Here is a 70,347-nt window from a genome sequence, read left to right as displayed (position 1 = left end):
GATAAACTTGTATCTACCCCAGCACTTTGAACAGTGCTTGGCACATAGTTAGCACAAGTACCATAAAACAAGAAGCTAACAAACCCAGTCCTTATCCCACATGGGGCTCCCTCTCAAATAGGAGGAAATAGGTTTTAATCCCCATTTTACAGATAACGAAACTGAGGCACAGGGACGTTAACTGCCTTGCCCAAGATCACACCACAGGCAAGTGAAGAGGGAGGATTTGAACTGACACCTAGGTCCGTGCAGCATGGCCTCGTGGATAGAGCCCATGCCTGGGAGTCAGAAGGACCTGGGTTCTAATCCTGTTTCTGCTCCTTGTCTGCTCTGTGACCCTGAACAAGTCACTTCACTTCTCTGTGCCTCAGTTCCCTCATCTGTAAAATGGGGATTATGAGTGTGAGCCCCATTTGTGACAGGGACTGTGCCCAACCTGATTACCTTCTATCTATCCCAGCGCTTAGAACAGTGGTTGGCACATAGTAAGCGCTCAACAGCTACCATAATTATCATTATTAGAGTCGTTAGAAAGATTATAGATTATAATAATATAATAAATAATAATAATGATGGTATTTGTTAAGCGCTTACTATATGCCAGGCACTGTTCTAAGCGCTGGGATAGGTACAAGAGAATGGGGTTGCACACAGTCCCTGCCCCGCTTCATCTATTCATTCAGTGATATTTACTGAGCGCTTACTGTGTGCAGAGCACTGTACTAAGGGTTTGGGAAGTACAATTCGAACAGCACTTGGCACATAGTAATAGTTTAACAAATACCGTCATTATTATTATTATTGTTATTATTATTTTAGGGCTCACAGTCTTAATCCCCATTTGACAGATAAGGGAACTGAGGCCCAGAGCAGTGGAGTGACTTGCCCAAGGTCACGCAACAGACAAGAGGTGGGGCTGGGATTAGAACCCGTGACCTTCTGACTCCCAGGCCCGGGTTAAGACGTTCTGGAGAAAATTTATCCCAAAAGGTGCTATGAAATGGAATTTGACGGCATTTGTTATATATGCCCTGCTGCTTCCCTGATTGACCGTAGCTCCTTCAGGGTAGGGAAGGTGTCTATTATCTGGAGCGTTTATCATCATCAGCAGCAGCAAGAATAATAATAATAATGATGGTGCAAAGCACTGTTCTAAGCATTCGAGGGATAGAAGGTGATCAGGTTGTCCCACGTGGGGCTCACAGTCTTCATCCCCATTTGACAGATGAGAGAACTGAGGCCCAGAGAAGTTAAGTGACTTGCCCAAAGTCACACAGCCGACAAGCGGCGGAGCCGGGATTAGAACCCATGACCTCTAACTCCCGAGATCTTGCCACTGAGCCACGCTGAATCAACGTGGCCCTGTGGCTAACACCCAGGCCTGAGAGTCAGAAGGTCCTGGGTTCTAGTTCCGCCTCCGCCACTTATCTGCTGTGCGACCTGGGCCAAGTCACTTCACTCCTCTCTCCCTCAGTTCCCTCGTCTGTAAAATGGGGATGGAGCCGAAGAGCCCCCCACGGGACAGGGTCCCTGTCCAACCCGATTTGCTTGTACGCACCCCGGCGTTTCATACCCTGTGCCTGGCACTTAGTAAGCGCTTAACAGACGCCCTAACAATAATCCTAATTTGCTGAGCTATTACTGGGTGCAGAACTCCGTACTGAGCGCCTGACAGTACAGTTTCATGCCAGTGTCCCACTGGGATGGGGGGCTTGGGGGTCGACACGTTCAGCAGCGTGGCTCAGTGGAAAGAGCCTGGGCTTGGGAGTCAGAGGTCATGAGTTCGACTCCCGGCTCTGTCACTTGTCAGCTGTGTGACTGCGGGCAAGTCACTTCACTTCTCTGGGCCTCATCTGTAAAATGGGGATTAACTGTGAGCAACCTGATGACCCTGCATCTCCCCAGCGTTTAGAACAGTGCTCTGCACAAAGTAAACGCTGCGTGGCCCAGTGGAAAGAGCATGGGCTTTGGAGTCAGAGGTCATGGGTTCAAATCCCTGCTCGGCCATTTGTCAGCTGGGTGACTTTGGGCAAGTCACTTCACTTCTCGGTGCCTCAGTTCCCTCATCTGTCAAATGGGGATGAAGACTGTGAGCCCCACGTGGGACAACCTGATTCCCTTGTGTCTACCCCAGCGCTTAGAACAGCGCTCCGCACATAGTAAGCGCTTAACAAATACGAACTTTTTTTTTTAAGCGCTTAAACACCGACATTATTATTATGTATTGAGCGCTTACGGTGTGCAAAGCCCTGCGCTAGACCCAGAGGCCCGGGTGGGCTGCAAGCCCGGAAAGCGGGGCTGGGGGAGGGGGCTGCTCCTTCCCCTCGTCCTCGGACCCTTGGGCAGGCTCCGGACGAGGGGCCCACCGGTCGCAGCCCCCCCCCCCCAACCCCCGGGCATCGCCCGTTTAAGGGGACAGACATTCCTCCCATAAACAAGCGCCTGGCAGTGGGAGCTGGGCGGCAGGGACTCCGGGGTCTCCGGGAAGATCAGGGTACGGAGGCGTCTCTCACAGTCCTCCAGCTTCACGGGTGGAGGGGTGGAGGGGGCACCGGGGGCTCGGCGACCCCCCCTCCCCACCGTCCGGGCCCGGGGAGGGAGCCGGGGGAGCCTTGAAACCGCCCGGGGAGCGTCTATAAAGTTCGTGCTCAGAGTTGGGCCGAATAGGCGGGAGGCAGCCCGGCCCTGGAGGAAGGGAACGGCACCTAGGTGTCTGCCCAAGGTGTTAGGGGTCTAACCCTAATCCTTCCCAACATGACACCCTCCCCCCGCCCCGCTTCCCACTTCATGATACTAATAATGTTGGTATTTGTATTTGTTAAGCGCTTCCTAGGTGCCGAGCACCGTTCTAAGCGCTGGGGGAGATACGGGTGGTCCCCCGTGGGGCTCACACACTTTTGATCCCCATTTTCCAGATGAGGGAACTGAGGCCCAGAGAAGTGAAGCGACTCGCCCACAGTCACCCAGCGGACAAGTGGCAGAGCCGGGAGTCGAACCCATGACCTCTGACTCCGAAGCCCAGGCTCTTTCCACTGAGCCGCGCTGCTTCTCCAATAATGATGGGTTTTGTTAAGCGCTTACTATGTGCCGGGCCCTGTACTAAGCGTTGGGGTGGATCCAAGCAAATCGGGCTGGACCCAGTCCCTGTCCCGCGTGGGGCTCCCCGTCTCCATCCCCGTTTGACGGAGGAGGGAACTGAGGCCCAGAGGAGTGAAGGGACTGGCCCAAGGTCACCCAGCAGACGAGCGGCGGAGGAGGGATTAGAACCCAGGGCCTTCTGACTCCCAGGACCGGGCTCTATCCACTAGGCCGTGCTGCTTCTATGGTACCTGTTCAACTGTGAGCCCGTTGTTGGGCAGGGATCGTCTCTCTCTGTTGCCGAATTGTACATCCCAAGTGATTAGTACAGTGCTCTGCACACAGTGAGCGCTCAATAAATACGATTGAATGTTAATAATGTTGGTATCTGTTAAGCGCTTACTATGTGCAGAGTACCGTTCTAAATGCTGAGGTAGATACAGGGTCATCAGGTTGTCCCACGCGAGGCTCACGATCTTAATCCCATTTTACAGATGAGGGAACTGAGGCACAGAGAAGTGAAGTGACTCGCCCACGGTCACACAGCCGACAAGTGGCAGAGCCGGGATTCAAACCCATGACCTCTGACTCCCAGGTTAAGTGCTTACTACGTGCCCAGCGCTGTTCTGAGCGCTGGGATAGATCCACGTTAATTACGTTGGACGCAGTCCCTGTGTCACGGTCTTCGTCCCCGTTTTTCAGATGGGGTATCCGAGGTCCAGAGAAGTGAAGTGACTTGCCCGAGGTCACACAGCAGACAAGCGGCGGGGTCGGGATTCGAACCCAGGCCTTCTGACTGTCAGGCCTAGGCTCTCTCCACTATTGTCATGTGGATTCTAGTAATTAGGGCAATTGTTAAGCGCTTACTATGTGCCAGTCACTGTGCCAAGCGCTGGGGAAGACCCAGGTTAGTCACGTTGGACGCAGTCCCTGTCCCACATAGGCAGCGTGGCTCAGTGGAAAGAGCCCGGGCTGAGGAGTCAGAGGTCATGGGTTCTAATCCCGGCTCCGCCACTTGTCAGCTGGGTGACTGTGGGCGAGTCACTTCACTTCTCTGGGCCTCGGTGACCTCATCTGTAAAATGGGGATGAAGACTGTGAGCCTCACAAGGGACAACCTGATTACTCTGTATCTCCCCCAGCGCTTCGAACAGTGCTGGGCACATAGTAAGCGCGTAACAAATACCAACATTAATATAGGCCTCATACTCCGCATCCCCATTTTCCAGATGAAGGAACTGAGGCCCAGAGAAGTGAAGGGACTTGCCCGAGGTCACACAGCGGACATGTGGCGAAACAAGGATTAGAACCCAGGACCTTATGACTCTCAGACCCATGCTCTAACCGCTAAGCCGTCCCGCTTCTCGAGGGGCCCTTCCCTCCTCCACGGGCCTCAGTTTCCCTCTCCCCGCCGGGGGGGGGGGGGAGCTGAAGTTTTAGGGAGTCTGTGGGCGGGAGGCAGAGGAGGGGGCAGGTCCGGGTGGTGGGGGTCTCCTCTCTTCCTTCTCCTCCTCCTCTTCCTCCTCTGCACGCGGGATTCCGTACAGGAAATGGCGGTGGGAAGTGTGGACCAGGGCGGTGGCTCCGTGGGCGATGCAGCAGGTCCAGATCTGAAAGGAAGGAAGGGGAGAATCCATGAGAAGCAGCACGGCTCAGTGGAAAGAGCACGGGCTTTGGAGTCAGAGGTCATGGGTTCCAATCCCGCCTCTGTCACCTGTCAGCTGTGTGACTGTGGGCAAGTCACCTAACTTCTCTGGGCCTCAGTTCCCTCATCTGTAAAATGGGGATGAAGACTGTGAGCCCCATGTGGGACAACCTGATTCCCCTGTATCTACCCCAGCGCTTAGAACGGTGCTCTGCACATAGTAAGCGCTTAACAGATACCAACATTATTATTATCCATCCTACTTAGTAATAATTACGGCCCTTGCTATGTGCCAAGCACTATTCTAAGTGCTGGGGTAGACCCGAGTTAAGCAGGATGGACACAGCCCCTGTCCCACGTGGGGCTCAGCGTGGCTCAGTGGAACGAGCCCGGGCTTGGGAGTCAGAGGTGGTGGGTTCTAATTCCGCCTCTGCCACTTGTCAGCTGTGGGACTTTGGGCAAGTCATTTCAATTCTCTGGGCCTCAGTTACCTCATCTGCTAAATGGGGATGAGGACCGTGAGCCCCACCTGGGACAACCTGATTACCTTGTACCCCAACCCCAGCACTTAGAAGAGTGCTTGGCACATAGTAAGCGCTTAATAAATACCAACATTTTTAGAGAAGCAGGGTGGCTCAGTGGGAAGAGCCCAGGCTTGGGAGTCAGAGGTCATGGGTTCAAATCCTGGCTCTGTCACTTGTCAGCTGTGTGACTGTGGGCAAGTCACTTCACTTCTCTGCGCCTCAGTTACCTCATCTGTAAAATGGGAATTAAGACTGTGAACCTCATGAGGGACAGCCTGATGACTCTGTATCTACCCCAGCGCTTAGAACAGTGCTCTGCACATAGTAAGCGCTTAACAAATACCAACATTATTGTTATTATCATTAACAAATGCCAACATTATCATTATTATTATTATTATCCCCATTTTACACATGAAGGAAATGAGGCCCAGAGAACTGAAGTGATTTGTCCAAGTTCACACGGCAGAGACGTGACGGAGTTGGGATTAGAAACCGGGACCTTCTGACTCCCAGGCCCCGGCTCTCTCCACTAAGCCGTGCTGCTTCCCACAACTGAGCGCTTAATGTGCCAGAACACTGTACTAAGCGCTTGGGAGAGGATGGTATAATGGAATTGGTAGACACCTTCCCTATCCTCAAAGGAGCTGAGAGTCTCCAGGAGGAGATGGGCTTTAAAATAAATACATTAATATATGCCATTTGTCTGCTATGTGACCTTGGGTGAGTCACTTCACTTTTCTGTCCCTCAATTCCCTCATCTGTAAAATGGGGATGAAGACTGGGAGCCTCACGTGGGACAAGGCATGGCCTAGTGGAGAGAGCCTGGACCTGGGAGTTCATATAGATAATAATGTTGGTATTTGTTAAGCGCTTACTATGTGCCGAGCACTGTTCTGAGCGCTGGGGTAGATACAGGGTAATCAGGTCGTCCCACGTGAGGCTCACAGTTAATCCCCATTTTACAGATGAGGTAACTGAGGCACAGAGAAGTGAAGTGACTCGCCCACAGTCACACAGCTGACAAGCGGCAGAGTCGGGAGTCGAACCCATGACCTCTGACTCCGAAGCCCAGGCTCTTTCCACTGAGCCGCGCTGCCTAATCCTGGCTCCTCCATTTGTCTGCGGCGTGACCTTGGGCGAGTCACTTCGCTTCTCTGGCCCTCGGTTCCCTCATCTGTAAAATGGGGGCGAAGACTTTGAGCCCCATGTGGGACTTGGATGGTGTCCCACCGGCTTAGCTTGGAATTCCCCCAGCGTTTATTACAGTGCCTGGCACATTGGAAGGGCTTAACAAATACCATATAAGATAAGGAGGGAGAAGGGAAGCAGCGTGGCTCATTGGAAAGAGCACGGGCTTAGGAGTCAGGGCTCATGAGTTCGAATCCCAGCTCTGCCACTCGTCAGCTGTGTGACTGGGGGCAAGTCACTTAACTTCTCTGTGCCTCAGTTCCCTCATCTGTAAAATGGGGATTAAGACTGTGAGCCCCACGTGGGACAACCTGATTCCCCTGTGTCTACCCCAGCGCTTAGAAAAGTGCTCTGCACATAGTAAGCGCTTAACAAATACCAACATAATAATAATAATAGAAGGGAGAGGATTTAAGACTGAGACCCTGTCTGTTGCCCACTTCCTGTCCGGCTTTGAGGGCCCGCCCCGCTCCCCATCTCTGCCTGGGGACCCCCCCACCGGTTCTGCCTCTACCCCCCGCCCCCGCCTTACCTATCGCCCCCATCACATCTCCAGCCAGACGAGCCGCCCCCTGCCCCTCGGAGACACCCCCTTTCCCTTCACCCACCCTCCTTTCATTCATTCAACACTATTTATTGAGCGCTTACTATGTGCAGAGCACTGTACTAAGCGCTTGACATATACAATTCGGCAACGGATAGAGACCATCCCTGCCCATTGACGGGCTTACAGTCTAATATGATGTTGGTATTTGTTCAGCGCTTACTATGTCCAGAGCACGGTTCCGAGCCCTGGGGTAGATACAGGTAATCAGGTTGTGCCGTGTGAGGCTCACAGTCTTCATCCCCATTTTACAGATGAGGGAACTGGGGAACAGAGAAGTGGAGTGACTTGCCCACAGTCACACAGCTGACAAGGGGCAGAGCTGGGATTCGAACCGATGACCTCTGACTCCCAAGCCCGGGCTCTTTCCACCGAACCCCGCTGCTTCCCTATCCCGGCAGACTCCGCTCCTCTAATGCCAACCTTCTCGGCGTCCCTCCGGCTCACCTGTCTCGCCACCGACCCCTCGCCCACATCCTGCCTCTACTCTGCAACACCTTTCCTCCTCAGATCCACCAGACAGTGACTGTCCTCCGCTTCAAAGCCTTACCGAAGGCCCACCTCCTCCAAGAAGCCTTCCCTGACTAAGCCCCCTTTTCCCCTTCTCCCCCTCCCTTCTGCATCACCCCAACTTGCTCCCTTTCTTCATCCCCCCTCCCAGTCCCACACCACTAAGGTCCACATTCCTCATTTGTTAATTTCTATTTATATCAGTCCTCCCCCTAAAAATAATAATAATAATGACATTTGTTAAGCGCTTACTATGTGCCAAGTACTGTTCTAAGCGCTAGGGTAGATACAAGGTAATAAGGTTATCCCGCATGGGACTCACAGTCTTCATCCCCATTTTACAGATGATTTAACTGGGGCCCAGAGAATAATAATAATGTTGTTATTTGTTAAGCACTTACTATGTGCCAAGCACTGTTCTAAGCACTGGGGAGGATACAAGGTCATCAGGTTGTCCCATGTAGGGCTCACAGTCTTCACCCCCATTTGACAGAGGAGGGAACTAGGGCACAGAGAAGTGAAGTGACTTGCCCAAGGTCACACAACTGACCAGTGGCGGAGCCGGGATTAGAACCCACGATCTCTGACTCCCCAGCCCGGGCTCTTTCCACTGAGCCACGCTGCTTCGCTCATAAATACGCTCGACTGACTGGCTTTCCCAACCCCCCACTTCCTCCTCCAGGAAGCCTTCCCGGCCTCTCTCCCTGCCCCCACGTATCTGTCATTTCATTTATTCGTATCGCCATCGGTCTCCCCTCCTCTCTAGACTGTGAGCTCGTTGGGGACGGGGATTGTCACGGCTCATCGTCGTGTCGTACTTTCCCAAGCGCTCAGCCCAGTGCTCTGCACCTAGGAAGGGCTCAAGAAATCCGAACGAGTGGCATCCCGCGGCGGGGGGTGGGGGAGGGTACCAGGTAGGCGAGGAGTCCCAGGTAGACAGCGGCCAGAGCCCCCACAAGCGCGTAGTACGCGGGGTGAGGCAGTGCGGACAGGTAGTCGACCACGAAGTAGCAGTTGATGGCACAGACCAGCCCAACAGTCAGCAGGGTGATCAGCTTGCTCAGCCTGAGAAGAAGAGGGAGTCGGTCGGTCGGTCGGATGGATTTCGGGCATTCAGTCATTCAGTCGTATTTATTGAGCGCTTACTGTGGGCAGAGCACTGGACTGAGCGCTTGGAAAGTACGATTCGGGCAACAGATAGGGACCATCCCTGCCCAAAGGCGGGCTCACAGTCTAGAAGGGGGGAGACAGTCAACAAAAAAGAACAAGTAGACAGGCATCAATAGCATCAAAATAGATAAATAGAATAATAATAATAATAATGTTGGTATTTGTTAAACGCTTACTATGTGCCGAGCACTGTTCTAAGCGCTGGGGTAGACACAGGGGAATCAGGTTGTCCCACGTGGGGCTCACAGTTTTAATCCCCATTTTACAGATGAGGTAACTGAGGCACTGAGAGGTTAAGTGACTTGCCCAAAGTCACACAGCTGACAAGTGGCCGAGCCGGGATTCGAACCCATGACCTCTGACTCCAAAGCCCGTGCTCTTTCCACCGAGCCACGCAATAAAATAAATACATACATCTATACACGAGTGCTGTGGGGCGGGAAGGGGGAGAGCAGAGGAGGGAGTCGGGGTGATGGGGAGGGGAGGAGGAACGGAGGGAAAGGGAGGGCTCAGTGTGGGAAGGCCTCCTGGAGGAGGCGAGCTCTCAGTAGGGTTTGAAAGAGGGGAAGAGAGCTAGTTTGGCGGAGGTGAGGAGGGAGGGCGTTCCGGGCCAGCGGGAGGACGTGGGCCGGGGGTCAGAGGCCGGACAGGCGAGAAGGAGGCCCTGGGAGGAGGTGAGCGGCGGCAGAGGAGCGGAGTGTGCGGGCTGCGATGGAGAAGGAGAGAAGGGAGGGGAGGTAAGAAGGGGCAAGGGGATGGGGGGCTTTAGAAAGCCAATAGTGAGGAGTTTTTGTTGGATCCAGAGGTTCATTCATTCATTCATTCAATAGTATTTTGTGAGCACTTACTATGTGCAGAGCACTGGACTAAGCACTTGGAATGGACAATTTGGCAACAGAGAGAGACCATCCCTGCCAATTGACGGGCTCACAGTCTAACTGTGGACAGAGCCTGGGCTTCGGAGTCAGAGGTCATGGGTTCGACTCCCGGCTCTGCCACTTGTCAGCTGTGTGACTGTGGGCGAGTCACTTAACTTCTCTGGGCCTCAGTGACCTCATCTGTAAAATGGGGATTAACTGTGAGCCTCACATGGGACAACCTGATTGCCCTGTATCTCCCCCAGCGCTTAGAACAGTGCTCTGCACATAGTAAGCGCTTAACAAATACCAACATTATTATTATTAATTGGGGGAGACAAATGGACAAAAACGAGACAACTTAATCACGATAAATAGAATGAAGGGGATGGACACCTCATTCACACAATACATAAGGGAATAAAAATCTATCCAAATGAGCCCAGTGCTGAGGGGAGGGGAAGGGAGAAGGGGAGGAGCAGAGGGAAAGGGGGGAAAAGAGGGCTTAGCTGAGGGGAGGTGAAGGGGGAGCAGAGAGGGAGCAGAGGGAGCAGAGGGAAAAGGAGAAGCTCAGTCTGGGAAGGCCTCTTGGAGGAGGTGAGCTCTCAGTAAGATAGGCAACCACTGGAGATTTTTCAGGAGCGGGGTGACAATGCCCCAAACATTTCTGTAGAAAGATGACCCGGACAGCAGAGTGAAGTATAGACTGGAGTGGGGAGAGACGGGAGGTTGGGAGATCGGTTACTGTGTGCAGAGCACTGTACTAAGCACTTAGGAGAGTACAATATAACAATAAACAGACACTCTGCCTTCTCGCAAGGAGCTCAGAATTTAGAGCTGGGGGGTCAGGACTGGGGAAACGGCGGGGGAGGGGTGACTGGCCACTGGATGGAGAACGGGTCTGCAAGCCAGAAGTTCCTGGGTTCAAATCCCGGCTCTGACACTTGTCTGCTGGGTGATCTTGGGCAAGTCACTTCATTTCCCCGGGCCTCAGTGACCTCATCTGTCAAATGGGGATGAAGACTGGAAGCCCCATGAGGGACAGGGACTGTATCCAACCCGATTACCTGGTCTTCTCTATCCCAGCACTTAATACGGTGCCTGGCACATAGCACGTACTCAACAGATACCATTATAATAATAATGATGGCAGTTGTGAAGCACTTACTATGTGCAAAGCACTGTTCTAAGCCCTGGGGAGGATGCAAGGTGATCGGGTTGTCCCACATGGGGCTCACAGTCTCAATCAGCGCGGCTCAGTGGAAAGAGCCCGGGCTTTGGAGTTAGAGGTCATGGATTCGAATCTAGGCTCTGCCACTTGTGAACTGTGTGACTGTGGGCAAGTCAGTTAACTTCTCTGGGCCTCAGTGACCTCATCTGTAAAATGGGGATGAAGACTGTGAGCCTCACGTGGGACAACCTGATTACCCTGTATCTACCCCAGCGCTTAGAACGATGCTCGGCGCATGGTAAGCGCTTAACAAATACCAACATTATTATTATTAATAATCTCCATTTTACAGATGGGGTAACTGAGCCACAGAGAAGTTAAGTGAAAAGGGAAAAGGGTCAAGGAGAAGATTTAGGTTGAGGGCAGGGAATGCATCTGTTTATTGTTGTATTGTACTAATGACGGAATTTGTTAAGCGCTGACTATGTGCCGGGCACTGTACTAAGCGCTGTACTAAGATAGATACAGGCTCATCATGTTTGAACACAGCCCCTGCCTCATATGGGGCTCGCGGTCGTAGTCCCCATTTTACAGATGAAGAAACTGAGGCCCCGAGAAATGACGTGCCTTGTCCACAGTCCAGCAGACAAGTGGTGGTGGAGACTGGATTAGAACCCAGACCCTTCGGACTTCCAGGCTCGGGCTCTATCCATTAGGCCACGCTGCCCTTTAGACTTTGAGCTCGCCGTGGGCAAGGAACAGGTCTGCTTATTCTAGTGTCCTCTCCCAAGCGCTGAGTACAGTGCTCTGCGCACAGTAAGCGCTCAATAAGTAGGATAGAATCGATGCTTTCTCTGAGGGAAGTGGGGGCGGGGGGAAGGAACAGTGGTCGGGGGGGGCAGGGGAGGAGACTCACAGGCCGTTGGCGAACTCGTGCATGAGCGTGGGCAGACTGGTGAAGGTGAAGATGGGCAGCAGGGCGAAGGGGAGCTGGTGACAAGTGGGTGGACGGATGGTGGGGGGAGGTTAGTGGAAGGACCCCCTCCGACCCCCCCCAGATGTGCATGAACCCCCCTCTCTGCGGACCCTCCCACCCCCCAACCCCCAAGATGGGACAAGGGGAGTGAGGTTGGGGTAGGCCCAGCCCCTCCTCCCCTGGACTCCTCCCCCCAGGTCCCCCAAATCCCCCACCAGCAGGCTCTGCAGCACGTTCAGCAGATCGTTCAAGCCGGTGAGGTCCCCCACGTCTCTGAAGAGGGCGACGAGGATGGTGGGCAAGAGGGCGCAGGAGCGCGTGCCCAGGACGCGGGAGAAGCGGGACCAGCCAAGCCGCACGAAGCCCTGGGGGGCGACAGGGGGAGAGGAGGGGGTGGGGATCCCGCCCCTCCCCTCGGGGACCCCTCTCCCCCCGTCGGGGACCCCCTTGTCCACCCCACGAGGGCATCAGTGCCACCCACCGGTGGGGGTCTCCCCGGCCCCCAGAGGTCTCGCTCCCCGAAGATGGGGCCGAGTAAACATCCGCAGGGACCCCCACCCCCAGTGACCCACCCAGCCGAGCCCTTTTGGTCCCCTGGTCCCGGTCCTGGCCGGTCCTCCCTGGTCTTCTCTGATCTTGTCGGGACCACTCTGTCCAGCCCTGCCTGGGTCTCTCTGTCTGCTCATGTCCAGTCCTCCACAGTCCTCTCCGGTCCTCTCGGGGCCTCTCTGCCCAGTCTTGTCTGGTCCCCTCAGGACCTCTCTGTCTGGTTGTATCCAGTCCTCTCCAGTACTTTTGGGGCCTCTATGTCCAGTCCTTTCTGATCCTCTCAGGCCTCTCTGTCCGGTCGTGTCTGGTCCTCCCTGGAACTCTCCAGTCCGGTCAGGGTCTCTCTGTCCAGTCCTGTCTGGTCCTCTTACGGCCTCTCTGGCCGGTCACGTCCAGTCTTCTTGGGGCCTCTCTGTCCGGTCATGTCTGATCCTCCCCGGTCCTCTCCGGTCCTCTCAGGACCTCTCTGTCCGGTTGTGTCCGGTCTCCTTGGGGCCTCTCCTCTGTCTGGTCGTGTCCGGTCCAGTTCAGTCCTCTCGTTGGCCCCTCTCTTCAGTCGTGTCCGGTCCTTCCTGGTCCTCTCTGGTCCTGTCAGGACTTCTCTGTCCGGTCCTTCCCGGTCCTGTCGGGACTTCTCTGTCTCGTCGTATTTAGTTCTGTCTGGTCATGTCCGATCCCCTTGGGGCCTCTCTTCTGGTCATGTCTGGTCCTCCCCGGTCCTCTCCGGTCCTCTCAGGGCCTCTCTGTCTGGTCATGTCCAGTCCTCCAGTGGCCTCTCTATCCGGTCCTATCTGGTCCTCTTGAGGCCTCTCTGTCCAGTCATGTCCAGATCTCATCAGTCTTCCGGTGGCCTCTTTGTCCGGTCATGCCCGGTCCTCTCAAGGCCTCTCAAGGCCCTCGCCCCGATCCTGTCTGTCCAGTCCTAACCAGTCCTCCGGAGGCCGCCCGCCGCCCCCCACCTTCCCTTCCCCGTCCGGGCTCCCGTCCCCGCGGCTACCTACCTCCATGACAAACTGTCCGGCGTAGGTGCCCGTCATGGTGGAGCTGTGCCCCGCCGCCAGGATGCCCACGGCCCAGATGTAGAGGGCCGCCGGCCCGAAGAAGCAGCCCAGCACCACGCCCTGCGGGGAAGGACCGGCCCGGGGTTGGGGGAACCACATTCAGGGGGAAGGAAGGAGGAAGGACACCCCACGCTGTGACCCCCCACCGCCCCCACCACTCTGCGTCCATTCGGTCCTATTTATTGAGCGCTTACTGTGTGCAGAGCACAGGGCTGAGCGCTTGGGAGAGTCCAATAGAACAGCGTCACAGACATTCCCTGCCCACAGTGAACTTCCGGTCTAGAAGGCATGCATTAATTTAAATCAGTCCATCCATGATATGTATTGAGCGCTTACTGTGTGCAGAGCACTGGGCTAAGCTCTTGGGAAAAATTAAAAAAATAAATAAATGTTGGTATTTGTTAAGCGCTTACTGTGTGCCGAGCACTGTTCTAAGCGCTGGGGTAGACACAGGGGAATCAGATTGTCCCACGTGGGGCTCACAGTCTTAATCCCCATTTTACAGATGAGGTCACTGAGGCACCGAGAAGTTAAGTGACTTGCCCAAAGTCACGCAGTTGACAAGTGGCCGAGCCGGGATTCGAACCCATGACCTCTGACTCCAAAGCCCGTGCTCTTTCCACTGAGCCGCGCTGCTTCTCGGAGTCCAATAGAACAATAAACAAATTACCACAACGAGCTTCCAACTGGCAGGCAGTGATTTAAATCAGTCCATCCATGGTACGTATTGAGCGCTCACTCTATGCAGAGCACTGGACTAAACGATTGGGAGAGGACAGTCCAACAATAAACAGACACATTCCCTGCCCACGGTGAGTTCCGCAGCCACCGCTCCCTGCTTCCCCACCCCCTGAGCTTTCGCTCCCCCTGCTCCCTGTCCCCTCCTGCCCCCCAATGCTCCCCTCCCCGACCACGCACCCCCTTATAAATGTCCACTTGCACAGTCAGGTTGTTCCTGGGGAAGATGTCAGAGTAGGGGCTGCTGCTGTTGACGCAGACTTCATGCTGCAGGCGTCAGGCCCCCCGCCACACACACAGAGTGGGAGACAGAGACATGGAGAGACAGGTGGGAGAGACACAGAGAGATAGGTTAATCAAAATAATAATTGTGGTATTTGTTAAGCGCTTCCTTTGTTCCGGGCACTGTACTACGCACTGGGGTGGGTGCAAGCAAATTGGGTTGGACACAGTCCCTGTGCCACGTGGGGCTCACAGTCCTCATCCCCATTTTACAGATGAGGGACCTGAGGCCTAGAGAAAAGAAGTGACTTGCCCAAGGTCACATAGCAGGCAAGAGGTGGGGTCGGGATTTGAACCCATGACCTTCTGTCTTCTGGGCCCGGGGTGTATCCACTACACCATGCTGCTTCTCCGTGGTTCTAGGTGGGGGAGAGGGATGGACACCGAGAAAGTGGGGGGAAGGGGGTGGGAATCCGGGCTGGCTCGATGGGAGAATGGTGGGGCTCGTTGGGGCCCCCGACCCCAGGTTCACTCATTCATTAATTCGTATTTATTGAGCGCTTGCTGCGTATAGAGCACTGTACTAAGCACTTCGGAGAATACGATTCAACAATAAACAGAGAAGCAGCAGAAAAGCAGCATGGCTCCGTGGAAAGAGCCCGGGCTTGGAAGTTAGAGGTCATGGATTCGAATCCTGGCTCTGCCACTTCCCAGCTGTGTGACTGTGGGCAAGTCACTTCACTTCTCTGGGCCTCAGTTACCTCATCTGTAAAATGGGGATTAACTGTGAGCCTCATGTGGGACAACCTGATGACCCTGTATCTCCCCCAGTGCTTAGAACAGTGCTCCGCACATAGTAAGCGCTTAACAAATACCAACATTATTAACAATAAACAGATCCTTTCCTTGCCCACAACGAACTTACAGTCTAGAGGGGGGTTGACAGACATTAATACATTCAGTCGTATTTATTGAGCACTTACTGTGCTAAACCTTTGGGAGAGGACAATACAACAGACACATTCCCAGCCTTCAGACGTCAATACACTCAATCGTATTTATCAAGCGCTCACCGTGTGCAAAACACTGTAGTAAGCGCTCGGGAGAGGACGTTGTAACAATAGAACCGACTCATTCCCTACCCACAACGAGCTGACAGCGTAGAGGACTCACCACGCTGAGGTTGGTGTGCCCGTAGAAGGCCTGGGCGAACACGGCCACGATGAAGAGGTTGATGAGGAAGGACACGAAGAGGGCTAGAGAGGCTTCGGTCAGGAAGTACATGTTGGCCTCTCGGACCTCGGCCGGCCGGCTGCGCCGGACCCCCCGGGACTGCAAGGACGGGGACCCCTCAGGGGACGGGCCTACTGGCCCCCAGACCCCAGGCCCCCGGAGTCCCGGCCCCCGGCCCCCGGCTCTGCCACCTGTCAGCTGTGTGACTGTGGGCAAGTCACTTAACTTCTCTGGGCCTCCGTTACCTCATCTGTAAAATGGGGATGAAGACTGTGAGCCCCACGTGGGACAACCTGATTCCCCTGCCTCTACCCCAGCGCTTAGAACAGTGCTCTGCACATAGTAAGCGCTTAACAAATACCAACATTATTATTAGCCCGAGGAGGGAGGAGAGAGGTGAGAGAGGGGTAAAGCCAGGAGAGATGGGGTGGGGACAGAGAGAAGGCAGAGCAAAGTAGAGAGAAAACAGAGGTAGGGAAGGGGGATGAGGTTAATAATAATAATAATAATTAATAATTATGGTGTGAATAATGGTATTTGTTAAGCGCTTACTATGTGCCAGGCACTGTCCTAAGATCTGGGGTAGGCAAAATCCCTGTAACGATGGTATTTGTTAAGTGCTTACTATGTGCCAAGCACTGTTCTAAGCGCTGGGGAGGATACAAATAAATAAATAAATGCTGGTATTTGTTAAGCGCTTACTATGTGCAAAGCACTGTTTTAAGCGCTGGGGGATACAAGGTGATCAGGCTGTCCCACGTGGGGCTCCCAGTCTTCATCCCCATTTTACACATGAGGGAACTGAGGCACAGAGCGGTGAAGCAACTTGCCCACAGTCACCCAGCTGGCAAGCGGCGGAGCCGGAATTAGAACCCATGACCTCTGACTCCCAAGCCCGGGCTCTTTCCACTGAACCACGCTGCTTCCCTCGTGGGGCTCACAGTCTCCATCCCCGTTTTCCAGATGAGGGAACTGAGGCTCAGAGAAGTGAAGTGACCTGCCCAAGATTACACAGCAGACATGTGGCAGAGCTGGGATCCCGGCTCTGACTCCTGTCAGCTGGGTGACCGTGGGCAAGTCACTTCTCTGGGCCTCAGTTACCTCATCTGTAAAATGGGGATTAACTGTGAGCCTCACGTGGGACCACCTGATTATCCTGTATCTACTCCAGCGCTTAGAACAGTGTTCTGCACATAGTAAGCGCTTAATAAATGCCAACATTATTATTATTCGAACCCAGGACCTTCTGATTGACAGGCCCGGGTTCTAGCTACTAAGCCATGCTGCTCCTCTGTGGAACTAGAGAAAAAGCAGAGCTAGAGAGGGAGAGAGAAAGTAGGGCTAGGGGGCTTGTCCTTCAGTTGCCCCCGCCCAGCTTGACCAGAGAGCCTGACCCCTTCCCCCCAGCCCCCCGCATTCTCCCCTGCCCCACCCCCAGCCCATTCTTCCTGGGTAATAATAATAGTGATGGTATTTTTTAAGTGCTCACTATATGCCAAGCACCGTTCTAAGCTCTGGAGTAGATACAAGGTAATCAGCTTGTCCCATGTGGGGCTCACGCTCTTTTCCATTTCTGTAAAATGGGGGTGAAGACTATGAGCCCCACTTGGGACAACCTCATTCCCCTGTATCTCCCCCAGCGCTTAGAACAGTGCTCTGCACGTAGTAAGCGCTTAACCAATACCAACATTATTATTTGCCAGATGAGGAAATTGAGGTCCAGAGAAGTGAAGTGACTGGCCCAAGGTCACCCAGCAGACTAGTGGCGGAAGCGGGATTAGAACCCGTGACCTCTGACTCCCAAGCCCGGGCTCTTGCCACTGGGCCACGCTGCTTCCCCGAGCCACCCCACGCAACCCCCCGGGTCCATTCTCCCCTGGTTCACCCCCAACCCCCCCGGTCCACCTTGTCCGCCCCCTCCCCGCTCCCCCGGCCATTCCCCAGTAGTCCCCCCGCCCCGTCCTCCCGGCACCAGGCCTGACCTTGACCAGGGCCGAGTGCAGGTAGATGTTGTGCGGCATGACGATGGCACCCACCATGCCCACGGCCTGGAGCAGCTGGGCTTGGCCGCAGCCCGGGCAGGACGGCAGGAACAGCCCCCGCAACAAGGGGGCCTGGGACGGGCGCACCACCACGTACTGCCAGGGCGACAGCGAGGGTCCACCCCGGCCCCCCTTGCCCGCCCCGCAGGCCTCCCCCCGTCCCTGAGCAGCTGGTTGGGGTAGGGGCTGCGGGTAGGGTCCCACCTGTGGGACCAGGGGATGTGTCTCGGGGTTGCCGGGGGTGGGGGTCTCGGCTGTGGGGGCTGGGGGGTGGTCCGCAGGGACTAGGGGAGGGATTAGGTAGAGCAGGAGCTGAGGAGGAGAGAGGCCGTGTGGAGCCCGCCGCTTCTCACCTCGTAACCGAAGGTCACAGCCATGACGGTGATGAGGAACCCGAAAAAAGCCTCCAGCTTGCGAAGGCCTGGGAGATTTGGGCGGGGATTGTCTCTATTGTTGAATTGTACTTTCCAAGTGTTTAGTACAGTGCTCTGTGCACAGTAAGCGCTCAATAAATACCAATGAATGAATGAATGAAAGATTGGGGTGCGCGGGGAGGACGCAGAGGCACAATGACAGAAAAACAACCTGTCCCGCCTGGCGTCAGCCTGGACAGCCCCCTGCCTTCCCCCAGGGCTGGCCGGGCCCTTGGTTAATTCCTGGCTGAGACCCCCCCCCCCCCACCAAGGGAGGGGCTGCATTTCTTCTGTGGTCGGGGAGGAGGGGGAGACAGGAAGGAATTGTGAGTGCACACCCCCTCCCTCTCCCCTTTTCAGGGCTTGTCTCCATCTCCGGACAATTCCTCTCCCCCCATTCGAAGCCTTATTGAAGGCCCACCTCCTCCAAGAAGCCTTCCCTGGCTAATCCCTCCTTTCCCCTTCTCCCGCTCCCTCCTGCGTCGCCCGGACTCGTTCCCTCTCGTTCCCAGCCCCACTTACCAGTTATGTCCCTCTCCCTCATTTATTTATTTCTACTCGTGTCTCTCTCCCCCTCTACACTGTAAACTCGTTGTGGGCAGGGAATGTGTCTGTTATATTGTTCTTTTGGACTCTCCCAAGCGCTTAATCCAGTGCTCTGCACACAGTAAGCGCTCAATAAATACACTTGGCTGGACAGACCATCATCTGTGCCCAGCCCGGAGGACTTACCGTATTTATCCAAGAAGAGGAAGACCAGCGTGTCTGTGATGGTGATCAGGACCCCTCCCCACAGCGGGATTCTGCAAGGCGGTGGGGGCCGGGGTCAGTCCTGGGGGACTCAAACGCGCCCACCCCCCGCCTCACCTTTGGCAGGGATTTATTTCTATTAATGTCCGTCTCCCCCGTAGACTGTAAGCTCCTCGAGGGCAGGGAATGTGTCGGTTATATTTTTCTACTGGACTCTCCCAACACTTAGTACAGTGAAGCAGCCTAGTGTGTAGAGCCCGGGCCTGGGATTCAGAAGGACCTGGGTTCTCATGCCGGTTCCGCCACTTGTCTGCCGGGCGACCTTGGCCAACTCATTTCGCTTCTCTGGGCCTCAGTTCCCTCAGCTGAAAAATGGGGATGAAGACTGGGAGCCGCAGGTGGGACAAGGGACCGGGTCTAACCTGACTAGCTCGGGTCTACCCCAGCGCGTAGAACGACGCTTGACACATAGTAAGCGCTTAACAAATGCCATATTTATTATTACGGTGCTCTGCACTCAGTAGGCGCTCAATAAATACGACCGACTGACAGACTGACTTGAGGTGGGTGGGGAGGCGGTGACCCAGGGCCCCCTGGAAGGCCGGATTGGGGAGGTGGGTGAAGGAGGGGTGTTGGGGGGCGGAAGGGATAGGGGATTACCGTCCGGAGGAGAGCAGACTGAAGGCGATGGCCGTGCCGATGACCTCCTGCATGTCCGAACCCACGATGGCCACCTCCATCATCAGCCACAGCAGGATCCGGGGAAACTGAGTGCCAGACAGCTACCGGTCATTCCCTGCTGCCCGATTACACTTTGAGCCAGTCATTGGGCAGGGATTGTCTCTATCTGTTGCTGAATTGCCCATTCCGAGCGCTTAGTCCAGTGCTCTGCACATAGTAAGCGCTCAATAAATACTATTGAATGAATGAATGCTGCAGGACCACTTCCCCCCAACTCTGCTGATCATCCACTGAGGCAGGACCGCTCCCCACAAAACACTACGGTCATCCCCTGCGGCTGGACCGCCACCCCGCAACCCTTCCGTTCGTGCGTGGCGTAGTGGCTAGAGCCCGGCCCTAGGAGACAGAAGGTCACGGGTTCTAATCCTGGCTCTGCCACTTGTCTGTTGTGTGACCTTGGGCAAGTCACTTCATTTCTCTGGGCCTCAGTTCCCTCATCTGTAAAATGGGGATTAAAAGTGTGAGCCCAGTGTGGGGCAGGGACCGTGTCCAAACTGATTATATCTACCCCTGTGCTTAGAACAGTGCTTGACACATAGTAAGCGCTTAACAAGCACCATAATTATTAATTATTATTATATAGTAAGCACTTAACAAATATCATCATCATTATTATTGTTATTCCGATGGTTTGGTCTGGAGATTCCCTGGCCCCCCAGAGTTCAGTTTATCTCAGAGACCCTCCACCTGCTCTGGAGAGAAGCAGCGTGGCTTAGTGGAAAAAGTGCAGCCTTGCGAGTCAGAGGTCGTGGGTTCTATTCCCCATCTGCCACTTGTCTGCTGTGTAACCCTGGGCAAGTTCACTTAACTTCTCTGTGCCTCGGTTACCTCATCTGTAAAATGGGGATTAAAAGCGTGAGCCCCTTGTGGGACAACCTGATTACCCTGTGTCTATCCCCAGAACAGTGCCTGGCACATAGTAAGCGCTTAACAAATACCACAATTAGTAATAGTTGAAGTACGGGTCTGGGAGTTGGAAGGATCTGGAATCTGATCCTGGCTCTGCCACTTGTCCCCTGTTTGATCTGGGGCAAGTCTCTTAATTTATCTGTGCCTCAGTTACCTCATCTGTAAAATAGGAATTAAGACTGTGAGCCCCATGTGGGAAAGGGACTGAATCCAACTGGATTACCTTGTATCTACCCCAGCACTTAGAACAGTGTCTGGCACATAGTAAGCACTTAACAAATACCACTAAAAGAGAGAGAGAGAGAGAGAGAGAAACTGAGTCCGATGATGCTTCTGGGGGTCCTAGGCTGGCCTGGCACCATGGGCCCCTCTGATGGCCACACAGACGCGCCCTCGGACCTCGCGAGGCGGTGTGTCCCAGTGGAAAGAGCACGGGCCTGAAGAAATTCAATCCTAACCCTGGCCCCGCCACTGGTCAGCTGTACGACCTTGGTCAGACCACCTAACTTCCCTCCGAGCCTCAGTTTCTTCATCTGAAAAATAGGGATATCATACCTCTTCTGTCCCACTTAAACTGGGAGTCTCTTAAGGGACAGGAACTGTGTCCAATCCAATTCTTCACTCCAGGACTTAGCACAGTGCATGGCTTATAGTAAGCGGTTAATAAATGCCCGAGAAAATTCCTAAATGAGGTGGGCCCAAACCCACTTAAGGTGGAAGGCAGAGCCTGGTGGCGGATTGGCCGGCCCCGGTCCCAACCACCCCCGCTTCCTGGTGGCCCCCCCACCTCCCGGCAGCCCCCCGAGAGGGGCAGTGCCCCCCTCTAGTTCCTGGGCCCCCCGGAGCTGGCTCACCTTGGCATAGTACAAGTGGCAAACCTCGCCCAGGTCCTTGCCGGTCACCACTCCCAGGCGGGCCGCCAGCCTCTGGTACCACAGGCCCAGGATGGTGGCCCAGAGCAGCACCCACAGCAGCTGTGGGGAGAGAGGAAGGGGGTCGAGGCGGGGGTCCAGAGCCCATCCCTCCGCCTGGCACAGGTAACAACTCGCCACCATCCTGGGTAGCCTGGGTTCCTTCGCCTCCCACTCCCTTGCCACCCCAGATATCCCCACCCTCTGCCCAAATTCTCCTAAAAGAAGCAGCACGGCTCAGTGGAAAGAGCCCGGGCTTGGGAGTCAGAGGTCATGGGTTCGAATCCCAGCTCTGCCACTTGTCAGCTGTGTGACCTTGGGCAAGTCACTTCACTTCTCTGGGCCTCAGTTCCCTCATCTGTAAAATGGGGATGAAGACTGTGAGCCTCACGTGGGGCATTCTGATTACCCTGTATCTCCCCCAGCACTTAGAACAGTGCTCTGAACTTGTTAACTTGTTAACAAACTTGAATTTGTTAAGCGCTTAACAAATACCAACATCATTATTATTATTATTATTAAAATCCACTTCCTCTAGGAAGTCTTCCCTGGTTAACACCTCCTGGCTCTGATTCCCCTCAACCGCTCCACTAACCCCGGTCTCTATCTTTCCCCGGGCATAGCCTGTGCTTGACTCTCTGCTCCACTTTCCACCTCCGCCACTGGCATTTTCTGCTTCCCGGCCGCCCCGAAGGAGGGGACCGACTGGAGGGAGGGTGGCGAACTCAAACCCGGACCCCGGCCACAGAGGTCCACGTTCAGGGGGTCATTGCCTCCCTGAGACGAGGGGAAGTGTCGGCCTTTTCCTGGGCTGGGGGGGATGTCTGAGCAGGGCTGGGAGGAGGAGGTTGGGGAGCTCTAGACCGCTGTAGTGACCTCATCCCCCCGGGACCTGGGCCCCTGCTCACTTGGAATCCGGCCACAGCTCCGGTCTGCAGGTCCGACTCGATGTTTCCGGGGTCCAGGAAGGCAATGCTCATGAGGAAGCCCGGGCCTGTGAATGCCCACAGCTTCCGGAAGCTGAACCGGACCTGGAGGGCAAGAGCATCCACGAGAGCATGAGGGTGGAGGGAGATGTCCATCTGCTCCTCTAGACTGTAATAATAATAATAATGTTTGTATTTGTTAAGCGCTTACTATGTGCAGAGCACTGTTCTGAGCGCTGGGGTAGACACAGAAGAATCAGGTTGTCCCACGTGGGGCTCACAGTCTTAATCCCCATTTTACAGATGAGGTAACTGAGGCACAGAGAAGTTAAGTGACTTGCCCACAGTCACACAGCTGACAAGTGGCAGTGCCGGCATTTGAACCCGTGACCTCTGACTCCAAAGCCTGTGCTCTTTCCACTGAGCCACGCTGTGGGCAGGGAATGTGTCTGTTTGTCATTCATTCAGTCAGATTTATTGAGAGCTTACTGTGTGCAGAGCATTCATTCATTCAATCGTATTTATTGAGCGCTTACTGTGTGCAGAGCACTAAACTAAGCACTTGGGAGAGGACAACATAACAAAAAACAGACACGTTCCTGCCCACAGTGAGCTCACGGTCTAGCGGGAAGATTCCCTGCCCACAACGAGCTTACAGTCTATTGTTGTATTGTACTCTCCCAAGTGCTCAGCACAGTGCTCTGCACACAGTAAGTGCTCAATAAATATGATTGAATGAATGAATGAAGTTCCCTGCTCTTCCTCTCTGACTCCCCAAAGACCAATCTTGGGATAGGAGACGGTCAGGACAGGGCTGGTCAGTGCAGGGCATCTGTAGTGTCTAGAGCCCCGGCCTGGGAGTCAGAAGGTCATGGATTCTAATCTTGGCTCTGCTGCATGTCTGCTTTGTGACCTTGGGCAACTCACTTCATTTCTCTGTGCCTCAGTTACCTCATCTGTAAAATGGAGATTAAGAGTGTGAGCCCAAATATATACAGATCTATACATATGTGCTCTCTCTCTCTCTGATCTCCCTTCCTCCTCTCTCGCCCCGCTCCAGTCTATTTTTCACTCCGCTGCCCGGCTCATCTTCCCGCAGAAACGATCTGGGCCTGTCACTCCACTTCTTAAACACCTCCAGTGGTTGCCTATCGACCTCCGCTCCAAACAAAAACTCCTCACTCTAGGCTTCGAGGCTCTACATCACCTTGCCCCTTCCTACCTCTCCTCCCTTCTCTCTTTCCCCTGCTCACCCCGCACGCTCCACTCCTCTGCCGCCCATCTCCTCACCGTCCCTCGGTCTCGCCCATCCCGCCGTCGACCCCCGGGCCACGTCCTCCCGTGGTCCCGGAACGCCCTCCCTCCTCACCTCCGACAATCTAATTCTCTTCCCCTCTTCAAAACCCTATTTAAAGCTCACCTCCTCCGAGAGGCCTTCCCAGACTGAGCTCCCCTTCTCCCTCTGCTCCCTCTACCCCCCCTTCACCTCTCTGCAGCTAAACCCTCTTTTCCCCCCTTTTCCCTCTGCTCCTCCCCCTCTCCCTTCCCATCCCCTCGGCACTGTACTCGTCTGCTCAACTGTACATATTTCCATTACCCTATTTATTTTGTTAATGAAATGTACATCGCCTCGATTCTATTCAGTTGCCATTGTTTTTACGAGATGTCCTTCCCCTCGACTCTATTTATCGCCATCGTTCTCGTCTACCCGTCTCCCCCGATTAGACTGTAAGCCCATCAAACGGCAGGGACCGTCTCTATCTGTTGCCAACCTGTTCATTCCAAGCGCTTAGTACAGTGCTCTGCACATAGTAAGAGCTCAATAAATACTATTGAATGAATGAATGAATGTGCTGTGGGGTTGGGAGGAAGGATGAATGAAGGAGCAGGTCAGAGTGGTGCAGAAGGGAGTGGGAGAAGAGAAGAAGAGGGCTAAGTCTGGGAAGTCTTCTTGAAGGAGATGGGCCTTTAGTAAGGTTTTGAAGTGGGGGAGAGCAATTATCTGTCTGAAATGAGAAGGGAAGGCATTTCAGCCCAGAGGAAGGATGTGGGCGAGAGGTTTGGAGACGAGATAGACGAGATGGAGGCACAGTGAGAAGGTTGGCATTAGAGGTGTGAATTGTGCGAGCTGGGGTGGAGGAGGAGAGTAGTGAGGTGAAGTAGGAGGGGGTGGGTGAGGAGTTGTTGTTTGATGCAGAAGTGAATGGGCAACCACTGGAGTTTCTTGAGAAGGTGGGGAAACATGGGTTGAACGTTTTTGAAGGAAAATGATTTGGGCAGCAGAATGGAGTATGGACTGGAGTGGGGAGAGATAGGAGGCAGGGAGGTCGGCAAGGCGGCTGATACAGTCATCAAGGCGGGACAGGAGAAGTGCTTGCATTAATGTGGTAGCACTTTGGACGGAAAGAAGAGGCGGATTTTGGTGATGCTGTGAAGGTAAAACTGACAGGACTTAGTGATGGCTTGAATATGTGGGTGGAATGAGAGAGAGGAGTCGAGGATGATATTAAGGTTGCAGACTGTGAGACAGGAAGGGTGGTGGTGTCATCGACAGTGATGGGAAAGTGAGAGGGAGGACAGGGTTTGGGTGGGAACAGAAGAAGTTCAGTTTTAGCCATATTAAGTTTGAGGTGGAGGGAGAACACCCAAGTAAAAATGTCTTGAAGGCAGGTGGAAATGCAAAACTGCAAAAGGGGAGATCAGAGCTGGAGGGGGAGATTTGGGTGTCATCAGAGGTGAGATCTGAAGCCATGGGAGTGAATGAGTTCTCCAAGGAAGTGGGTGTAGATGGAGAATAGAAGGGTACCCAAAACTGAAGCTTGAGGGACCCTCACAGTTAGGGGGTGGGTGGCGGAGGAGGAGCTCCCAAAATAGACTAAGAATGAGAGGCCAGAGAGATGGAAGGAGAACCAGGAGACGACCGAGTATGTGAAACCAAGGTTGGATAACATTTGAGGAGAAGGGGATGGTCCATGGTGTCCAAGGCAGCTGAGAGGCCGAGGAGGATCAGGATGGAGTAGAGGCCGTGGCATTTGGCAAGAAAGAGGTCTTCGGTGACCTTTGAGAGGGCGGTTTCTGTGGAGTGAAGGGGTCAGAAGCCAGATTGGAGGGGGTCCAGGGGAGAATCGGTGGAGAGGAATTTGAGACAGCAGGTGTAGATGACTCTCTCAAGGAGTTTGGAGAGGAGATGGTAGGAGGGAGATGGGGAGATAACTGGAGGGAGCCGTGGGGTCAAGGTAGGGTTTATTTAGGATAAGAGAGACATGGGAATGTTTAAAAGCAGTAGGGAAGAAGCCATTGGAGAGTGAACACTTGAAGATGGTAGTTAGGGAGGGAAGAAGGGAGAGGGTAAGTGTTTTGATGAGGTGCAAAGGAATGGGGTTGGATGCACGGGTGGAGGGGGTGGATTTTGAGAGAAGGCAGATTTCCTCTGGAAATCTGATGGGAAAGATGGGAAAGTTGAAGAAGGGACAGGAGAGGGGAGGACTGATGAGGGGCAGGGGAGATTTTCGGGAGGTCATGCCTGATAGGGTCAATTTTGTTGCTGAAATAAGTGGTCGGGTTACCGGGGGAAAGGAATCGGGGAGGAGGTGGGGCTGAGGAGGGAGTTCAATGTCTGGAACAACTAGCGAGAGTGAAGGGCACGGGTGTCAGTAAGGGTGGAGAAATAGTATTGCCGGGCAGAGGAGAGGGCAGAGTTAAAGCAGGCAAGGATGAACTTGAAGTGGATGAAATCGGCCTGGTATCTAGATTTCCGCCAGCAGCGTTCTGTGTGTCGTGGGTCACTGCAGGGATCTTGGAGGCCGGGGGCCCCAGCTGCGATTGAGTCAGTCAGTCATTCAGTCAGTCAGTCGTATTTATCGAGCGCTTACTATGTGCAGAGCACTGTACTAAGTATTGGGGAGAGTAATAATAATTAATAATTATGGTATTTGTTAAGCACTTAACTATGTGCCCCGCACTGAATTAAGCCCTGGGGTGGATACAAGCAGCATGTAAAGAAGCAGCATGGCGTAGCGGGTAGAGCCCAGGCCTGGGAGTCAGAAGATCATGGGTTCTAATCTCCTCTTTGCCACTTGTCTGCTGTGTTACCTTGGGTAAGTCACTTCACTTCTCTGGGCCTCAGTTCCCTCATCTGTAAAATGGGGATTGAGACTGTGAGCCCCACGTGGCACAGGGATGTGTTCAACCCAATTTGCTTATATCCACTACTGTGCTTAGTACAGTGCCTGGTACATAGTAAGCGATTAACAAATAATAATAATATTGATAATGATAGTATTTATTAAGCATTTACTATGTGCCAAGCACTCTTCTAAGCACTATAACAATAAGCAGACATATTCCCTGCCCACCCCGAGCTTACAGTCAAGAGGGACGAGTTTACAATCTAGAGGGACAAGCTTACTGGGCGCAGAGCACTGTACTAAGCGCTTGGGAGAGTCCAATAGAACAATGTAACAGACATACTCCCTGCCCAAAACGAGCTTACAGTCTAGAGGGGGAAACAGACATTAATAGAAATAAATAAGTGACAGATAAGGATGTAGGTGGTGTGGGGCTGGGAGGGGGGAGGAAGAAAGGGAGCGAGTCAGGGCAACGCGGCAGGGAATGGGAGATGAGGAAAGGAGAGTTTAGTCGGGGAAGGCCTCTGGGAGGAGATTGGCCTTCAATAAGCCTTTGAAGGGGGGACGAGTCATTGTCTGTCGGACATAAGGAGGGAGGGCGTTCCAGGCCAGAGGCAGGATGTGGGCGAGAGGACGGGTGAGATCGAGGCCCAGGGAGAAGGTTGGCACTAGAGGAGCAAAGTGTGCGGGCTGGGTTGGAGTAGGAGGGCAGAGAGGTGAGGTCGGAAGGGGCCAGGGGATGGAGGGCTTTAAAACCAATGGTGAAAAGTTTTTGTTTGATGCAGAGCGGGTGGGCAACCACTGGAGGTTCTTGAGGAGAAGACAACGACTGGTCCCCCCTTCAAAGCCTTACTGAAGGCCCATCTCCTCCCAGAGGCCTTCCCTGACTAAGTTCTCCTTTCCTCGTCTCCCATTCCCTGCTGCGTCGCTCTAACTTGCTCCCTTTCTTCCTTCCCCCTCCCAAAGCTATCCCGAACGTTTTTGGAGAAAAACATCTGTGGTGTGACCTTGGGTAAGTCACTTCATTTCTTTGAGCCTGTTACCTCATCTGTAAAATTGGGATTGAGACTGTGAGCCCCATAAGCCCCATGTTTAGTTTTGCTGCCTGTCTCCCCCTTTTAGACTGCGAGCCCGTGGTTGGGCAGGGATTGTCTCTCTCTGCTGCCCAACTGTACATTCCAAGCGCTTAGTACAGTGCTCTGCACACAGTAAGCGCTCAATAAATACGATTGAATGAATGAATGAATAAGGAACAGGGGCTGTGTCCAGCACGCTTTGCTTGTATCCAAAATGCTTAACGAATACCACAATTATTATTATTATTGTATTGTAATAATAATAATGTTGGTATTTGTTAAGCGCTTACTATGTGCAGAGCACTGTTCTAAGCGCTGGGGTAGATACAGGGCTATCAGGTTGTCCCACGTGAAGCTCACAGTCTTAATCCCCATTTTACAGATGAGGTAACCGAAGCACAGAGAGGTAAGTGACTTGCCCACAGTCACACAGCTGACAAGTGGCGGAGTCGGGATTCGAACCAATGACCTCTGACTCCCAAGCCCGGGCTCTTTCCACTGAGCCACAAGGTAACTGAGGCACAGAGAAGTGAAGCGACTTAACCAGAGTCACACAGCTGACAAGTGGCGGAGCTGTGATTAGAGCTCGCAACCTCTGACTTCCAAGCCTGGGCTCTTTCCACTAAGCCACGATGCTTCTGTAATAATAATGAGTATTTGTTAAGGGTTTACTCTGTGGCAAGTACTTTCCCAAGCGGTTAGTACCGTGAGTGCTCTGCACACAGTAAGCTTAGTGCTTAGAAGAGTGCTTGACACCTAGTAAATGTTTAACAATGAGAAGCAGCATGGCTTAGGGGATAGAGCGCGGGCCTGGGAGTCCAGAGGACCTGGATTCTAATCCAGACTCTGCCACTCGTCTGTTGTGTGATCGTGGACAAGTCACTTCCCTTAGAGAAGCAGCGTGGCTCAGTGGAAAGAGCACGGGCTTGGGAGACAGAGGTCATTGGTTCGAATCCCAACCCCAGTTTCCCCTTCGGGGACTCCACCATGATTCAGCAGATTTGCTGTGATTCAGCAGATTTAGGGTGACTCGGCACATCATGGGTGACTCAGCGGATCGTCTCCCATCCAGCGCTTGGAATGGACAAATTGGCAACAGATAGAGACAGTCCCTGCCCATTGACGGGCTTACAGTCAATCATATTTACTGAACGCTCACTGTATGCGGAGCACTGTACTGAGTGCATGGGAGAGTCCAACCCAACAGAGTTGGTAGACACGATCCCTGCCCACAGCGAGCTTCCATTCTACAGATCCCGCCGGGTCCCGCACCAGATCGCCTGGGTCCCATCCAGACGTTAGGTCTCTCCCAGGACTCACCCCATCCGCGTCAGGGATCTGGACTTTCTCCTCCACGTAGGTTGGCTTCTGAGACTGGATTGGGGGTCCTGGAGTTTCCGGGGGTGCCGGGGAGGCGAGGCTGACTCCGTTTGGCTTTGGTGAGACCCCCGCCCCTGTCAGAACACCCAGGAGAACCCCTCTTATCCTCTCCACTGGCCTGCCTCAGGGGCCTGGGGTCCATCTCGTCCTGGGCCCCCGCCATGGGTGGTCTCCTCAGTCCACCCGACCAACCCCCCCGATCCCCAGCTCTGGGGGGGTCTCAACAGCCCCCCATGGCCAGGCCGGCTTCACCACGTGGGAACTGGGGGGCCATCTCCCCCTCTAGACTGTACGCTTGCTGCGGGCAGGGAATGTATCTGTTCTATTCTTCTATTGAACTCTCCCAAGCGCTTAGTACAGTGCTCTGCACATAGTAGGTGCTCAATAATACAATGGACTGAGTGATTGCTTCCTTCTCATGGACCATCTTCTTGGGGACCTCCGCTCCCCGCCGGAAGGCCGTATCCCCCAAGTTCAACCGCTCCCCGAGAGCAGATAAGAATCAGTCCATCGTATTTATTGAGGGCTTACTGTGTGCAGAGCACTGTACTGAGCGCTTGGGAGCGTCCAGTAGAATAATAAACAGCTCGCTGAGGGCAGGGAATGTATCTCTTTGTTGTTCTACAGACCTTTCCCAAGTGCTTAGTCCAGTGCTCTGCACATGGTAAAGGCTCAATCAGTACAATTGAATGAATGAATGAAAGGAAGAGTTGAGGTCCAAAGGAGGACGGTCCCCGGCCCCTTCTCCTTCCCGGTCCCACCGCCTGGAGAATCCCACCCCGGCTCTGCTGGGATCTGATGGGATGCTCCATGGTCCCTGAATTTCAGACCCGTCCTCCCGCCCCCCCAGCCAGGTTAGGGTTGGACCCACTCACCCTCCATGCTAGCAGCCGGTGAATCCCTGTCCCGAGTTCTGGGTGTGAGATGTCCTGATTGAGAGTGATCTGAAAAGGGGAGGGCCCGGGAGGCAAGAGGATGTCTTGGGGCTCATCGGGAACCCCACCCTTTCCTTTCCCCGGGCCCCGGGCCTGGATCTCCTCATCTTCACGATTTCAAAATCCCAGACCGAAGGAGAAGTGGCTTGTCCTTGCCGGAAGCCCTTGGCTTCCTCCCCGCACCCCCACATCACCCCCTCTCTCCCCCACCCCAGACGCTTCCTGCCGTCTAGGTCACCGGACCTTCTAAACCCAGGTGCCAAACGGGGACAAAGGTGACTGTGTCATCTCCCCGGCCCTGGTCTCAGCTCCATTCTTTCATTCCACCGTATTTACGGAGCGCCTACTGTGTACGGAGCACTGTACTAAGCGCTTGGTGAAGGACAATAGAACAATAAACAGACACATTCCCTGCCCACAACGAGCTTAGAATCTAGAACTCCAACCAGGACTCTTGGATCTAGAGGGCCCCGAAGCCTGAGTTTGTTCCTTTGCTTATTTGTTCATTTATTCAATCGTATTTATTGAGCACTTACTCTGTGCAGAGCACTGTACTAAGCATTTGGGAAAGGATAATAGACCAATAAACAGACACATTCCCTGCCCACGAGTTGACGGTCTAGAGCTCCAACCAGGGAACCTTGGACCTGGGAGGGGCCCCAAAGCCCCAGTTCGTTCGTTCGTTCATTCATTCATTCATTCATTCATTCATGAATGCAGAGCACTGTACTAAGCACTTGGGAGAGGACAATACAACATTAAACAGACACATTCCCTGCCCACAAAGAGCAGACCCGGAAGGTCCCAGAGCCTGAATTAATTCATTATTTCAATCATATTAATTGAGTGCTTACTGTGTGCAGAACACTAAGCGCTTGGGAGAGGACAATAGAACAATAAACAGCCACATTTCCTGCCCACAACGAGCTGACAGTCTAGTTCCTTTATTACCACATGATACCCCACGTTCTCATGATTGGAAAAGCAGCGTGGCTTAGCGGAAAGAGCCCGGGCTTGGGAGTCAGAGGTCGTGGGTTCTAATCCCGGCTCCACCACTTGTCTGCTGTGTTACCTTGGGCAAGTCACTTAACTTCTCTGTGCCTCAGTTACCTCACCTGTAAAATGGGGATGATGACTGTGAGCCCCACGTGGGACAACCTGATTACCCTGTATCTACCCCAGCGCTTAGAACAGTACTCTGCACATACTAAGCACTTAACAAATACCGTAATTATTATACCCCACATTTCTCTAGCTTCTTCTGCTCCCCCACCTTCAAGGGAGAATGATTTTTCTGCGGCTGAACCCCAACTTTCATCTGACCCGTCCCCCTGGTGAGAAGGGTGACAAGATGGGGCCTTCCAGACTACTCGACCACTGCATCGGCCTCCTCTCTGACCTCCCGCCTCCCGTCTCTCCCCACTCCGGTCCATACTTCACCCTGCTGCCCGGATCATTTTTCGACAAAAATGTTCAGTCCATGTCTCTCCTCTCCTCAAGAACCTCCAGCGGTTGCCCATCCACCTCCACATCAAACAGAAACTCCTCACCATCGGCTTTAAAACCCTCAATCTCCTCGCCCCCTCGTCGTTACTCCACCCCAGCCCGCACACTCCGCTCCTCTAATGCCAACCTTCTCACTGTCCCTCCATCTCTATCTCGCCGCCGACTTCTCACCCACATGCTGCCTCTGGCCTGGAACGTCCTCCCTCCAAAGAGGAGGGAGCCAAAGAGGTAGTGACTCTCCTCCTCTTCAAAGCCTTGTCTGCTGTGTGATCTTGGGCAAGTCACTTCACTTCTCTGGGCCTCAGTTCCCTCATCTGTAAAATGGGGATTGAGACTGTGAGCCCCACGTGGGTCAGAGACTGTGTCCAACTTGATTTGCCTGTATCCACCCCAGCGCTTAGTACAGTGCTTGGCGCACAGTAAGCATTTAACAAATACCATCATCATTATTATTATTGAAGGTCCATCTCCTCCAAGAGGCCTTCCCTGACTAAGCCCTTCTTTCCTCTTCTCCCACTCCCTTCTGGCAGAGCCGGGTTTCGAATCCATGACCTCTGACTCCCAAGCCCGGGCTCTTTCCACTGAGCCATGCTACTTCCCCAGCAATGTTGGTATTTGTTAAGCGCTTTCTATGTGCAGAGCACTGTTCTAAGCGCGTGGGTAGATACAGGGTAATCAGGTTGTCCCAAGTGGCCGAGCCGGGATTCGAACCCATGACCTCTGACTCCCCCAGCCTGGGCTCTTTCCACTGAGCCACACTGCTTCTCTGGGGTAGGCTAAGTTGGATCACAGGCCCCTGAGGAAGGAGAAGGCTTAGATAATAATAATAATAATAATAATAATGTTGGTATTTGTTAAGTGCTTACTATATGCAGAGCACTGTTCTAAGCGCTGGGGTAGACACAGGGGAATCAGGTTGTCCTACGTGGGGCTCACAGCCTTAGTCCCCATTTTACAGATGAGGTAACTGAGGCCCAGAGAAGTTAAGTGATTGCCCACAGTCACACAGCTGACAAATGGCAGAGCTGTGATTCGAATCCATGATCTCTGACTCCAAAGCCCGTGCTCTCTCCACTGAGCCACGCTAGATGATGATGATGATATTTGTTAAGCGCTTACTATATGTCAAGCACCATTCTAAGCTAACCAGGATGGACACAGTCCCTGTCCCACATGAGGCTCCCAGTCTTAATCTCCATTTTATAGATGAGGTAAACTGAGGCACAGAGAAGTGAAGGGACTTGCTCTAGGTCGCACAGTAGACAAGCGATTAAGACCCAGGTCCTTCTGTCTCCTGCGCTCTATCTAAGAGGGATCACAGGCCCCTGGGGCATGGGTTAGCAACGTGACTCACTCTGGAAAAAGTCATCTAGAAACTCTCCTCTCCCCAGCTTACGAACAATTTCCTCTTCTGTCACATGTTGGCTGTGTGGCCTTGGGCAAGTCGCTTGACTTTTCTGTGCCTCAGTTACCTCACTTGTAAAATGGGGCTTAAGACTGTGAGCCCCGTGTGCGATAGGGACTTCATCCGATCTGATTATCTTAGAGAGAAGAAGCCCGGCCTAGTGGAAAGAGCACGGGCCTGGGAATCAGAGGATGTGGGTTCTAATCCCTGCTCGGCCACATGTCTGCTGTGTGACCTTGGGCAAGTCACTTTCATTCATTCATTCAATAGTATTTATTGAGCGCTCACTATGTGCAGAGCACTGTACTGAGCGCTTGAAATGAACAAGTCGGCAACAGATGGAGACGGTCCCTGCCGTTTGACGGGCTTACGGTCTGATCGGGGGAGACGGACAGACGAGAACGATGGCGATAAATAGAGTCGAGGGGAAGAATATCTCGTAAAAACAATGGCGACTAAAGAGAATCGAGGCGATGTACATTTCATTAACAAAATTAACAAAATAAATAGGGTAATGAAAATATATACAGTTGAGCGGACGAGTACAGTGCTGAGGGGAGGGCATGGGAGAGGGGGAGGAGCAGAGGGAAATGGGGGGAAAAGAGGGTTTAGCTGCGGAGAGGTGAAGGGGGGCGGTAGAGGGAGGAGAGGGAGAAGGGGAGCTCAGTGTGGGAAGGCTTCTTGGAGGAGGTGAGTTTTAAGTAGGGTATTGAAGAGGGGAAGAGAATCAGTTTGGCGGAGGTGAGGAGGGAGGGCGTTCCGGGACCGCGGGAGGACGTGGCCCGGGGCCCGGGGCCCGGGGGTCGACGGCAAGATAGGTTCATTCATTCATTCAATAGTATTTATTGAGCGCTTACTATGTGCAGAGCACTGTACTAAGCGCTTTGGATGAACAAGTCTGCAACAGATAGAGACAGTCCCTGCCGTTTGACGGGCTTACGGTCTAATCGGGGGAGACGGACAGACGAGAACAATGGCAGTAAAGGTGAGATAGGTGAGACCGACGGATGGTGAGGAGGTGGGCGGCAGAGGAGCGGAGCGTGCGGGGTGGGCGGTGGAAAGAGAGAAGGGAGGAGAGGTAGGAAGGGGCAAGGGGACGGAGAGCCTCGAAGCCTAGAGTGAGGAGTTTTTGTTTGGAGCGGAGGTCGATAGGCGACCACTGGAGGTGTTTAAGGAGGGGAGTGACAGGCCCAGATCGTTTCTGCGGGAAGATGAGCCGGGCAGCAGAGTGAAGAATAGACTGGAGCGGGGCGAGAGAGGAGGAAGGGAGATCAGTCACTTCACTTCTCTGGGCCTTAGTTACCTCATCTATAAAATGGGGATTAAGACTGGGAGCTCCATGTGGGACCAGGAGTGTGTCCAACCTGAGATCAGTGCTTAGAACAGTGCTTGGCAAAAAGTAAATGCTTAACAAATCTCATTAGTATTACTATTATTATTATCAGTAATATATATAATACCATTATTATATCTACCTCAGTACTTGGCCACTAGAAAGGGCTTAACAAATACCACAATTATTATTATGAGTTATTATTATTAGCTCTATCTTATTCATTCATTCATTCAATCATATTTATTAAGTGATAATAATAATAATAATAATAATAATAATAATAATGATGTTGGTATTTGTTAAGTGCTCACTATGTGCAGAGCACTGTTCTAAGCACTGAGGTAGATACAGGGTAATCAGGTTGTCCCACGTGAGGCTCACAGTTAATCCCCATTTTACAGATGAGGTAACTGAAGCCCAGAGAAGTTAAGTGACTTGCCCAAGGTCACACAGCTGACAAGTGGCAGAGCCGGGAGTCGAACCCATGACCTCTGACTCCGAAGCCCAGGCTCTTTCCACTGAGCCACGCTACTGGGTACAGAACACTGTACTGAGCATTTGGGAAAGTATAATACAATGATAAACAGTGACATTCCCTGCCCACAATGAGCTCACAGTCTACTGCAGGAGAGACAGACATCAATACAAATAAATAAAATTACAGATGTGGCCATAAGTGCTGTGAGGAAAGGAAGTGGGGGAGGAGCAAAGGGAGAAAGGGTGATGCAGAAGGGAGTGGAAGATGAGGAAAAGTGGGGGCTTAATCTGGGAAGGCCTCTTAGAAGAGATGGGCCTTCAGTGGGGCTTTGAAGGCGGGGAGAGTCATTGTCTGTAGGATTTGAGGAGGGAGGGCGTTCCGGGCCAGAGGTAGGACGTGGGCTAGGGGTCGATGGCGGGACAGGCGAGAAGGAGGCCCAGGGAGGAGGTGAGCAGCACCAGAGGAGTGGAGTGTGCGGGCTGGGATGGAGAAGGAGAGAAGGGAGGTGAGGTAAGAGGGGGCAAGGGGATGGACAGCTTTGAAGCCAAGAGAGTGGAGTTTTTGCTTCATGCGAAGGTTGACAGGCAACCACTGGAGATTTTTGAGGAGGGGGGTGACGTGCCCTGAACGTTTCTGTAGAAAGATGATCCAGGCCGCAGAGTGAAGTATAGATTGAAGAGGAGAGAGACAGGAGGATGGGAGGTCAGCAAGGAGGCTGATGCAGTCATCCAGTCGGGATAGGATGAGGGATTATATTTGTTGTTGTTGTTTTTGTCCGTCTCCCCCGATTAGACTGTAAGCCCATCAGTGGGCAAAGACTGTTTCTATCTGGTGCCGATTTGTACATTCCAAGCGCTTAGTACAGTGCTCTGCACATAGTAAGCGCTCAATAAATACTATTGAATGAATTAATGAATGAATGGCACCGTCTACAGTGACGGGAAAGTCAGGGAGAGGACGGGGGTTTGGGTGGGAAGATAAGGATTCCTTTCTGGAAATGTTAACTAGACACCCAACTAGAGATATCTTAAGGGCAGTAGGAATTGCAAGTCTGGAGAGAGGGGGAGAGATCAGGGAAGGAGATATAGATTTGGGGATCCTCCGCAGAGAGATGGTATTTGAAGCCGTGGGAGTGAATGAGTTCTCCAAGGGAATAAGTGTAGATGGAGAATAGAAGGGGACCCAGAACTGAACCTTGAGGGACCCCAGAGTTAGGGGATGGGAGGCAAAGGAGGAGCCCACGAAGGAGACTGAGAATGAACAGTCAGAGAGATAGGAGGAGAACCAGGAGAGGACAGAGTCCATGAAGCCAAGGTTGGATAACGTATCCAGAAGAGGACGGTCCACAGCATCGAAGGCAGCTGAGAAGTCGAGGAGGATTAGGACGGAGTGGGCGCCGTTGGATTTGGCAAGAGGGAGGTCATTGGTGACCTTTGAGAGGGCGGTTTCTGTAGAGTGAAGGGAGCGGAAACCAGGTTGGAAGGGCTCCAGAGTGATGTGGACTGAATTTTTTTTTTTAGAAATATGATCCGGGCAGCAGAGTGAAGTACAAACTGGAGAGGGGAGAGACGGGAGGCAGGGAGGTCAGCGAGGAGGCTGATGCAGTAATTAGGGTAGGATAATAATAGTAATAATAATAATGTTGGTATTTGTTAAGCACTTACTATGTGCAGAGCACTGTTCTAAGCGCTGGGAGAGATACAGGGTCATCAGATTGTCCCACGTGAGGCTCACAGTCTTCATCCCCATTTTACAGATGAGGTAACTGAGGCACAGAGAAGTGAAGTGACTTGCCCACAGTCACACAGCTGACAAGTGGCAGAGCCAGGATTCGAACCCATGGCCTCTGACTCCCAAGCCCGGGATCTTTACTATAATGATAATAATGGTATTTGCTAAGCATTTACTAGGTGCCAGGCACCATTCTAAGCGCTGGAGCAGATACAAGATAATCAGGTTGGACCCATTCCCTGTCCCACATAGGGTTTACAGTCTTAATCCCCATTTTGCCGCCGAGGGAACGGAAGCATAGAGAAGTGAAGTGATTTCCCCCACGTCACCCAGCAGACAAGTGGCGGAGTCGGGATTAGAACCCATGACCTTCTGACTCCAAGGCCCGTGCTTTATCTTCTAGTCCATTCTGCTTTTTGGATAAATGCTTGCATGAACGCAGTTGGCTAGCTTTAAACTTTCTCCTGTCGGTAATTTATTTTACTGTCCCTTTCCTCTGACAAGATTGTCAACTCCCTGATGGCTGGAATGGCATGCTAACTCAGAAGCAGCGTGCCTCAGTGGAAAGAGCCCGGGCTGGGGAGTCAGAGGTCATGGGTTCAAATCCCAGTTCTGCTGCTTGTCAGCTGGGTGACTTTGGGCAAGTCACTTAACTTCTCTGTGCCTCAGTTAACTCAACTGCTAATTGGGCATTAAGATTGTGAGCCCCACGTGGGACAACCTGGTCACCTTTGTATCCTCCCCAGTGCTTAGAACAGTGCTTTGCACATAGTAAGTGCTTAACAAATGCCATCATCATTATTATCAATGTACTCGCCCAATTGCTCAGTACAATGCTCTGCGCAAAGTGGGCTGTTGAGCTCCTTGAGGGCAGGATTCCTTTCTACTAACTCTATTCTCTGCTCCCAGGTGCTTAATACAGTGCTCTGCTCAGAGTAGACCAGACGCTCCTTGGTGGCACTAACTCTACTGACCTCTCTCAAGTGAGAAGCAGCACGGCTTAGCGGTTAGACCCCGGACCCGGGAGTCAGAAGATCAGGGCTTCTCATCCCAGCTCCGCCTTTTGTCTGCTGTGTGACCCTGGGCAAGTCACTTCACTTCTCTGTACTTCAGTTCCCTCATCTGTAAAATGGGGGTGAAGACTCTGAGCCCTATGTGAAACAGGACCGTGTCCAACCTGATTATCTCAGATCGACCCCGGCGCTCAGAACAGTTCCTGGTACCTAGTAAACACTTTACAAATACCATAATTATTATTATTATTATTAAGTGTTCAGTATAGTGCTCTGCTCACAGTAATAATAATAATAATAATGTTGGTATTTGTTAAGCGCTTACCATGTGCAGAGCACTGTTCTAAGCGCTGGGTGGATACAGGGTAATCAAGTTGTCCCACATGAGGCTCACAGTTAATCCCCATTTACAGATGAGGTAACTGAGGCACAAAGAAGTAAAGACACTTGCCCACAGTCACACAGCTGACAAGTGGCGGAGCAGGGAATCGAACCCATGACCTCTGACTCCCCAGTCCGGGCTCTTTCCACTGAGCCACGCTGCTTCTAGTAGATTGGAAGCTACTGGGATGGCAGGGAGTGAGTCTACTTAGTCTAGTATCCTCTCCCAAGCGCTCAGCGCTCTGCACACAGTAGACTGTGAGATCTTGGAGGGTAGGGATTATGTCTACTAACTCTACTGGACTCTCCCAAGTGCTCAGTACAGTGCTCTGCACACAGTAGACTGTGAGATCTTGGAGGGTAGGGATTATGTCTACTAACTCTACTGGACTCTCCCAAGTGCTCAGTACAGTGCTCTGCACATAGTAGACTGTGAGATCTTGGAGGGTAGGGATTATGTCTACTAACTCTACTGGACTCTCCCAAGTGCTCAGTACAGTGCTCTGCACACAGTAGATTGGCAGTTCCTTGAGGATAGGGATCATATCTACTAACTATTGTACTCTCCTATGTGCTTAGTACAGTTAGAGACGCACCGTGGCCTAGTGGCTACAGCCCGAGGCTGGGAGTCAGAGGACCTGGGTTCTAATCCCAGCTCTACCACTTGTCTGTTGGGTGACCCTGGGCCAAGTTCATTCATTCATTCATTCATTCATTCATTCATTCATTCATCCATCCAATCAATCACATTTATTGAGCGCTTACTGTGTACAGAGCACTGTACTAAGCACTTGGCAAGTACAATTCAGCAACAAATAGAACAGTCCCCACCCACACTGGGCTTACAGTCTAGAAGAGGGGAGGCAGACAACAAAACAAGTAAACAGGCATCAGTAGCATCAATATAAAGAATTATAGATCTATACACATCAAAATGAGTACACGGGCATTAATATAAACAGAATTATAGATATGAACACATATACACAAGTGCTGTGAGGCAGGGCGGGGAGTAGAGTGGAGGGAGTTAAGGAGATGGGAAGGGGAGGGGGAGCAGAGGGAAAGGGAGGGCTCAGTGTGGGAAGGCCTCCTGGAGGAGGTGAGCTCTCAGTGGGGCTTTGAAGAGGGGAAGGGAGTGAGTTCGGCGGAGGTGAGGAGGGAGGGCGTTCCGGGACAGCGGGAGGACGTGGGCCGGGGGTCGACGGCGGGATAGGCGAGAACGGGGGACGGCGATGAGGTGGGCGGCGGAGGAGCGGAGCGTGCGGGGTGGGCGGTAGAAAGAGGGAAGGGAGGAGAGTTAGGAGGGGACGAGGGGATGAACGGCTTTGAAGCTGAGTGAGTTTTTGTCACTTCACTCCTGTCACTTCACTGTCACTGACACTTCACTGTCACAGTGAAGAAGTCATTTCACTTCTCTGTGCCTCAGTTCTCACATGCGTAAAATGGGGATGAAGCCTGTGAGCTCCATGAGGGACAGAGACTCTTCCAACCTGATTATCTTGTACCTACCTCAGCACTTAGAACTGTGCCTGGCACATAGTAAGCGCTTAACAAATACCACAATTATTATTATTATTAGTGCTCTCTGCTTGTAATAGGTGCTCAGTAAAAACGACTGAAGGATTTAGAGGAGATGCCATTTATTTATACTCAAGGTGCCGATGTGGGTGTCAGGAGGAGCGGGACGAGCTCCCTCTTCCCAACCCCAGTATCCCCCTTTCAACCCTGGGGACCTTGATGCCCGCTCCACACCCCCCTCCCCTCCCTCTCCGCTTACTCCGGCCTCGTGCCCGGCCCTCCTCCCGCCTCTCCTTCCTCGTTCCCTGCCAGGTTCGGCCTCTCGGCCCCCGGCCTGAAGGTCAGGGTCGGGATCGGGCCCGGGGGGCGGAAGGGGCCGGGCTGGAGGGAGGAATGGAAGGCGGGCGGCTGGGGGAGATCTCGGGCGAAGGGCCCGAAGAACTGGGCGGCAAAGGTGGCCACGTCCGAGGGCTGGTGGAGCAGCAGGAAGAGCAGGAAGTCGGACAGCAGGGACTGGACTTCCGGGTGCCGCCGCAGGTAGGTGGCATGGCCTGCCTCCAGCTCCTCCTGGGACGGCGGCGTGAGCCGTCGTTCAGCTGGGGCCGAGGCCCTCCGGCCCGGCCCACCGGCCTCCGTCGGGAAGGCCTCAGAGGTGCCCCGGATGCCCCGGCCTCGTGGTCACCCCCTGGACGGACCGGCCCGTCAACCCGATTCGCTTGAACCCACCCCGGCGCTCGGCACGCTGCCTGGCACGTAGAAAGCACTCGACCGATACAGTGCCTAGTGGAAAGAACACTGGCTTGGGAGTCAGAGGACGTGGGTTCTAATCTCCCTCTGCCACTTGTTTGGTGTGTGACCTTAGGCAAGCCACTTCACGTCTCTCTACCTCGGTATCCTCATCTGTATAATGGGGATGAAGACTGTGAGTCCCACGGGGAGCAATCTGATGACCTTGTATCTACCCCAGCATTTAGAACAGAGCTTTGCACATAGTAAGCGCTTAACAAATAACGTTATTATTATTATTATTCTTAAATGGATATATCCGTCATTTATTTCTTTATATTCACGTCCATCTCCCCACCTCTAGACCGTAGGCTTGTCGGCTTGTATATTGTTCTACTGACCTCCTAAGCACTTAGTACAATGCTCTGCACACAGTAAGCACTCACTAAATATGTCTGAATGAATGAAAGAATGAATGAATCTCAGTTTGGAAGGCCTCAGAGGCAACCCAGTCCCCGGATACTCTGGCCATGGGGTAACCTTAAGGGAGGCAGCGTGGCGCAGTGGAAAGAGCACGGGCTTTGGAGTCAGGGCTCATGAGTTCGAATCCCAGCTCTGCCACTTGTCAGCTGTGTGACTGTGGGCAAGTCACTTAACTTCTCTGTGCCTCAGTTCCCTCATCTGTAAAATGGGGATTAAGACTGTGAGCCCCACGTGGGACAACCTGATTCCCCTGTGTCCACCCCAGCGCTTAGAACAGTGCTCGGCACATAGTAAGCGCTTAACAAATACCAACATTATTAACCTTGTCAACTGTGTGACGGTGGGCAAGTCACTTAGCTTCTCTGTGCCTCAGTTACCTCATCTGTAAAATGGGGATGAAGACTGTGAGCCTCACGTGGGACAACCTGATTCCCCTGTATCTACCCCAGTGCTTAGAACAGTGCTCTGCACCTAGTAAGCACTTAACAAATACCAACATTATTATTTTTATTATTATCCTCCTGAACAGATTGGGGGTGGGGACATAGTCCCTACCTGTCAACCTGATTTGCTTGTAAACACCCCAGCGCTTAGTACAGAGCCTGACACATAGTAAGTACTTAACGAATATCAAATGGACATATCTGTAACTTATTTCTTTATATTAATGTCTGTCCCCTCCTCCTCCCCAGCAGACTGTGGGGCGGGGGGGAGGTGGGCCGGTAATGTGTCTGTTTACTGCTCTACTAGACTCTCCCAAACACTTAGTACAGTGCTTTGCACATAGAAAGTGCTCACAGCGTGGCTTTAGTGGAAAGAGCCCAGGCTTAGGAGTCAGAGGACGTGGGTTCTAATCCCAGCTCCGCCACTTGTCTGCTGTGTGACCTTGGGCAAGTCACTTCACTTCTCTGGGCCTCAGTTATCTCATCTGGAAAATGGGGATTAAAAGTGTGAGCCCCACGGGGGACAACCTGGTTACCCTGTATCTACCAGTGGTGCTTGAACCAGTGCTTCGTACATAGTAAGTGCTTAACAAATACCATAATTATTCTGATTAAATATATTTGAATGAAATATACTGCTTAGAACAGTGCTTTGCCCATAGTAAGCGCTTAACAAATACCATATTAATAATTATTATTATTAAATACGTATGAATGAATGAACGAATCTCGGTTTGGAAGCCCTCAGAAGGATCCCAGGTCCCCGGACATACCGACTTTGGGGTCACCCTCTGGATGGACCGGCCACTCTGAGCCGAGGAGGGCAGAAGGGGCTAGCTCGGGGTCAGGCCGGACAGCAGTCCGGGGCCTGCCTTAAGATTAAATCCCCAGTTGGACCTTAAAGCCATATCGAAGGCCCATCTCTTCCAAGAATTCATTCCATCATATTTATTGAGCTCTTACTGTGTGCCGAGCACTGTACTAAGCACATGAGAGAGTACTACATAATCATAAGCAGACACATTCCCTGCCCATAATGACTTTAAAGTCTAGAGAGGGAGGCAGACCTAAATAGAAAGAAAAAAATGAGATATGTGGTCATAAGGGCTGCGGGGCTGGGAGGGAAGAAATGAAGAAATAATAATTCTGGAACTTGTTAAGTGCTTACTAGGTGCCAAGCATTTTTCTAAGAGCTGGGGCAGATAGTAATAATAATAATATTGGTATTTGTTAAGAGCTTACTATGTGCTGAGCACATAGATACAGGGTAGATACAGGGTAATCAGGTTGTCCCACATGAGACTCCCAGTCTTAATCCCCATTTTCCAGATGAGAGAACTGAGGCCCAGAGAAGTGAAGTGACTTGCCCAAGGTCACATGGCAGACAAGGGGCAGAGGCGGGATTAGAACCCATGACCTCTGACTTCCAAGCCTGGGCTCCTTCCACTAAGTCACGCTGCTTCTCGGAAAGGGAGCAAAGCCTTCCCTGACTAAGCCGTCATTTCCTCTTCCTCTTCTCCACCTCCCACTCCCTTCTGCGTTGCCCTTTCACTTGGATTTGCTCCCTTACTGACCCCGTCCTCAGTCTTGCAGCATTTATGTCCACATCTCTCCACATCGAGAAGCAGTGTGGCCTAGTGGATAAAGCCCGCACCCGGGGGTCAGAAGGTCGTGGGTTCTAATCCTGAATCCATCACCTGTCTGCCGTGTGACCTTGAGCAAGTTGCTTCACTTCTCTGGGCCTCAGTTCCCTCAACTGTAAAATGGGGTTGAATGTTGGTATTTGTGAAGCGCTTACTATCTGCAGAGCACTGTTCTAAGCGCTGGGGAAGATACAGGATAATCAGGTTGTCCCACGTGAGGCTCACAGTCTTCATCCCCATTTTGCAGATGCGGGAACTGAGGCACAGAGGAGCTAAGTGACTTGCCCACAGTCACACAGCTGAAAAGCGGCAGAGCTGCGATTCGAACCCATGACCTCTGACTCCCAAGCCTGGGCTTTTGCCACTGAGCCACACTGCTTCTCTAAAAGACAAATATCCCATATGGGGATCGAACCCGCAACCTTGATGTCTTGATGAAGTCTCTGAGCCCCCATGAGGGACAGGGACTCTGTCCAACCTGATTTGCTTGTATCCACCCTAGCGCTTAGTACAGTGCGGGGCCATATAGAGAGTGTTTAACAATATCACAATTATTGTCATTATTAGTATCTGTCATGTATTTATTCATTTCTATTAATATCTATCTCCCCTTTTAAACCGTAAGCTGGTTGTGGGCAGGGAACGTGCCTACCAACTCTCATTCATTCATTCGATCATATTTACTGAGCGCTTACTGTGTGCAGGGCACTGAACCGAGCGCTTGGGAGAGGACAATACAATGATAAACAGATACATTCCCTGCCCACGATAAGCCTACAGTCCACGCTGTACTCTCTCAAGCGCTTAGAACAGCGCTCTGCACACAGTTAGCGTTCAATAAATAGGATGGATTGCTGACTGACCACATGGGGCCTGTTTTGGGTCTCTTCCCTCCAATCTCACCATTTGCCCCCGTCCACCCAATCCCCTCATTTGTGTGATCCTAACCCAACCCCTGTATTTGCAGGCCCAGACTCCGCCCCCTCTGGCATGATAATAATAATAATAATAATAATAATGATGGTATTTGATAAGTGCATACTATGTCCCAGTCACTGTTCTAAACGCTGGGGTGGCTGGCTACAAGCAAATCGAGTTGGACAGAGTCCCTGTCCCATGTGGGGCTCCCAGTCTTAATCCCCATTTTTTTCCAGATGAGGTCACCGAGGCCCGGAGAATTGAAATGACTTGAGAAGCAGCATGACTCAGTAGAAAGAGCTCGGGCTTGGAAGTCTGAGGTCATGGGTTCGAATTCCTGCTCTGCCACTTGTCAGCTGGGTGACTGTGGGCAAGTCACTTAACTTCTCTGGGCCTCAGTTCCCTCATCTGTAAAATGGGGATTAGGACTATGAGCCTCACGTGGGACAACCTGATTATCCTGTGTCTACCCCAGCTCTAAGAACAGTCCTCTGCACATAGTAAGCTCTTAACAAATACCTAGATTATTATTTATTAAGTTCCCTTTTAGACGACTGAACTGAGGCCCAGAGAATAATAATAATTATGGTACTTGGTATGTGCTTACTCTGTACCAAGCACTATTCTAAGCACTGGGTGAGTACAACTTAATCAGGTTGGACCCAATCCCCATCCCACGTGGGGCTCTCAGTCTTCATCCCCATTTTTTCGCAGATGAGGTCAAAGAGGCCCAGAAGAAGGAAGTGACTTGCACACACAGCAGACAAAGGGCAGAGTCGGAATTAGAACTCATGACCTCCTGCCTCCCAGGCCCTAGCCACTAGGCGATGATGCCTCGGGTCCCATGATCCCACTGTGGCTTTCCTCATTTGCATGCACCGCCCCCTGCTCTGATTTGCATAATGTGGCCCTCCCCCTCATTTACATAAGGCGGCCTTTCCCTCCTTGGGCCGACCAGGCCTCCTTCCCGCTCATTTGCACGTGGCCTCTTCCCTCCCGCCTCCTGATTGGGCCGTCCCGGCCCCGCCCCCTCCCTGGCCCCGCCCCTTTCACCTTCCGATCCAGGAACATGGAGTAGAGCTGCAGGTCCTCCTCCCACTCCAGGGGCTGCTGCCCCAACGACGCCGGGACCGGGTGCTGCGGCTCCTCTTCCTCTGGGATTTGGGGAGCCAGGGAAATGGGGGAGCAGGGGGAGCCGGAGGGAATGGGGGGAGCAGGAGGGAGTGGGAGGGAATGGGGGAACAGGGGGGAGTGGGGGAGCAGGGGAGAGCAGGAGGGAATGAGGGGCAGGATGTGAGGGAGGAAATGGGGAGTGGGGAGAGCAGGGAGGGAATGGGGGAGCAGGGGGGAATGGGGGAGCGGGGGAGGAGTGGGAGGGAATAGGGGAACAGGGAGAGCAGGAGGGAATGAGGGGCAGGATGTGAGTGGGAGGAAATGGGGAGTGGGGGGAGCAGGGAGGGAATGGGGGAGCAGGGAGGGAATGGGGGAGCAGGGGGCAATGGGGGAGCAGGGGGGAGTGGGAGGGAATAGGGGAACAGGGGAGAGCAGGAGGGAATGAGGGGCAGAATGTGAGTTGGGGGAGCAGGAAAGGGTGGGGAAGCAGGAGGAAGCAGGGAGGGAATGGGGGAGCAAGGGGAGTGGGGGAGCAGGAGGGAATGGGGGAGCAGAGGGGAGCGGGAGGGAGTGAGGGAACAAGGGAGAGCAGGAGGGAATGAGGAGCAGGATGTGAGTGGGGGGAGCAGGAGGTAGCAGGGAGGGAATGGGGGAGCAAGGGGAGTGGGGGAGCAGGAGGTAGCAGGGAGGGAATGGGGGAGCAAGGGGAGTGGGGGAGCAGGAGGGAATGGGGGAGCAGAGGGGAGTAGGAGGGAGTGGGGGAACAAGGGAGAGCAGGAGGGAATGAGGAGCAGGATGTGAGTGGGAGGAAATGGGGGAGTGGGGAGAGCAGGAAGGAGTGGGGAAGCAAGAGGTAGCAGGGAGTGGGAGGGAGTGGGGGAGCAGGAGGGAATGAGGGAGCAGGGAGGAGTGGGAGGGAGTAGGGGAATGGGGGGGAAGTGGGAAGGAGTGGAGAGCAGGGAAAGCAGGAGGGAGCGGGGGAGTAGGGGCGAGAGGGAGGAGTAGGAGAGCAGGTGGAAAGAAGTGGGAAGTGGAAGGGAGTGGCGAGCAGGGGAAGCGGGGCGGGGGGGAGAGTGGGAGGAGGTGGAAGGAAGTGGCGAGCAGGGGAAGCGAGGGGAGTGGGAGGAAGTGGGGAGCAGGGGAAGCGGAAGGGAGTGAGGAGTGGGAGAAAATAGAGGGATGTGGGGAGTGGGGTGGGAGGAAATAGAGGGAAGTGGGGAGCCAGAGGAAGCAGAGGGAAGGGGAGGGTCCGGGGGAGCGAGCTTGTGGGGGAGCCGGGAGGAAGAGAGGCGAGAAGGGATAGCGGGATCCATCCCGGAGCTTCGGCCTCCCACCACTCCTCTCCCCTCCCCACGGGGTGCGGGGCTGCAGGATCGGGGGGGTGGGGGGCCTGGGTCAGAGAAGTGTGAGGGAGCCTCAGAGGGGGAGAGGGGAAGGCTGCCAGGGAAGGACCGAACCTAAAAATCTGCTTTTTGGAGGGTCCGGGACCTATAGGGCTGGGGTGGGTCCTATGGACCCTTGGGCATACCAAGGCAATTGTATTTATTGAGTGCTTACTATGTGCAGAACACTGTAGTAAGAGCTTGGGAGAGTACTTGTCTCCTGTCACCTCAAATTTAACATGTCCAAAACAGAGCTCTTTATCGTCCCACCCAAACCCTGTCCTCTCCCGGACTTTCCTGTCACTGTAGGCGGCACCACCGTCCTTCCCGTCTCGCAAGCCGGTAACCTTGGCGTTATCCTCGACTCCCCTCTCTCATTCAACCCACATATTCAATCTGTCACCAAATCCTGCCGGTCCCGCCTTCATAACCGCTAAAATCCACCCTTTCCTCTCCATCCAAACTGCTACCTCGTTAATACAATCATCCATCCAATCCCCCCTGGATAACTGTACCGGCCTCCTCACTGACTTCCCGGCCTCCCAGTCCAGACTTCACTTAGCTGCCCAGATCATCTTTCTACAGAAATGCTCTGGGCATGTCACCTCCCTCCTCCAAAATCTCCAGGGGTTGCCCAGCCACCTCTGCAGCAAACAAAAACTCATCACTATTGGTTTTAAAGCCGTCCATCCCCTTGCCCCCTCCTACCTCACCTCCCTTCTCTCTTTCCCCATCACAGCCCGCACACTCCGCTCCTCTGGGACCGCTGACCTCCTCACAGGGCCTCCAGCTCGCCTATCTCACTGCCGATCCCTGGTCCATGGCCTGCGTCTGGCCTGGAACACCCTCCCTCCTCAAATCCGACAGTGACTCTCTCCCCCTTCAAAGCCTTACTGAAGGCCCATCTCCTCCAAGAGGCCTTCCCTGACTAAGTCCCACTTTTCCTCATCTCCCGCTCCCTTCTGCGTCACCCTGACTCGCTCCCTTTGCTCTTCCCCCCTCTCCCCGCCCCACACCACTTATGTATCTGTCATTTTATTTATTTATATTGATGTCTGTTTATTTCTATTGTCTGCCTCCCCCCCCAGACTGTGAGCTCGTTTTGGGCAGGGATTTTCACTCTTTATTGCTGTATCGTACTTTCCCAAGCCTACTTGCTCCACACACAGTAAGCGCTTTATAAATTTGATTGAATGAATGAGTACAATATAACAATAAGACAGACATATTCCCTGCCCACAACAAGTTGACAGTCTAGAGGGGGAGAGAGATATTAATAGAAATCAATAAATGACCGCTGTGGACATAAGCGGTGTGGGGCTGGGATGGGGGACAAAGGGGAGCAAGTCAGGATGAGGCAGAAGAGAGTGGGAAGAGAGGAAAGGTGAGCTTGGGGAAGGAGGAGATGGTTCTTCAATCAGGCTTTGAAGATTTATTTATTTGTATTGATGTCTGTCTCCCCCACTTTAGACTGTAAACTCATGGTGGGCAGGGAATGTGTCTGCTTCTTGTTGTATTGTACTTTCCCAAGTGCTTAGTACATTGGACTGCACACAGCAAGCGCTCAATAAATATGATTGAATGAATAGACTGTAAGCTCATTTCGGGCAGGGAACATGTCTACCCACCCTGTTATATTGAACTTTCCAAATAATAATAATGATTGTATTTGTCAAGCGCTTACTCTGTGCCAGGCACTGTTCTAAGCGCTGGGGGAGATACAAGGTAGTCAGGTTGGACACAGTCCCTGTCCCACGGGGGGCTCATGGTCTGAGCAGTCCCAAGACTCCCACTCCTCCCCGTCTCCCCCGCCTTCCACCCACGGCTTCCACTCACCCTCCTCTTGCAGAGCGGGCATCCGGGAGATGATGCAGGAGGCTGGCGAGCCCACCTGGATCCGCCGGGCTAGGTGGCTGAGGGGGGACGGCGGGAAGGGGTTCCATGCCAGAACGACAGAAGCCGGGGGAGGAGGAGGAAAGCCCCGTAATTAATAATAATAATGTTGGTATTTGTTAAGCGCTTACTATGTGCAGAGCACTGTTCTAAGCGCTGGGTTAGATACAGGGTAATCAGGTTGTCCCTCGTGAGGCTCACAGTCTTCATCCCCGTTTGACAGATGAGGTCACTGAGGCACAGAGAAGTGAAGTGACTTGTCCACAGTCACACAGCTGACAAGTGGCAGAGCGGGATTCGAACCCATGACCTCTGACTCCCAAGCCCGGGCTCTTTCCACTGAGCCACGCTACTTCTCACTATAATACTACTTACTATACTTACTAATACTTACTACACTTACTAATAATTACTATAATAGTAATAGTGGTATTTGTTAAGCGCTTACTATGTGCCCGGCACTGTACTAAGCCTTGGGGTGGACACAAGATTGGGTTGGACACAGTCCCCGTCCCAAATGGGGCTCACCGTCTTCATCCCTATTTCCCAGACGAGGTACCTGAGGAACAGGGAAGTGAAGTGACTTGCCCAAGACCACACAGCAGACACGTGGCAGAGCCGGAATTAGAACACACGACCTTCTGACTCCCAGGCCCAAGCTCTAGCCACTAGGCCACGCTGCTCACTTGCCTGCTGTGTAACCTTGAGTAACACTTCACTTCTCTGGGCCTCAGTTCCCTCATCTGCCAAATGGGAATGAAGACTGTGAGCCCCTCGTGGGACAGGGACTGCATCCAACCCGATTTGCTTGGATCCACCCCGGCGCTGAATACATTGCCTGGCACAAAGCGTGTAACAAATACCATAATTATTATTATCATTATTACCCAGTGGTGCTCAATAAACACCACCACCAGTGCAGATGAGGAGGAGCCGGGGGGTCTTCTGCCCCGCCTGCCTCCAGCCATGTTAGGGGTCCCACTCACCCGTCAGTGAGCAGGTAGAATTGAAACGTGATGGGGATATCGTCCTCGGAGTGGATCGTCTGCTCCACTCCGAACGTCGGCACCTGCTCTTGACCGATCTTCAGTGGCTGGGACCCCAGCATGTGCTGAAAGGAAGGATGGAGCCATCGATCAATCGATCGCTTGGGTGTTTTTTATTACGGTATTCATTAAGCGCTTCCTGTGCATCAGGCACTGTTCTAAGGGCTGGCTGGATTTGAGATAATCAGGTTGGACACTATCTCTGTCCCACATGGGGCTCCTGGTCTCAATCCCCATTTTACAGATGAGGGAACTGAGGCCTGGAGAGGGGAAGTGACCTGCCCAAGGTCACACAGCGGACAAGTGGCAGAGCTGGGATGAGAATCCATAGTCCTTCTGACTCTCGGGCACGTGCTCTAATCATTAGGCAGTGCTGCTTTTCATTTATTGATGGGGGGGCATGTGTCTTCCCTTCCTCATTGCTCCCCCCTGCCCCTCCCTAGCTCCCGCCTCATCCTTACCCCCGCCTCCTCCCCTGGTCTTCCCCCCTGCCCTTCCCTTCTTCCCTGCTCCTCCCTCCTACACCCTGCCTCCCCATACTGCTCCTTCTTCTCCCCGGCCCTCCTCATTTCTCTCCATTCTCTCCTCGACCTTTTCCCTCCTCCTCCTCCTCCTCTGCCTCTTCCTCCACCTCCTTTTCCTCCTTCTCTTCCTCCTCCTCCTCTTTCTCCTCTTCTTCCTCCTCCTCCTCCTCCCATCTTCTTCCTCCTCCTCCTTATCCTCCTCCTCCTATCTTCTTCCTCCTCCTCTTCTTCCTTCTTCTCCACTTCCTCCTCTCCTTCTCCTTCTCTTCCTCTTCCTCTCCCTCCTCCTCCTTTCTCTTCTCCTCCTCCTCATCCTCCTCCTCCCATCTTCTTCCTCCTCCTTCTCTGCTTCCTTCTCCTCTTCCTCCTTCTCTTCCTCCTCCTCCTCCTCTAACTAGGCCCACTTTTCCTTTTCTTCAACTCCCTTCTGCCTGCCCTGATTTGCTCCCTTTATTCATCCCCACCTCCCAGCCCCACACCAATTATGTCCATATCCATCATTTTATTTATGTCTATTAATGTCTAATGTCTACCTCTACCTCTCTTTAGACCCTAAGCTCATTGAAGGCAGGGAATGTGTCTGTTATATTGGTCTATTTTCCTCGCCCAAGTCCTTAGTACGGTGCTCTGCACACAGTGAGCATTCAATAAATACTATTGACTGACTGACTCCTCCTCCTCTTCTTCTCCCCTCGTCCTTCTCTTCCTCCCAAGCTGGGCCCCCTCCTTCCGCCCTCCTCTCTGCCCCCCAGCCCAACCTCCCTTCCTCCATCACCCCTCCGCCGAGCCTCCTCCCTCCTCTCTGCCCCTCAGCTGGGCCTCCCTTCCTCCACCTCCCTGCCAGGCCACCTTCCTCCTCTCTGCCCCCCGGCCGGGCCTCCATCCCACCCCCCCAACTCCTTTCAGGCTTCCCTTCCTCCATCCCCCTGCCGGGCCTCCTCCTTCCTCTCTGACCCCCACACTCCAGCCAGGCCGGCCTTCCTCCTCCCTCCTCCCTCCTCTGTGCCCCCCGGGCTCCCCCGGGCGGCGGGGGCTGGGGCTCTCACGTAGGTGGCATGGCAGAGCTGGCCGGTGGTGTCGAAGGCCAGGAAACGCCCTCCCTCGGGTACCGCCTGGCGCCGCCCCATGACCCTCAGCAGCAGCAGGTTGGCAGCTTCCGAGACCAAGCCGGACACCGAGGCCAATGGGTGCGAGGAAAGCTTCGTCTGCAGCTCCTGCCTGGGGAGGACCCGGGTCAGGGGGAGCCCCGGATTCCCCCCACCCTGACCTTCAAGCTCCTGGATGCTCGGGGAGCTGCCCAAGGGGAGAGGCCACCCACCTCCCCCTCCTTGAGGGTCCAGGTCACCTCCAGCTGCTCCTCCTGTTTTTTGGAGATGATGTGACGGTCCAGAGGGTGGTCCTGGAGCTGCAAGGGGGGAGCAGGGGGAAGGGTGCAGGGCCAGACTCGGGGGGCAGACAGGGCTACTCCAACCAAGGCCCCCCGGCCCCCAGACTCTAAAAACTACCCCATCTAGGGGGCAGCAGCTTGAGAAGCATCATGGGGTAGTGGATTAGAGTGTGAACCTAGTAGAATGTCCTGGGTTCTAATCCCGGCTCTGCCACTTGTCTGCTTTGTGTGACCGTGGGCATGTCACTTCACTCCTCTGGACCTCAGTTGCCTCATCGGGAAAATGGGGATGGAGACTGTGAGCTCTATGAGGGACAGGGACTGCGTCCAGCCCGATCTGCTTGTATCCGCCCCACTGCTTAGTACAGTGCCTGGCACCTAGTAAGCGCTTAACAAATGCCATCATTATTATTATTCTTAGGGGTACATTCAGAGCTCGGCCTGCAGCCACCCAAGGCTGGGCGCTCCCTTTCCTGTCTCTATCAGTAAGAGTAGTGGTAATAATAATAATTATGGTATTTGTTATTAATAATAATAATGATGGCATTTGTTAAGCACTTACTATGTGCCAAGCACTGTTCTAAGCACTGGGGTAGATACAGGGTGATCAGGTCATCCCAAGTGGGGCTTACAGTCTTAATCCCCATTTTACAGATTAGGTAACGGGGGCACAGTGATTTGCCCAAAGTCACCCAGCTGACAAGCGGCGGAGCTGGGATTAGAACCCATGACCTCTGACTCCCAAGCCCGGGCTCTTTCCACTGAGCCACGCTGCTTCTCTAAGCACTTACTATGTACCAAGTACTATTGTAAGCACTGGGGGAGATGCAAGTTAATCGGGTTGGACCCAGTCCCTGTCCCACATGGGGCTCCCACTCTCAAACTCCATTTTCCAGATGAGGGAACTGAGGCCCGTAGAAGTGAAGTGACTTGTCCCAGGTCACACAGCAGCCAAGCGGTGGGGCTGGGATTAGAACTCATGACCTCCTGACTCCTAGGCTTGTGCTCTAACCACTTTGCCATGCAGTACAGGCTTGACTTGGGGTTTGACCGGGGTGGGGCGGCAGGGCCGTTCAATTTCTAAGGACCCCGGGGTGCCGGGACCCAGGGGCAGAGAGCAGGAGCTGCCTCTGCCCCAGGATTTGGGGGTACGGAGGGGAGGGGGGACCCAGACATTGGAGGGGGAGGGACCGAACTGCCCCTTGTCATAGTTCAGAAAGAAGGCAGAAACAGGCTCACCCTGAAGGATTCTGGGATCAGAGGCAGGGAGAGAATAAGCGTGGGGGTTGGGGGTGGGACACGAGGGGCCGGGGGTGGGACAAGGGTCTCTGAACTCTGAGAAGCAGCACGGCTCAGTGGAAAGAGCCCGGGCTTGGGAGTCAGAGGTCATGGGTTCAAATCCTGGCTCTTCCCCTTGTCAGCTGTGGGACTGTGGGGAAGTCACTTCACTTCTCTGTACCTCAGTGACTTCATCTGGAAAATGGGGATGAAGACTGTGAGCCTCGCGTGGGACAATCTGATTACCCTGTATCTACCCCAGCGCTTAGAACAGTGCTCTGCACATAGTAAGCACTTAACAAATACCAATATTATTATTATTATTGAACGGTCACTGGACACTGAAGGCAGGACTCGCTACTCTCCAACCCCACGGAGGGGGCGGTCACCGCTGACCCTGCAACAGGAAGGTCATTTATCGTGATTATGTTGTTTTATAGTGATGATGTTGTCTTGTTTTTGTCTGTCTCCCCCAATTGGACTGTAAGCCTGTCATTGGGCAGGGATTGTCTCTATCTGTTGCCCAATTGTACATTCCAAGCGCTTAGTATAGTGCTCTGCACATAGTAAGCGCCCAATAAATACTATTGAAAAAATGAATGAAAGGAGGGAAGGAGGTTAGACACCAGGGAGAACATCCCCTAGGGATGGGGCAGTAAGGAAGCCTCTTTCCCTGGAGATCTCTCAGCATGAGCCCACCCCCTCCAACCCCTTCTTTCTCGACCTGCGGCAGGGGGATGGCCAGAATGACCTCTGGGAGAGTTCTGCGGGTCTCGGCTCATCGCGGTCGGCTTTTTCTTCTCCTTTTGTCTCTGGGTGGCCTCTCTCCCCCTCTGCTCCGGGGATAGGGGGTGGTGTGAAGGGGAGAATGAGGAGGGGGAGTGGGCCCGGGGAGGGAAGGAGGAAGGGAATGTGTCACCTTGATAACTTCATGGTATTGCTGCTCCAGGATTTCCAGGTTCCAGGAAATGTAGCCTGCAAGGTGAAAGGGCCAATTACCAGATTCTGAGGCTTTAGGGTTCATTCATTCAATTGTATTTATTGAGCACTAACTGCAGAGCACTGTACTAAGTATTTGGGAGAGTCCATTAGAACAATAAACAGTAACATTCGCTGCCCTCAGTGAGTTCAGACCCGATGGGGAGAGACAGACATCACCTGGGGATGGATACGGAATGTATCGGTTTATTATTGTATTGTCCTCTCCCAAACGCTTAGTATGATGCTCTGCACATAGTAAGCGCTCAATAAATACAATTGAATGAATGAATAGAGGTCGGAGATCCCATCATGTCAGAGGTCATGCGTTCGAATCCTGGCTCTGCCGCTTACTAGCTGTGTGACTTTGGGCAAGTCACAACTTCTCTGTGCCTCAGATACTTTATCTGTAAAATGGGGATTAAAACTGTGAGCCCCACGTGGGATAATCTGATCACCCTGTATCCCCCCAGTGCTTAGAACAGTGCTTTGCACATAGTAAGCACTTAACAAATAACACCATTATTATTATTATTATTATTTGATCAGGGACAGGCTTTATGGGGTAGCAGGTGGGAGGGTGGAAACTGCCCCAGAGCAGAAAAGTTGGAGGTCAGAAGGGGAATTAAATCAATCGTATTTATTAAGCTCTTACTGTGCGCAGAGCCCTGAACTAAATGCTCTGGAAAGGACAATATAACAGAGGTGGTAGACACGTTCCCTGCCCGCAAGGAGCTGACAGTCTTGGATGGTGAGACCCAGTGGAGAGAGAGCTGGGGATTCAGGGGATCCAAATTGTAGTTCCACCCTGTTGTGTGACCTTGGACAAGTCACTTAACCTAATAATTATTCATTCAGTAGTATTTACTGAGCACTTACTATATGCAGAACACTGTACTAAGTGCTTGGAATGTACAATTCGGCAACAGATAGAGACAATCCCTGCCCAATGATGGGCTTACAATCTAATGGGGGGGAGACAGATGGACAAAAAAAAGAAAACATAATCATGATAAATAGAATCAAGGGGATGGACGCCTCATTAACAAAATAAATAGGGTAATAAAAATATATACAAATGAGCAGAGTGCTGAGGGGAGGGGAAAGAAGAGGGGAGGAGCAAAGGAGGCTTAGCTGAGGGGAGGGGAAGGGGGGAAGGGGAAGGGAGCAGAGGGTGGAGGGAGAGCAGTGAGGGAGCAGAGGGAAAAGGGGAAACCTATGTGCCAAGCACTGTTCTAAGCACTGGGAAGATACAAGGTAATCAGGTTGTCCCACATGAGGCTCACAGTTTTAATCCCCATTTTCCAGATGAGGTAGCTGAGGCACAGAGAATTCATTCATTCAATAATATTTATTGAGCGCTTACTATGTACAGAGCACTGTACTAAGCGCTTGGAATGAACAATTGGGCAACAGATAGAGACAATCCCTGCCCATTGACGGGCTTACGGTCTAATGGGGGGAGACAGACAAAAACAATAGCAATAAATAATAATAATAATAATGTTGGTATTTGTTAAGCGCTTACTATGTGCCGAGCACTGTTCTAAGCGCTGGGGTAGACACAGGGGAATCAGGTTGTCCCACGTGGGGCTCACAGTCTTAATCCCCATTTTACAGATGAGGGAACTGAGGCACAGAGAAGTTAAGTGACTTGCCCACAGTCACACAGCTGACAAGTGGCAGAGCTGGGATTCGAACTCATGAGCCCTGACTCCAAAGCCCGTGCTCTTTCCAATGAGCCACGCTGCTTCTCTATGATGGTATTTGTTAAGCGCTTACTATGTGCCGAGCACTGTTCTAAGCGCTGGGGTAGACATAGGGGAATCAGGTTGTCCCACGTGGGGCTCACAGTCTTAATCCCCATTTTACAGATGAGGGAACTGAGGCACAGAGAAGTTAAGTGACTTGCCCACAGTCACACAGCCGACAAGTGGCAGAGCTGGGATTCGAACTCATGAGCCCTGACTCCAAAGCCCGTGCTCTTTCCACTGAGCCACGCTGCTTCCCCAAATCAAGGGGATGTACATCTCATTAACAAAATAAATAGGGTAATAAAAATATATAGAAATGAGCGGATGAGCAGAGTGCTGAGGGGAGGGGAAGGGAGAGGGGGAGGAGCAGAGGGAAAGGGGAGGAAAGGGAGCTTAGCTGAGGGGAGGTGAAGGGGGGGCAGAGAGGGAGCAGAGGGAAAAGGGGAAGCTCAGAGAAGTGAAGTGACTTGTCCAAAGTCACACAGCCAATAAATGGCAGAGTTGGGATTAGAACCCACGACCTCTGACTTCCAAGCCCGTGCTCTTTCCACTGAGCCACACTGCTTCTCTAATAATTATGTAATTATGGTCCTGGTGAAGCACTTACAATATACCAAACACTGTTCTGTTAGAGTAGATACAAGCTAATTAGGTCGGACATAGACCCTGTCCCACATGGGGCTCACGGGCTAGCTATGAGGGAGTAGGATTTAAGCCCCAGTTTACAGATGAGGAAGCTGAGGCACAGGGAAGTGAAGTGACACGCCCAAGATCTTACAACAGATAAGTGGTGGAGCGGGAATGAGAACCCAGGTTCTCCTGACTCCCAGGCCCGGGCTCTTTCCACTAGGTGACATTGCGTGTCAACCTCTCTGCGGGTTGATTTCTTCCCTCTCCTTAAACCCGTGAACCCCAGTGGGAGAGGGACTGTGTCCGACCTGATCATCTTGCATCTGCCCCATCATCATCATTGGTATTTATTGAGCACCTACAGAGCAGAGCACTGAACTAAGCACTCGTAAGAGAACAAATGCCAGCCCCTCCACATGCACATCGGACCCCATTCCTTCGCACCTTATAAAAATTCTTGTCCCTTCCCTCAACAGCCATCCTCAACCATTCACTCTCCAATGGCTCCCAGACATAATAATAATAATAATAATAATAATGTTGGTATTTGTTAAGCGCTTACTATGTGCCGAGCACTGTTCTAAGCGCTGGGGTAGACATAGGGGAATCAGGTTGTCCCACGTGGGGCTCACAGTCTTAATCCCCATTTTACAGATGAGGGAACTGAGGCACAGAAAAGTTAAGTGACTTGCCCACAGTCACACAGCCGACAAGTGGCAGAGCTGGGATTCGAACTCACGAGCTCTGACTCCAAAGCCCGTGCTCTTTCCACTGAGCCACGCCACGTCTCCCCCATCCTAAAAAACTCCTCCCTTGACCCCACTGCTCCCTCCAGTTATCGCCCCCTCTCCCTCCTACCTTTCCTCTCCAAACACCTTGAACACGTCATCTACACCTGCTGTCTCAAATTCCTCTACTCCAACTCTCTCCTGGACCGCCCCCCCCCAATTCTGGCTTCCGTCCTCTTCTCTCCACTGAATCCACCCTCTCACAGGTCCCCAGTGACCTCCTTCTTGCTAAATCCAACGGCTCCTACTCCATCCTGATCCTCCTCGACCTCTCAGCTGCCTTTGACCTCTCAGCTGCCTTCATCCCCTTCTCCTCAACACATTATCCAACCTGGCTTCACTGACTCCGTCCTCTCCTGGTTCCCCTCATCTCTCTGGCTGCTCATTCTCAGTCTCCTTCTCTGCCTCCCACCCCCTAACTGTGGGGGTCCCTCAAGGGTCAGTTCTGGGTCCCCTTCTATTCTCCATATGCACTCACTCCCTTGGTGAACTCATTCGCTCCCATGGTTTCAACTACCATCTCAAATCTGCCAAATCTCCCTCTCCAGCCCTGATCTCTCTCCCTCTCTCCAGGCTCGCATCTCTTCCTGCCTTCAAGACATCTCTACTTGGATATCTTCCTGTCACCTCAAACTTAACATGTCCAGAACAGAGCTTCTTACCCCTCCCAGGCCTGTCCTCTCCCTGACTTTCCCGTCCCTGTGGACGGCATTACCATCCTTCCCGTCTCACAAGCCCATAACCTTGGCATCGTCTTTGACTATCCACTATCCAATTCTTCACCAAATCCTGTCGGTCCCACCTTCACAACATCGCTAAAATCCACCCTTTCCTCTCCATCCAAATTGCCACCACGTTCGTACAATCACTCATCCAACCCTCCTAGATTACTGCATCAGCCTCCTGCCTCTCTCCACTTCAGTCCATACTTCACTCCGCTGCCCGGATTATCTTTCTACAGAAACGTTCAGTACGTCTCCCCCCCCCCCTCAAAAATCTCCAGTGGTTGCCCAGCCACCTCTGTATGAAACAGAAGCTCCTCACTATTGGCTTTAGAGCTGTCCATCCCCTTGCCCCCTCCTACCTCTCCTCCCTTCTCTCCTTCTCCATCATAGCCCGCACACTCCGCTCCTCTCCTGCTGCTCACCTCCTCACTGGGCCTTGTTCTTCCCTGTCTCACCGCTGACCCCAGCCCATATCCTACTTCTGGCCTGGAACACCCTCCCTCTTCAAATCCACCAATCACTCTTCCCCCCTTCAAAGCCCTACTGAAGGCTCACCTCCTCCAAGAGGCCTTCCCAGACTAAGCCCCCCTATTCCCCAGCTCCCCTTCCCTTCCGCGTCATCTCGACTCGCCCCTTTTGCTCTTCCCCCTCCCTGCCCCTCAGCACTAACTTATGTATCTGCAATTTTATTTATTTATATTGATGTCTGTTCACTTGTATTGATGTCTGTCTCCCACCCTCTAGACTGTGAGCTTGTTGTGGGCAGGGATTGTCTCTCTTTATTGCTGTATTGTACTTTCCCAAGCACTTAGTACAGTGCTCTACACACAGTAAGCACTCAATAAATATGATTGATTGAATGAATGAATGAATAAAACAGAGTAGATAGGCACATTTCCTGTCCACAATGAGCTTGCATTCTAGAGAACTCAGTGTTGAGTAGAGCACTTAATAATAATAATAATTATTATTATTATTATGGTACTTGTTAATTGCTTACTATGTGCCAAGCACTGTTCTAAGTGCTGGGGTAGATACAAGTTAACCAGGTTGGATACAGTCTCTGTCTCATATTGGGCTCTCCCTCTTAATTCCCATTTTTTACAAATGAGGTAACTGAGGCACAGAGACATTAAGTGGCTTGCCCAAGGTAGCACAGCAGACAAGTGGTGGAGCCAAGATTAGAACCCATGACCTTCTGGCTCCCAGGCCCAGGCTCTAACTAGACCACGCTGCTTCCATTCGGTACATAGTAAGTGCTGAACAAATACCACTCTTCTTATTATTAATATTATTATTGTAGTTATCACTCCCATCATCTGTGGAATTAATATAAGAAAGGTTGTTTCCCAACTCTTAGATAGGGAACCATGTGTAGCCAGTGTAGTCTGGTGGAAGGAACATGGGCTGGAAGTCGGGAGACCTAGGTTCATTCATTCATTCTTTCAATCGTATTTATTGAGCGCTTACTATGTGCGGGGCACTGTACTAAGTACTTGGAATGTACATTTCAGCAACAGATAGAGACAATCCCTGCCCCACAACAGGTTCACAGTCTAGAAGGGGGAGACACAGCAAAATAAAACAGAACAAAACAAGTAGTCTGGCATAAATATCATCTAGATAAATAGAATCACAGATATATACACATCATTAATAAAATAGGGTAATAAATATTATATACAAATATGCACAAGTGCTGTGGGGAGGGGGAGGGGGTAGAGAAGCAGCGTGGCTCAGTGGAAAGATCCCGGGCTTGGGAGTCAGAGGTCATGGGTTCTAATCCCGTCTCTGCCGCTCGCCAGCTGTGTGACTTTGGGCAAGTCACTTAACTTCTCTGTGCCTCAGTTCCCTCATCTGGAAAATGAAGATTAAAACTTTTGAGCCCCACGTGAGACAACCTGATCACCTTGTATCCCCCCAGCGCTTAGAACAGTGCTTTGCACATAGTAAGCGCTTAACAAATACCACCATTATTATTAGAGCAGAGGGAGGGAGTCAGGGCGATGGGAAGGGGAGGGGGAGCAGAGGGAAAGGGAGGGCTCAGTGTGGGAAGGGTTTTGAAGAGGGGAAGAGAGTTAGTTTGGCAGAGGTGAGGAGGGAGGGCATTCCGGGACCGCGGGAGGACGTGGGCCGGGGGTCGACAGCGGGATAGGCGTCAACGGGGTACAGAGAGGAGGTGAGCAGCAGAGGAGCGGCGTGTACTGGGTGGGCAGTAGAAAGAGAGAAGGGAGATGAAGTAGGAGGGGGCAAGGGGATGGATGGCTTGGAAGCCAAGAGTGAGGAGTTTTTGCTTTATACGAAGGTCGATAGGCAACCACTGGAGGTTTTTGAGAAGGGGAGTGACAGGCCCAGAGCGTCTCTGTAGGAAGATGATCCGGGCAGCGGAATGAAGAATGGACTGGAGCGGGGAGAGACCGGAGGACGGGAGATCAGAGAGGAAGCTGATGCAATAACCCAGTCGGGATCCGGTCGGGTTCTAGTCCTAGCTTGGCTCCTGGCTTACTGGAGACCTTGGGCAAATCACTGAACTTTAACCTCAGTTTCGTCATCTGTACAGTGGGGATAATAATGCCTCTCTCTTCTTTCCTCATAGAAACATAATATGTAAAAATGAGATCATTGCTGTGAAAGGGCATTGAAAAAATGATAGCCTTAGACAAAAAACAAGAAATAATTATGACTCCCCATGTGCTTTTTTTAAAGTTCTCGTTTGTTACGAGAAGCAGCATGGCTCAGTGGAAAGAGCCCGGGCTTGGGAGTCAGAGGACATGGGTTCTAATCCTGACTCTGCCACTTGCCTGCTGTGTGACTTTGGGCAAGTCACTTAACTTCTCTGGGCCTCAGTGACTTCATCTATAAAATGGGGATGAAGACTGTGAGCCCTATGTGGAACAACCTGATTACCTTGTATCTCCCCCCCACACCCCCACTCAGCTCCTAGCACTTAGAACAGTGCTTGGCACATAGCACTTAACAAATGTCATTATTATTATTATTATTATTATTATTAAGCACTTACGATATGCCAGGCACTGTTCTAAACACCAGGGTAGAAACAAGCTAGTCAGGTTGGACGCAATCCATGTCCCACATGGGGTTCAGAGACTTAATCCCCATTTTTCAAGTGAAGGAAATGAGGCACAGGCAGATTAAGTGATCTGTCACACAGCAGATATGGGGGGAAACAGAATTAGAACCCAGGTCCTCTGACTCCCAGCCCCGTACTCCTTCCACTAGGCCAGGCTTAGCCTGGTATTATGGCATAGTCAGTGCTTAATAAATTCCATAATTAGACCATCAGCGATACTAAAATTAGATGAGGATTATGTCCCTCTAGCCCATTAGCTCGTTCTGGATGGGGAACACGTCTACCGACTGTATTGTATTTTGCTGTCCCAAGCGCTTAGTACAGTGCTCTGTATCATCGTCATCATCAATGGAATTTTTTGAGCACTTACTATGTGTCGAGCACTCTACTAAGTGTCTGGGAGAGGAAACACAATAGTTGAGAAGCAGCATGGCCTAGAGATTAGAGGACGGGCCTGGGAGTCAGAGGATCTGCGTTCCAATCCTGTCTCCGCCACTTGCCTGCTGTGTGACCTTGGGCAAGTCACTTCACTTCTCTGGGCCTCAATTCCTTCATCTGTAAGATGGGGATTGAAACTGCGAGCCCCATGTAGGACAAGAACTGCGTCCAACCCGATTTGCTTGTATCTGCCCCAGCTCAGTACCCGGTACACAGTAAGTACTTAACAAATGCCATAAATATTATTATCATTATTAGCTGGCACACAATAAGCACTCAATAAATGCCACTGATTGATTGATGGAGAAAAGAGGGAGCCAAAGTTTTCCAGAATGGTGGCGTCAGGGATGCTCACTGAGGATGGAGGGGTGAAAGGTCAAAGAGCCACCTCAGGATGGAGAGGTCAGGGGCGAGGGGCGCTTACCCAGGAGAGAGGTCTCACAGGGCGTGTTGTCCACGTGGCTGTGACAAGTGGCCTGGACCAGGATGCAGGACTGGGTGGCCCCCTGTCCGTCCTGGTAGATTCCGGGCTGGGCCTGCAGGGAAAGCTCGCCACCCCCCTCGCACACCATGGCCAGCGTCTCAGAGTAACACAGAAGCTTCAGCTCCTCCGGCTCTGGGGGCACCGGGCGTGTGAGGGAGGGGCTTCTGCCCACCCTAACCCCCCGATCCCCTGCCAGCCGGGCTTCCGGAGCCCCCTCCCCTCATCCCGGCCCCAGCTCGGACACCATGGCCAACGTCTCAGAGAAACTCCTCCGGCTCTGGGAGTACCGGGCGTGTGAGGGGTGGGGAAGGGGCTTCTCCCACCCTACCTCTCCCACCCCCTGCCAGGTGGGCTCCCCTTAGTCCCCTCCCCACACCCTCGCTCCCCATCCAGAGCCTCTCATTTCTGGCCCCCCTTGGCAAGAGCCCAGGCTGGGGAGTCAGAGGACGTGGGTTCTAATCCCGGCTCCGTCACTTGTCTGCTGTGTGACCTCGGGCAAGTCACTTCACTTCTCTGGGTCTCAGTTTCCTCCTCTGGAATATGGGGATGAAGACTGTGAGCCCTACGTGGGACAGGGCCTGTGTCCAACTTTATTAGCTTGTCTACCCCAGAGCTTAGAACAGTGCTTGGCACATAATGCTTAACAAATACCATTATTAATATTATTTTAATTGTGTGGTAGCTTCAAGCCTAGATCACCCCTCCCCAGGAATGGAGGACGAAACTGAAGGAGGGACGGGACCACCCAGTGCCCTGACCGGGTTGGGGGGCTCCCCTTGATCCCATCTCCCTCCCCGCCCGAGTCCCGGGAGGTCTCACGGATGGAGGCGAGGAAGGCCAGGGCCTCGTCGTTGGCCCTGGGGGGCAGCCGCTCGGTCTCAGAGACCCTCATGGCCTCCTTGGCCCTGAACCCTGCGAGGAGAACGGGGGATGGAGGGTGAGGTGGGGGGTTCTGCCACTGCAAAGGGGGCCTTGGGGGGTCTCCAGCTTGGGGGCGGGGGTGGCAGGAGGGACCCCTGGGCCTTACCGCCAATGGAGCCGGACTTGGAGGACATGCTGCAGCTGCTGAAATGTATCCCGGAGTCGCCGTAGCAACGGGGACCAACCGTCATCCTCTTAAAGGGGCCGCCTCCTCCAGGTTGGGGGGGAAGGACTGGGAGGGGGTGAGGCGGAGGAGTCATTCATTCATTCGTATTTAATAATAGTAATAATAATGTTGGCATTTGTTAAGCGCTTACTATATGCAGAGCACTGTTCTGAGCATTGGAGTAGATACAGGGTAATCAGGTTGTCCCACGTGAGGCTCATAGTTAATCCCCATTTTACAGTTGAGGGAACTGAGGCACAGGGAAGTTAAGTAACTTGCCCACAGCTGACGAGTGGCAGAGCCGGGATTCGAACCCATGAAGTCTGACTCCCAAGCCTGGGCTCTTTCCACTGAGCCAAGATTTATTGAGCGCTTATTGGGTGCAGAGCACTGGACTAAGCTCTCGGGAGAGGACAATCCAACAATAAATAGACACATTCCCTGCTCACGATGAGCTTACGGTCTGGAGGCTAACGGTCTAACAGTCCCAGCTCTTCCACTTGTCTGCTGTTGTGATGTCGGGAAAGTCACTTCACTAGCATTGACTCAGTGGCAAGAGCCCGGGTTTGGGAGTCAGAGGTCATGGGTTCAAATCCCGGCTCGGCCGCTTGTCAGCTGGGTGATTTTGGGCAAGTCACTTCTCTGTGCCTCAGTGACCTCATCTGTAAAATGAGGATGAAGATTGTGAGCCCCATGTGGGTCAGGATCGGTGTCCAACCTGATCAACTTGTATCTACCCCAGCGCTTAGAACAGTGCTTTGCATAGAGTAAGCGCTTAACAAATGCCATTATTATTATTATCATTATTATTATTATTGTTCTCTGGGCCTCAGTTCCCTCATTGGAGATCAAAACTGTGAGCCCCTTGGGGGACGGGGACTATGTCCTACCCAATTTGCTTGCATCCACCCCAGTGCTTAGTACAGTACCTGGCAAATAGTAAGTGCTTAACAAATACCATAATTATTATTATTATTAATAAAGAGGGGGAGACAGATATGAATAGAAATAAATTGACAGATAAGGACATAAGTTCTGTGGGGCTGGGAAGAGGGAAGAGGAAAGGGAATATCTGGGCTTGGCCACTGGCTAGGGGTAGGAGGTGAGGGTGGGGGGGATGAAGGGTCCTAAGACTCAACTTCGGTGCCGTGAATAGCCCCGCCACTTACCTGTTGTGTGACCTTGGGCAAGTCATCTCACTTCTCTGTGCCTCAGTTAGAAGCAGCTTGGCCTAGTGGAAAGAGCCCAGGCTTGGGAGTCAGAGGTAGTGGCTTCTAATCCTGGCTCCACCACTTGTCAGCTGTGTGACTTTGGGCAAGTCGTTTCACATTTCTCTGCCTCAGTGACCTCATCTGTAAAATGGGGATTAAGACTGTGAGCCCCACGTGGGACAAACCTGATAACCTTGTATCTTCCCCAGTGCTTAGAACAGTGCTTGGCATATAATAAGGGCTAAACAAATACCTTTTTTTTCATTTCTTTGCACTTCAGTTATCTCATTTATAAAGCACTAGAGTAGATACAAGTTAACTGGATTAGATATAGTCCCCGCCCTACATAGGATTTGCAATTTTAGTCCCTATTTTATAGATGAGGTAGGTGAGGCACAAAGAAGTTAAATGACCAAGGTTACACAGCAGACAAATGTATAAACTCCTCACCACTGGATTTAAAGTCCTCCACCACCTTGCCCCCTCCTACCTCACCTCCCTTCTCTCCTTCTCCATCGCTGCCCGCACACTCCGCTCCTCTGCTGCCGCTCACCTTCTCCCTGAGCCTCCAGCTCACCTGTCCCACCATCCACCTCTGGCCCATGTCCTACCCCTGTCCTGGAACGTCCTCCCTCCTCACCTCCTCCAAACTAGCTCCCTTCCCCTCTTCAAAGCCCTACTGAGAGCTCACCTCCTCCAAGAGGCCTTCCCACACTGAGACTCCCCTTTTTCCTCTGCTCCTCCTCCCCTCCCCATTCCCCCACTCCCTCCCTCTGCTCTATCCCCTTCCCCACCCCACAGCACTTCTGTATATATGTACATATTTATTATTCTATTTGTTTTATTAATGATGTGTATCTATCTATACTTCCATTTATTTATATGATGCTATTGATGCCTGTCTACTTGTTTTGTTGTCTGTCTCCCCCCCTTCTAGACTGTGAGCCCATTACTAGGCAGGGATGGTCTCTATCTGTTGCCGAATTGTACTTTCCAAGCGCTTAGTCCAGTTCTCTGCACCCACTAAGCGCTCAATAAATGACTGAATGAAATGAATGAATGAATGAATAAACAGAATTGAATGAATGAATCCAGGCAGGGCTGGAGCAGGCCCTCCACCCCCAGGAAACCCCAACGGTTTCAACTCGGGGGGTTGGGCCCTTTCCCTCCCATCACCCTTAAAGGGCAGCTCGCAGACTGCCTTATTCATTCATCCATCCATCCATCCATCCATCCATCCATCCATCCATCCATCCATCCATCCATCCATCCAATTGTATCTATTATTTACTGTGTGCAGAGCACTGAACTAAGCACCTGGAAAGTACAATACAACAATAAAGAGAGACAATCCCAGCCCACACCAGGCTCACAGTCTAGAAAGGGGGAGACAGACAACAAAACCAGTAAACGGGCATCAATAGAAATAAATAGAATGATAGATATGTACGTATATACATAAGTGGTGTGGGGCGGGGAGGGGGGAAAGAGCAAAGGGAGTGAGTTGAGGTGACACTAAAGAGAGGGAGGAGTTGAGGGAAAGCGGGGCTCAGTCTGGGAAGGCCTCCTGGAGGAGGTGAGTCTTCAGTAGGGCTTTGAAAAGGGGAAGCGGGATCGTTTGGCAGATTTGTAGAGGGAGGGCATTCCAGGTCAGAGGTTATAGCCCCGATGCAGCCAGTACAATGTGGGCTTAGCGAATTTCTGGACTCAGATGAAGATTTCCACTTTAAAAAAAAAAATAGTATTTGCTAAGTGCTTACTATTTGCAAGTCACTGTTTGAAGCGCTGGGGGAAGATACAAAGTAAGCAGGTCGGACACAGTCCTACGTGGGGTTCACGGTCTCAGTCCCCATTGTACAGCTGAGGGAACTGAGGCCCAGAGAAGTGAAGTGACTTGCCCAAGGTCACACAGCAGACAAGTGGCAGAGCCAGGAATAGAACTCCAGGTCCTTCTGACTCCCAGGCCCGTCCTCTATCCACTAGGGCACACTGCTGCTCACGCTGCTGCTTTGTCTCCATTGACAAAACGGTTTTGTGGCCTTCCTCACCTCTATCCATGAACCCCCTGGGCTGGGGGAGGGAGGCAGGGGAATCATACAGTACAGTCAGACTTCAGCCAAAAAATAGATTTCATTGTTGGAGGTTTTTGCTGTGACGGCTAGAGCCCGGACCTGGGAGTCAGAGGGTCTTGGGTTCTAACTCTGACCCCATCACTTGTCTGCTGTGTGACCTTGGGCAATTCACTTCACTTCTCTGGGCCTCAGTTCCCTCAGCTGTAAAATGGGGATGGAGATTGTGACCCCCTTGTGGGACAGGGACTGTGTCCAACCCAATTTGCTTACATCCACCACGGTGCTTAGCACAGTGTTTAGCACATAGCACTTAACAAATACCATAATTATAATTATTCCAGACTATGCTGAACAGTAGGCAGGACCAATCAATAATAATAATAATAATAATAATGATATTTGTTAAGCCCTTCATTCAATCGTATTTATTGAGTGCTTACTGTGTGCAGAGCACTGGACGACGTGCCTGGAAAGTACAGTTCAGCCACAGAGAGAGACAATCCCTAGCCCACAACCAGCTCACAGTCTAGAAGGGGTGAGGCAGACGACAAAACAAAACAAGTAAACAGGCATTGATAGCATCAATATAAATAAATAGAATTATAGATATATCCACATCATTAATATAATAAATAGAATAATAAATAAGTACCTATATACACGAGTGCCGTGGGGCGGGGAAGGGGGTAGAGCAGAGGGAGGGAGTCGGGGCGATGGAGAGGGGAGGAGCAGCAGAGGAAAAGGGGGGCTCAGCCTGGGCAGGCCTCCTGGAGGAGGTGAGCTCTCAGGAGGGCTTTGAAGAGGGGAAGAGAGGTAGTTTGGCGAAGGTGAGGAGGGAGGTCAGTCCAGGACAGAGGGAGGATGTGGGCCAGGGGTCGACGGCGGGACGGGCGAGAAGGAGGCCCAGTGAGAAAGTGAGCGGCAGCAGAGCAGCGGAGTGTGCGAGCTGGGGTGGAGAAGGAGAGAAGAGAGGTGAGGTAGGAGGGGACAAGCAGATGGACCATCTTTAAAGCCAATGAGAGGAGCTTTTGTTTGATATGAAGGTTGATAGGTAACCACTGGAGATTTCTGAGCAGGGGGGATGGGGGATAGAACCTATATAGCACATAGCACAGCCTAGATACCTAGCATAGCTTACATAGCACTTACTATGTGCCAAGCATTGCTCTAAGCAGACACAGTCCCTGTCCCCCATGGGGCTCACAGTCTTAATCCTCGTTTTACAGATGAGGTAACTGAGGCCCAAAGAGGTAAAGTCACTTGCCCAAGGTCCAAGTGGTGGATCCGGGATCAGAACCCAAGTCCTTTGGCTCTACCCACTAAGCCAAGCTGCTTCCCACAGTATTAATTGAGCTCGCTCACGCCGCTCCTCTACCACCAACCCACTCACTCTACCTCCATCTCGTTTATCGCGCCGCCAACCGCTTGACCACATCCTGCCTGTGGCCCGGGACGCCCTTCCTCCTCATATCCGACAGACAATGACTCTCCCCCCTTTCAAAGCCTTACTGAGGGTGCGTCTCCACCAAGAGGCCTTCCCCGACTACAGTACAAGGGCGGGGAATATGTCCGGTTATTGTTGTACTGTTCTCTCCCAAGTGCTTAGGATAGTGCTCTGCACACAGTAAGCGCTCAATCAGATACGATTGAATGAATGAGTGAATGAACAGCACTTATGTGCATATCTGTAAATTATCTATATTAATGTCTGTCTCCCCCTCTAGAGTATAAGCTCATGGTGGGCAGGGAATGTATCTGCTTATTGTTGTACTGGACTCTCCCGAGCTCTTAGTACAGTGCTCTGCACACAGTAAGTGCTCAATAAAGGTCATGGATTAATATTATCATTAATAAGTATTAATAATATCATATGGATAATCTTATCAATTACATTAACTATATTAATCATATTATTAATAATAACCATGGTATTTGTTAAGCCCTTACTATGTGCCAGGCACCATACTAAGAACTAGGTTGGACACAGTCCCTGTCCCATGTGGGGCTCACAGTCTCAATCCCCATTTTCCAGATGAGGGAACTGAGGCCCAGAGAAGTGAAGTGACCGGCCCTAGGTCACCCAGCAGACAAGGGGCAGAGCCAGGATTAGAACCCACGACGTTCTGACTCCCAGGCCCAGGCTCCAGCTACTAAACCGTGCTGCTTCTCATGCTGATTGACTGGAGGGGGCTGGGCTGGGGGTGTGGGAGGGAGGAGGAGCTCGGGCCTTGTCCTCTCTGGCCGCCGGCCTGCATGTGGATCCCAACCTGTTACCACTAGGGAATTTATAGAGCGCTTCCTGGGATCCTAAGTGCTGTGTTAAGCCCTGAGGTAGATACACAGTATCTATAATATAGAAACTGTATTATATCTATAATTCTATTTATTTTGATGCTATTAGTGCCTGTCTACTTATTTTGTTTTGCTGTCTGTCTCCCCCCCTTTTAGACTGTGAGCCCGACGTTGGGCAGGGATTGTCTCTATCTGTTGCCGAATTGTACTTTCCTATCGCTTAGTACAGTGCTCTGCTCACAGTAAGCGCTCAGTAAATACGATTGAATGAATGAATGAATACCAGACACACGGTCCAGGGGTGACACGGGACTCCCAATCTTCGGAGAGGGACTACAGGGAGACCCTCTCCCCATTGTACAGATGAGGAAACGGCACCTAGACTCTAAGCCACTTGTGTGCAGGGAACATGTCTGCTGACTCTGTTCTATTGTCCTCCCCCAAGCGATAGTTTAGTTCTCGGCACGCAGTAGCGCTCAGTAGATACCACTGACTGATTCAACAGAGTTCAATTATATGTTACATTGCTCATTCATTCATGCAGTCGTATTTATTGAGTGCTTACTGTGTGGAGAGCACTTTACAAGCACTTGGGAGAGCCCAGTACAACAATAAACAGACACATTCCCTGCCCACAGTGAGCTTACAGCCTAGAGAGGGGAAGACAGACATCAGGAGAAATGAATAAATCATGGATGTGGACATAAGTGGTGTGGGACTGGGAGGGGGGAAGAGCAAAGGGAGTAAGTCGGGATGACGCAGAAAGGAGTGGGAGATGAGGGCTTAGTCAGGGAAGCCCTCTTGGAGGAGATGGGCCTTAAATGAGATTTTGAAGGGGGAAGAGTCACTGTCTGTGGGATTTGAGGAGGGAGGGCATTCCGGGACAGAGGCAGGGCCAGGTGTCGGCGGAGAGACAGATGAGATGGAGGCCCAGTGAGAAGATTAGCACCAGAGGAGCTAAGTGTGCGGGCTGGGTTGTAGAAGAAGAGAAGGGAGGTAAGGTAGAGGGGGGACAAGATGGTGAACTGCTTTAAAACCAATGGTGAGGAGCTTTTGTTTGATGCAGAGGTGTCTGGTCAACCACTGGACTTCTTCGAGGAGTGGGGTGACATGTCCTGAGCATTTTAGTGGAAAAATGGTCTGGGCAGTAGAGTTTAGTATGGACTGGGGTGGGGAGAGAGAGGAGGCTGGGAGGTCAGCGTGGCTCAGTGGAAAGAGCACGGGCTTTGGAGTCAGAGGTCATGGGTTCGAATCCCAGCTCTGCCACTTGTCAGCTGTGTGACTGTGGGCAAGTCACTTAACTTCTCTGTGCCTCAGTTACCTCATCTGTAAAATGGGGATTAAGACTGTGAGCCCCACGTGGGACAACCTGATTCCCCTGTGTCTACCCCAGCGCTTAGAACAGTGCTCTGCACACAGTAAGCGCTTAACAAATACCAACATTATTAGGTCAGCAAGGAGGCTGATGCAGGAATCCAGGAGGGATTGAATGAGTGATTATATTAACGCAGTAGCAGTTTGGATGGAACGGAAAGGGCAGATTTCAACTATGCTGTGAAGGTGGGACCGACAGAATTTAGTGATGGATCGAATATGTGGGTTGAATGAGTGGGAGGAGTCAAGGATTATGTCAAGGTTGTGGGCTGGTGAGATGGGAAAGGTGGTGGTGCCGTCTACAGTGGTGGGAAAGTCAGGGGGAGGACAGAGTTTGGGTGGGAAGATAAGGAGCTCTGTTTTGGGTGTGTTAAATTTGAGGTGAGGGGAGGACATCCAAGTAGAGATGCCTTGAAAGCAGGAGAAGATGCGAGCCTGCAGAGAGAGAGAGAGAGAGATCAGGGTTGGAGATGGAGATCTGGGTGTCATCTGCATAGATGGGAGTTGAAGCCTAGGAGCAAATGAGTTCTCCAAAGGAATGAGTGTAGATGGAGACTAGAAGGGGACCAGAACTGAAACTTGAGGGACCCCCACAGTTAGGGGATGGGAGGGGGAGGAGGAACCCATGAAGGAGACGGAGAATGAATGGCCAGAGAGATAAGAGGAGAAGCAGGAGAGGACAGAGTCTGTGAAGCCAAGGTTGGATAACGTTTCTAGGAGAAGGGGGTGGTCCACAGTGTCGAAGGCAGCTGAGAGGTCAAGGAGGATCAGGATAGAGTAGAGACCATTGGATTTGGCAAGAAGGAGATCAACAGTGACCTTTGAGAGGGCGGTTTCTGTGGAGTGAAGGGGATGGAAGCCAGATTGGAGGGGCTCAAGGAGAGAATCGGAGGAGAGGAATTTGAAACAGTGGATGAAGACGACTCACTCAAGGAGTTTGGAGAGGAATGGTAGAAGGGAGATGGGGCGATAACTGATGGAGCTGTAGGGTCAAGGGAGGGGTTTTTTTAGGATGGGGATACATGGGCATGTTCGAAAGCAGTGAGGAAGAAGCCACTGGCGAGTGAACAGTTGAAGACGGCAGTTTGAGGGGGTAGAAGGAAGGGAGTGAGAACTTTGTTAAGGTGCGCAGGTAGAGGGGGTGGATTTTGAGAGGAGGTGAGAGATCTCCTTTAAAGATACTGTGCTACCCCAGCAGTGGAAAGAGTGCGGGCTTTGGAGTCAGAGGTCATGAGTTCGAATCCCTGCTCTGCCACTTGTCAGCTGTGTGACTGTGGGCAAGTCACTTAACTTCTCTGGGCCTCAGTCACCTCATCTGTAAAATGGGATGAAGACTGTGAGCCCCACGTGGGACAACCTGATTCCCCTGTGTCTACCCCAGTGCTTAGAACAGTGCTCTGCACATAGTAAGCGCTTAACAAATACCAACATTATTATTATTATTACTTCTCTGCGCCTCAGTTCCCTCATCTGTAAAATGG

At 52.3% G+C, this 70,347-nt stretch overlaps 2 protein-coding genes across 2 annotated transcripts; both read right to left on the bottom strand.

Annotated features, from left to right (window-relative positions):
• Positions 1–4,513: 4,513 nt before the first annotated feature.
• Positions 4,514–30,058, bottom strand: SLC11A1 (solute carrier family 11 member 1). The gene is made up of 16 exons (XM_039914790.1): positions 29,982–30,058; positions 29,679–29,747; positions 28,744–28,877; positions 22,203–22,325; positions 21,238–21,357; positions 19,394–19,500; positions 18,716–18,786; positions 17,924–17,991; positions 17,511–17,666; positions 15,469–15,627; positions 14,254–14,340; positions 13,276–13,395; positions 11,941–12,090; positions 11,666–11,739; positions 8,463–8,616; positions 4,514–4,687 (listed from the first exon to the last, which is right to left on the bottom strand). Exons 2-16 carry the CDS (start codon positions 29,683–29,685, stop codon positions 4,514–4,516), a joined length of 1,704 nt encoding a protein of 567 aa, XP_039770724.1. The 5' UTR covers positions 29,686–29,747; positions 29,982–30,058.
• Positions 30,059–39,211: 9,153 nt separating this feature from the next.
• On the bottom strand, positions 39,212–61,980 carry LOC120638686 (ciliogenesis associated TTC17 interacting protein). Its single transcript, XM_039913499.1, has 10 exons — positions 61,858–61,980; positions 61,650–61,742; positions 60,771–60,962; positions 52,862–52,917; positions 50,596–50,682; positions 50,324–50,491; positions 48,694–48,818; positions 47,651–47,727; positions 44,373–44,473; positions 39,212–39,673 (listed from the first exon to the last, which is right to left on the bottom strand). Exons 1-10 carry the CDS (start codon positions 61,940–61,942, stop codon positions 39,362–39,364), a joined length of 1,296 nt encoding a protein of 431 aa, XP_039769433.1. The 5' UTR covers positions 61,943–61,980; the 3' UTR covers positions 39,212–39,361.
• Between the last annotated feature and the right edge of the window lie 8,367 nt (positions 61,981–70,347).

This window comes from Ornithorhynchus anatinus, chromosome 1 (genome assembly GCF_004115215.2).
Source record: "Ornithorhynchus anatinus isolate Pmale09 chromosome 1, mOrnAna1.pri.v4, whole genome shotgun sequence".
NCBI classification, from domain to species: Eukaryota; Metazoa; Chordata; class Mammalia; order Monotremata; family Ornithorhynchidae; genus Ornithorhynchus; species Ornithorhynchus anatinus.
The sequence above is the reverse complement of the archived record's forward strand: the minus strand, read 5'-3'. Positions and strand labels throughout refer to the sequence as shown.

What these genes read in the sequence shown, in the direction of transcription:
- SLC11A1 (XM_039914790.1), bottom strand. An exon ending in ACGTGCTGCAGAGCCTGCTG is followed by an intron (nt 11,740 to 11,940) that starts GTGGGGGATTTG and finishes ACTTGTCACCAG; the next exon opens with CTCCCCTTCGCCCTGCTGCC. An exon ending in TGGGACTCCTCGCCTACCTG is followed by an intron (nt 4,688 to 8,462) that starts GTACCCTCCCCC and finishes CCTTCCTTTCAG; the next exon opens with ATCTGGACCTGCTGCATCGC.
- LOC120638686 (XM_039913499.1), bottom strand. Translation starts at nt 61,942, where the DNA reads ATGACGGTTGGTCCCCGTTGCTACGGCGACTCCGGGATACATTTCAGC. An exon ending in GGACCCTCAAGGAGGGGGAG is followed by an intron (nt 50,492 to 50,595) that starts GTGGGTGGCCTC and finishes CTCCCCAGGCAG; the next exon opens with GAGCTGCAGACGAAGCTTTC. An exon ending in TTCTACCTGCTCACTGACGG is followed by an intron (nt 47,728 to 48,693) that starts GTGAGTGGGACC and finishes GTCCCCCCTCAG; the next exon opens with CCACCTAGCCCGGCGGATCC.